General features: G+C 54.5%; 4 protein-coding genes across 6 annotated transcripts; 2 read left to right on the top strand and 2 right to left on the bottom strand.

Annotated features, from left to right (window-relative positions):
- Positions 1–5,842: 5,842 nt before the first annotated feature.
- On the bottom strand, positions 5,843–8,492 carry LOC128775311 (lymphocyte antigen 6K-like). Its single transcript, XM_053896225.1, has 3 exons — positions 8,209–8,492; positions 7,359–7,463; positions 5,843–6,199 (listed from the first exon to the last, which is right to left on the bottom strand). Exons 1-3 carry the CDS (start codon positions 8,282–8,284, stop codon positions 5,940–5,942), a joined length of 441 nt encoding a protein of 146 aa, XP_053752200.1. The 5' UTR covers positions 8,285–8,492; the 3' UTR covers positions 5,843–5,939.
- A 27,641-nt stretch (positions 8,493–36,133) lies between these two features.
- Positions 36,134–42,108, top strand: LOC109258417 (cytochrome P450 11B1, mitochondrial). 2 transcript variants are annotated; one of them, XM_019435235.2, is made up of 9 exons: positions 36,134–36,372; positions 36,761–36,916; positions 37,939–38,138; positions 38,268–38,471; positions 38,705–38,859; positions 39,876–40,042; positions 40,472–40,550; positions 40,648–40,845; positions 41,075–42,108. In XM_019435235.2, the coding sequence occupies exons 1-9, from the start codon at positions 36,134–36,136 to the stop codon at positions 41,186–41,188; spliced, it is 1,512 nt and encodes a 503-aa protein (XP_019290780.2). In that variant the 3' UTR covers positions 41,189–42,108. The 2 variants fall into 2 exon arrangements, with proteins under 2 accessions (XP_019290780.2, XP_053752118.1); XM_053896143.1 differs by lacking the exon at positions 40,648–40,845.
- Positions 42,109–45,349: 3,241 nt separating this feature from the next.
- On the bottom strand, positions 45,350–54,218 carry GML (glycosylphosphatidylinositol anchored molecule like). Its single transcript, XM_053896174.1, has 3 exons — positions 54,114–54,218; positions 53,441–53,807; positions 45,350–45,645 (listed from the first exon to the last, which is right to left on the bottom strand). The coding sequence occupies exons 1-3, from the start codon at positions 54,216–54,218 to the stop codon at positions 45,350–45,352; spliced, it is 768 nt and encodes a 255-aa protein (XP_053752149.1).
- Positions 54,219–56,667: 2,449 nt separating this feature from the next.
- On the top strand, positions 56,668–64,163 carry LY6K (lymphocyte antigen 6 family member K). 2 transcript variants are annotated; one of them, XM_019459696.2, is made up of 4 exons: positions 56,668–56,762; positions 61,705–61,800; positions 62,543–62,647; positions 63,807–64,163. In XM_019459696.2, the coding sequence occupies exons 2-4, from the start codon at positions 61,725–61,727 to the stop codon at positions 64,064–64,066; spliced, it is 441 nt and encodes a 146-aa protein (XP_019315241.1). In that variant the 5' UTR covers positions 56,668–56,762; positions 61,705–61,724; the 3' UTR covers positions 64,067–64,163. The 2 variants fall into 2 exon arrangements, with proteins under 2 accessions (XP_019315241.1, XP_019315240.1); XM_019459695.2 differs by having other exon boundaries at positions 56,675–56,812.
- The last annotated feature ends 3,566 nt before the right edge of the window (positions 64,164–67,729 follow it).

Genomic DNA, 67,729 nt, shown 5'->3' with positions numbered 1-67,729 from the left:
GATCACAGGCTGGGTGCAGGGAACGCCCACGTGAGCCGACAAGGGTGCCCGCCCGTGAGGGCTTTCAGGGCACTTAGGGGACTCCAGCGACCCAACTGTGGGTGGCACCCATGTGGCTGGCACCCCGTCTGGCTGGCTCTGCTGCCTCAGCTCTGGCGCAGCGAATGCCCAGGACACGAGCAAGCCACTCCTCAGGCGGGGAAATGAGGCACCGCTTGCCCGGCCCCCGTGTGGCCCCCCGCAGGGGCGGCGCTCAGTGCCCAGGCCCTCCTTTCTCACCCGGAAGCCTGCGCTCAGGGGTGCGGACCCAGAGCTCAGGCCAGTGGCGGGAGGATGCAGTCCACAATGGGGGCTGTGGGCGTGGGCTCCCACCCTCTGGAGGGTGGATCCCGGGTTTGGGGTCCCAGGGCACCTCACCCACGTCAGGCGGGGTTCCCCCGAGGTGGCTCTGGCCATCATCGTTCCCGTTTCCAGATGAGGGGACACAAGCCCTGGGTTCCTGCCACCCCCAGGGCCCCCACTGTGTCACAGGGGCCCCGCGGCCCTGGCTCCTGCTGGGCCCCCAGCCCTGACCATGATTTGGGGAGGGGGCGATGGGGCAGCCGCAGCTGGGGCTCTGGGGGCAGCATGGAGGCTGCGTGCGGGTGTCGGTGGGAAGGGCCAAGATCTGAGTGTCTTCAACGTTACTTCAGTGGGATCCTGTCCCTGCTCCAGTCATTGCCCCGGGGAGTCTTCGGCGGGGCGAGGAGTCACGACTGCCCTGGCCCCTTCAGCAAGCTGCCACGTGCGCGTGCCTCAGCCCCGAACGGTGGACAAGCCTTGCTTAGGCAGAGACGCAGGCTGAAGCCACAGCGGCCCAGGCCAAGCCGGCCCCGCCTGCTGCCGACCCTCCACCCCCAGCGGCGGCCCAGGCGGCGGAAGTCGTGGGCGCCCTCTGGAGGCCCGCGCGCCTCGGGCCCCGCCCCCAGCGGGGACTGTCCCCCGCCCCCCGTCGTCTGCCCACCGCGGGTCCAGGCGGCCCCTCTTCTGGAAGCGCCGCGCTTAAGGGGCCCTGGGATCCAGCGGCTTCCACGCACGTATTTCCACTGCATTACGCTGCCAACAAGAGTGTGGGCGATAGGAAAAGCCGGCGGAAGTGGGGACCACCGGCCAAGGCCCAGTCGGGGAGCACGGTCTCTGAGGCGGTGCGTTCCCACCGCTGAATTTGCAGGGTTGGAAACGAGTGCGTGCACCCGTCCTTCCGCGCTGTAGTGAGCAGGAGCCGCCACGGGACGTGGCGCAGGAGAAGCGCGCCATCGTGTCCGGGCACACAGCGGGCTTCCCAACGCGAGTGGGGAGCGCTGTCCCAGGGCCCACGTGGGAAGGACGCGCGACCGTGGAGGGTCAGGTGACAGGACGGCACTGAGGGACAAGAGACACGTCTCAGAAGCTCACAACAGCACGACACACTTCGCCTGGTTTGCAGCACGGCTGAAGTGCAGACAATGCAATGCACCAAATAACGGCCGTTTACCACCAGGCCCCAAGGCCTGGGAGAGACAGGGACTGAGTGATGGGGCCTGGTGTTGGGGGACAGGAAGGCGGGTTCCCTGGGGATGTGCAGCTAGCCGTGCGTTGCTGCTTGTTTGTGTTCTAGGGCTTTCCTTCCCTGTCGTCCCTCCCCATGTCTCATATCATCCCAGAAAAAGGAAGCTTTGTGAGCAGAAATAGCCCGGTCTCTCCGCCCCTGCCCCTCGAGGCCTTGGGAAGCCCCGTGGTTCTGCCTGCCAGTTCCGCCCAGGCCCCCATTCCCTCCATTTCCGGCGGTTTGCTGCCTTCTGCATCGGACTGTTCCTTTCTGTTTCCAGATACTCCAGTCTCTGTATTTCCCATCTCCTTTTATCTGTGAGTTTCATTAATCTGCTCAGCTTTGTGAACATTAGTGAAGGGAAACTCACTAAAGTGGACCCCAGAAGCCAGAGGGGGATACGGATGGGGAGCCCCCTCCAAGTCAGCCTCTAGCCTCCGGAGGGAGTCATCACCTCCGCACCCAGCAGAGAAAGGTGGCCACTGTCTCTGAGAAATCCACCACCCCTGCAACTCAGCTGCTAGAGACCTCATCACCCTGCACCCCTGCTGGTCTCCAGTGGCCTTTCCTTCAGAACAGCCCCCCCAAATCCCTCCTTGTTTGCTATGAAAGAAGGCTCCTCCCCTTTGTGGGATCGCCTCCAGTTCTGCTGCAGCTTAGCTGTCCTGAGTGGCCATCCTCTGAATACACCCATTTTGCTGGTAAAGTTAACTGCTTGGCGGTTAATGGCTGAAATTCCGGTGTCTTACTCTTCATCTATGTGTAATATGGTGTTTCTTTGTCCATCACGTTTCTACACTCAACTGTCAGATTTCTCACTCCTAGGAGTTCTCTTCGGATTTTTTTTTTCTTTCCGTGAAATCCCCCTAATATTTCTAAAAAATATTAAAGTTTATTTTGAGAGAGAGTGAGAGAGAGAGAGAGAGAGCGCGCACGTACAAGGGGGTAGGGGAAGATAGAGGGAGAGACAGAATCCCAAGCAGGCTCCACGCCATCAGTGCAGAGCCGGATGTGGGGCTTGAACTCAGGGAGTGTGAGATCATGACCTGAGCTGAAGCCAAGAGTCAGACACTTAAGCAACCAAGCCACCCAGGTGTCCCTTTTGTGTATTGTAAATTTTAATATTTTAGCAGGAATTTATGAGGTAATAACTGGAAAGGTTCTATGAATTCTGAGTTTTAAGTGTTTATTTTAGGTAAATTAAATTATTGAAAAACTTTTACTAAATATTCAAATTTCCTTCTATTTCAGAATTTTAAAAACATCATAATAAGTGAATGGTGATGATCTATGGCTATTACCGTTCATTCTCGAATTATAGCGATAGACATCTTTGCGTAAGATTGAACCATTCTTACATTTCTGGGGAAAACTGTACTTGCGCGGAACCTATCGCTACTTCATTCACTTGGGTTTAGCAGCTAATGGTATTTTTGGTTCACCATTTGTTGGCCTCCAACTTTCTTGGACCATTTTTGTCTCGTGGTCCTATCCATCCCGTAAAGGGAATGAGCTGGTAGGCGCTATCTAAGTGCTTGGGACAGAATGACATTTGAGACAGACGGACATGCTTGTTCGAAGAGCAGAGGCCTCGGAGGGCCTGTGGGTTCAGGGATGTGCCAGCAGCTCCGTGGGCATCAGGGGAGGCGGCCCCGGCCGTGTCCGCAGCGCAAGATCTGGACTCCACACTCCCCAGCTCCTCCCGTGAGCCTCTGTGTGACCCGTGGCGTCCGGCCACCGGAGGATGGGGACTGGCAGCTTGTGGCGCTTCAGAGACTCGTTCCCCTCGGAAGAGCACTGCCTAGACTCCACGGGGACCCTCGACGTCGCCTTCGTGTGTGTTTGCAGGGCCTACGCACAGGCGCTGGATTTTCCACGCAGGCGCATCTGGGCGTGTATACATTTGCCAGCGGGACAGCAGGGGCATTGACACACCGGCCCCCAGGCGCAGGCGCACTCAGCAGGGGGACCTGCGGGCCCAGGGGCTCTCCGCAGAGCGCGCCTCCCTGTGACCACACAGTCTGGGCCGCGGACCTCTGCACGCCCTTCACGTGAACAAGAAACGACACCCGTCCCCCTCGTTGCAGCCACCGTGCTTGGGGGCTCTGTGTCGCCTACACCACACGCGTTCTCGGGCCCGGCGGCCCCCCGCAGCAGAGCCATTTGGTGACCACCCGTCCCCTCCCCGTGAGGTGAGCCCTCACCTCTTGCCCGTGCCTGTGGCCCCCTTCCCCTCGTGCTCCGCCTCCGATCACGGCCAATACAAGGCTCTGCGCCTGCACGCGGTCGCCACCGCCTGGCCCTGGGCCGGTCACTTTGCTCCGCCCTCCTCCTTTAGCCGGCGGGTGTCCACGGGGCATTACTCAGCCGCTCTCCCGAGACCACCTGCACTTCGCTCGCTCGGCCCGAGGCCTGGGGGATTAGCTCCCACCCACGTGTCACCCGGCCACCCGCGCGCGGCGCGGCCCTCCCTCCTCTAGGGGGAGGGCTCCCAGGGAAACCCACCAGCAGGCGCTTCCGGGTCTCAGCCACCACCCCGCCTGTTCCCGCCTCTTCAGGCCTCCCAACCGGGGCTCCGACGCCCTCGTGTTTACCTTCTGACCCTGGCACCTGTGTTGACCCTCGATCTCTTTTTCTGAGCAACCTGTGCATCGCCTCCCTTCCGCACTCTCCCAGACGACAATCTACCACACTGGGGACAATATACCTCAACTCACCGTCCCCCCTCCTCCTCCCTCCTCCCCTGTCCCCTCCTCTTCCTCTCCACTCCTCCCCCTCTCCCTCCTCCCCCTCCCCATCCTCTCCCCCTTCCTCCTCCCCCTCCCCCTCCTCCCCCTCCTCCCCCTCCCCCTCCTCCCCCTCCTCCAAGAGCTTCATGCTTCGCCCACCAGCACCATCAGGTCAGTGAAAGCTGTCCCCATCGGCTCACCAAACCCCTGCCAGTGGTAGGGCTGTAGGGCTGTAGGGCTTCTCTAGACGCCCACTTCTGGGCTCCCTGCTGTCTTACACAGCGTGTTCCTGGCCTGTCTTTGAAGACACTCCACCATCAGGTGGCCGGGCCAAGTCCTGCGTGGGGGTGACGTCCCGCCTCTCTTGCTCTTTGTGGGGAGGCGCCCACTCTTGCCTGGCCTTACAGAACAGGGCCCCCCAGCTCCAGTCCCAGGCTGTGAGTTCGGGCAGCTGGGGGACGCTGTTCCTGGGGACGAGTGTGAGCGGCAGGACGCGAGCACACAGCCTGTGCCGGGGAAAGGGACCTGCACACGGTAGGAGGTGACAGACGCTGTTTGAAATCCTCTCCACTCCTGGAGTTGCGGGTCAACCCTCGGGGGGCCGCCCTCTGCACCGGCCTCCAGGATGCATTTAGGCCTCTGCTGTGGAGGGTTCAGACGTGACAGAGACGGGCCTCGTCCGTGCCTCAGGGATGGCCCAGAAACCATCCATGCCCTGCCCCATGCTGCCCCCTTCTGGGGCCACGGAGACTCTTTCTGGAAGGTTCCCAGGGTGCCACGCCCCTGGGCCAGCCGTGTCCCTGGGTCAGCCCTGTCAGAGCAGGTGGGGAGGGGGCGAGGAGAGGAAGGTGAAGGAGGGAGGTGCTCAGTGCAGCCCCCACAGGGAGTCAACCCGGGGGCAGGAGAAGAAAGCCCTTGTCTTCTGCAGACGGGGAGTGTGACCCTCACGCCTCTTTGACGGCTGCAGCTCAGCTGAGAAATGAAAAGCGGACCCTGCTCCCGTCTCCCTGGCGGAGGCTCACGTGTTGGTCGAAGGCACGTGGGCGAACCTGTGAGGCCAGGCACCTGTGCCAGTCGCTGGGCGAAGTCCGAGTTCATCCACAGGATCCCTGATGTGGGAGGAGCTGAGCCAGAGCAGCCATGGTGCCGCCCCCGTCAGAGGAGGGCCGTCCCTGGGACCACGTCCCCGCACCCCGTGCCCTGCCCAGGAGCCCTTCCCTGCTGGCGTCTCCCGCCCACTGCATCCTGTCTTCCCACCGACCCCGATCCTGCAAAGGCCGGGAGCCTCCGAGCGCTTCCCTTGACGGGTGACACTCAGGCCCCACAGCAGTGCTGAAACCCTCGGAGACGGACAGAAGGAGAGAGCGTCGGCCACGAACAGTTACAAGGCTTGCGTTCAGAGACGAACACTAGTACTCGAGATTCCCCACCGCCCCCCCCGACCCGCCCCCAGGGCCGGACTTGCTCCAAAGGGAGCTGCGGGCTGGGCCGACTGGATTTGGTCCCCCCCACCTGTTCTCCGGCCCCTCGAGAGGCAGACCACGCGTTAACCAGCGGAAAACAGGTTTAATGCTGAGGTTGCCAGCACCTGCGGCGAGCCCGGGTCATCGGTGCCGCGCTCCCAAGGCACCGCCCGAGGCCCCTCACACAGAGGACAGAGTCAGGAAGGCGGCCAGCCAGGCCCCGCTGCTCCTCAAGCGGCTCGCTCGTCCGCCTTCTCTGAATTCCGGCTCGCGGATATTCGGCTCCTGCGTATTGCACAAGAACTCCGAACAGCAGTGCGCGTACAGGAAGGGCATGGGCTCGACGAGGACAAAGGACTTGAGTCCCGGAGCAAACGGAGCACTTACTGGACAATACCTGGAGCACTGCTTCGAAACATAGAAGAAACGCGGATAGATTCCTGACAGGAAGTGAAGAAGAGAAAGGCACCACGTGAGCTGAGAGCAGCGACACCAAAGCGCTTGGGGCCTGTGCCCGTCCCATCCCGACCTTCCGGTGCCCCCGCTCAGAGGCCACGGTTGAAGAGGCCCCTCGTCTACGGGGCGGTCGGGAGCCACCGCCCAGGACGGGGTCCGGCCTCTGTGTTCACGGCTGCTTCCGGGGCGGGGGTGGCTTGCGTGCGGTGTGACCACGAGATGCGCCCCGCCCCGCCCCTCCCCGGCTGGCCTGTCCACGTGCACGGGGAGCCCGGGTCTGGGGCTCTCCGTCCGGGGACGTACAGGCTCCCAGGCCTCAGCGCTCACCACCAGGTCGCTCTGGACTTTGTAACCACGGGACAGGCAGGGGAGCGAGGGGCTCTTGCCCATCCTGGCCACTGCCCGGGGCTCGGCGCCGGCCTCTCCTCGGGCCGGCGCTGTCACCGCGAGCCTGCTGTACACGGCCCGGCTCCGCCCCGGCCGCGGGGTCACGCTGCTGGCTTCGCCTCATCTGTGGTTCACGGTGACAATCGCTTTTCCCTACGCGGTGATGACGTTCACGCGGGGCTGGCGCGAGTCCCAAGCACCCCGTCGGCACCCCGCGTGTTTCCGGGAACGCGGACCCGCCGGAAGGGGCTGACCCTCTGCCTCCCAGCGCTGGGCGCTGCTGGGCCTCCGCACTCCCCTTCGGGGGCTTCATGCGGCCTGGAGCTCCCGGGTGACATACGGGAGACAGAGAGGTGGTCTCCACCCGTCCTAAAGCACACAACACTCCTTCCAGAACATAGCGTAAGCCCCGCCCCTCATCACGTACCCCTCTTGTAACAGCACTTCTAGGTGGGCGGTTGAAATGAAGGCTTTCGTCGTTCATTTAAAATGAATACACATAACCCCTACGCTTTTCTTCCCGCACCCCAATATTCCATCGCGTCCAGTCCTGGCACCCCGCCCCCCGTCGGCACTGCTCTCACGCAAGCTGGCCTGTCACCTGCCTGTGTTCTGACGTCTCAGGACTTTCCTCCGTTTCTCTTGAACGAACGTGATTACATTAGTTACTCTCTGTTGAGAAAACCTAGACAGACCCCAAGCGCTGAAAGGATTTACCGACTTTCCTGTGAACCCGGGATGGACGGAGATACTCACTCACGGCGACGGAAGTACAAAAGTGAAAATCCCTAGGACAGTTTGATGGATTTGTGCAACCGAAACTATTCTCTATCTCGCAGACGTGACACTTCAGGGTTGAAGCTGAAAGGGGAAGAAAACCAGAGTGAAATACTACTGCTCTCCAGGCCGATCGGGTGAGCACCGCCCCTTCCCCCATCTCTCCCTCCAACAGGGAGCACAAAACCACCGGTCCCAGTCCTTGTATTCTCCCCTGGGCTACCCTCACCCTACCTCTCAACACACGCACCCACACACACATACACACACACACACACACACACACACACGGCACCTCAAGTTCAATGGCTCAAGAGATTTGCAATCTGCCTTCCAGGGCCCTTCCCACTCACCTTCCCCACTCCTCCCTCCCCTGCCCCAGGCCCTGCATCCCCTCCCCTGGGTGTGGCCCGCTGCCTGGTCTGAATTAGGGCAGGACTCGCTTCCGGGGACAAGCGGGTCACCCTTCTGCGGCTGCTCCAGTTCTCTGACACAGCCCTGGATGGTCCTGTGAGGGCCGGGCCACGCGAGGCGCCCAGCCTGATGTCTCCCAGGAAGGCAGGGACGCTGAGGGGACAGCGCGGTGCTGGGGAATAAGCCAGGATCCCGGCCACTCCTGCCGGCCCTCGGCAGGGGCGCCCCAAATCAAGAGGCTCCCCCATCGGGTGTCCAAATCCACAGGCTGCCCTCCTGACGCTCCCTCGCTCCCTGACCCCTGTGCCTGTCTCCGCCCTGGGGCCCCCGCGGGGTCCAGACCACCCCGTGTCTTCAGAGGCATTCTGGCCCGCTTCCTTCTCCCAGCCCAGGGGGTCGAGGGGCCCAGACTTACCTTGTTTTCCAGACACGGTGACGTTTGTCTCCACCCGTGGCAGGTCCGTGACCAGGAGCAAAGCAAAGAGAATCATCGTTTCCGTGGTGCCTGGCCCTGGACACGGGGAGTGAGGCCACGCGGTCAGCTCTGTGGCTCCAGGGTCAGACCTGGCCGCCTGGGAGGCCACCCCGTGGGCCCAGGGAAGGCAGGGCGCTCCCTTGAAGAGTGTGGACGGCTACTGGCCATTCCCTAGTCCTGTGACCCAGTTTAGGCCCAAGCATACACGCCCACCAGATCCCAGTTCTGGCACCGTCACCCTTTGCTCCCACCCCAGCCCCCCAGGACGGTCTCCTGAACCCACCCTGCGCGGGCCCCACCCCACCCTTGACAGCAAAACATGCCAGGGGTGGCCCTCTAGGCCTTCCCAGCAGATGAGAAGTAAGTGCAGCCATGGACGCTCACTCAGGGACTGGTGTGTTTGGCTTAAACGCCCTCCGAGACGCTCTCTGCACGACGATTATTAGGTATGTCGATCATTATACACGCAGCTGGTCGTGTCTTTAAGTGACGCGTACACGCTTCTTTTTAAGGTTTCTCTCGGTAGCCCCATGTTGTATGTTTGTTTGAGTTTTACCTTAATACTTACATCTCTCTCTTTAACGTTTATTTATCTTTGATGTAGAGAGAGCGAGACAGGGCACGAGCGGGGAAGAGCAGAGAGAGGGGGAGACGCAGATTCCGAAGCAGGCTCCAGGCTCCGGGCTGTCAGCACAGAGTCTGACGTGGGGCCCGAACTCACAGACCTGAGATCACGACCCGAGCCGAAGTCGGATGCTTAACCCGCTGAGCCACCCAGGCGCCCCTATACTTACATCTCTTGAAACAACTCTCTTTCTCCCGTTTTGTCGTGTAATATTTGCTCCCCGGGGTGTCACTTTTCAACGGCACCCCACCCTTCCCACCATCACCCTGGGTCACAACGGACCGCTTCCAAAGCAGTGAGCCCGCGCTCCTGTCCTTCCCTTCGTGGCCCGGTTTCAGTTGCATCATTTCTGCCTCATCAGATCAGACAGAGGAAAGCAGAAGTAGTCAGTCCTACAGATAAAGAACCATCATTCCCCGAAGCAAACACCGGCCACACCGAAAATCAACAACACGTCTTGTGCCCGTCAGAGAACTGAGGTCACAGAACTGGCGCTCCCAAGTCTGGCGAGCCGGGTATGCCCCGCGAGGCAACCCTAAATAGACTCACCCGGAGCAGAAGCTGCGGGAACCGCGGGCCGGTGGGAGCACTTCACTGTGATTTTGACAGAGGGCTGGAGGCTGAGTGCCGGAGCAGGAAGAGCCGTCCCCGGGCTGGGGGGGGGAGGGGGGTCTCCCGAGCGCACAAGAGTCTCCATCCAGCCCCCAGCACTTCGTCTCCGAGCCCTTTCTTTCTTTGAGTGGGTGACAGCCGACAGTGCCACACAACACGCCCTCCCTCAAGGAGCAACGCGTGAGGAAGATTCGAGGCTAAAGTGGGAGACGAAAACAAGGACACTCAAGAGTGTACGACCTAAGGCGACGACAGCTACAGCAAACTGTGCACAGAGTCCAGGCCCCGGGGCCGTAACGTGAGTGCTCGCTCTCAGGGCCTGCTTCCCACACTTCCTCTCAACCCACGATACACGACCAACCGGCAGCCGGACACACAAGGCATGCCCGGAGCCAAGACAAACCGTCCGCAGAGGAAAAGCCAGCACGAGCATGTGACACAGGTGACGGACGCGTCACCATCGTCAGAGAGGGGATGTGAAATGACTAGGACCAGGACACTAAGAGCGCCGGTGGAGAAGGCAGACCACACGTGAGAACAGATACGCAACGGGAGCTTAGGAAGGAAAACTCTGAGAGTCACATGGGAATGCTACGAAGCAAAACCACGTTTTTTTTTTAAAAAAAAATTTTTTTTTGTTTATTTATTTTTGAGACAGAGAGAGACAGAGCATGAACGGGGGAGGGTCAGAGAGAGGGAGACACAGAATCCAAAACAGGCTCCAGGCTCTGAGCTGTCAGCCTGACACACAGAGCCCAACGTGGGGCTCCAACTCAAAAACCACGTCTTTTTTGATGAAAATGAGGAATGTGTCGGGTGGGTCACCACTGCTCTCGACACAGCCGCAGAGAGACTCCGCGAACTTGAAGACGGGTCGGTAGAAATCTCCTTGCCTGAAACGCCAAGACAAACACAACAAGAAAATGGAACAGGATGTCCAAGAACCGTGGGACGAGCTTCTTTTCGGTAACGCCCAGCTCCCCGAAAGACCAAAAGGAGGAGGAGGGATGGCACGGAAGCATCCCTGAAACCATACTGGCTAAGGGCTTTCCAGCGGTCCTGACAGACATCGCTGCGGAGACTCGGGCAGCTTAGAGAACAGGACGGGCACGACCCCCGAAACAAACAAATACACACACACAAAACCACCTCTAACGAGGTGTGTTCGAAGCACGGAAAATCACAGAGAAAGCTTTCCGGAACCCGGAGGAAGAAACAACGCACGTGATGCAGGGGAGTTGTGGGTGGGGGGAGGAGCCAGGAGGGGAGGTGTAGGGGAGGTGTAGGTGAGGTGCAGGGGAGGTGCGGGTGGGGAGAAGAGCCAGGAGGGGAGGTGCAGGGGAGGTGGGGGGGGGAGAAGAGCCAAGAGGGGAGGTGCAGGGGAGGTGCGGGTGGGGAGAGGAGACAACAGGGGAGGTGCAGGGGAGGTGCGGGTGGGGAGAGGAGCCAAGAGGGGAGGTGCAGGGGAGGTGCGGGTGGGGAGAAGAGCCAGGAGGGGAGGTGCAGGGGAGGTGTGGGTGGGGAGAGGAGACAACAGGGGAGGTGCAGGGGAGGTGCTAGTGGGGAGAGGAGCCAGGAGGGGAGGTGCAGGGGAGGTGTAGGTGAGGTGCAGGGGAGGTGTGGGTGGGGGGAGGAGCCAAGAGGGGAGGTGCAGGGGAGGTGCAGGGGAGGTGCGGGTGGGGAGAGGAGCCAAGAGGGGAGGTGCGGGGGAGGTGTGGGTGGGGGGAGGAGCCAAGAGGGGAGGTGCAGGGGAGGTGTGGGTGGGGGGAGGAGCCAAGAGGGGAGGTGCAGGGGAGGTGCGGGTGGGGAGAAGAGCCAGGAGGGGAGGTGCAGGGGAGGTGTGGGTGGGGGGAGGAGCCAGGAGGGGAGGTGCAGGGGAGGTGTGGGTGTGGGGAGGAGCCAGGAGGGGAGGTGCAGGGGAGGAGCGGGTGGGGAGAGGAGCTGGGAGGGGCTGGTGGACGCTGGGGGACCCCAAAGCCTCTCTCCGGGATCCCCTCACCCTGCTCACGTGGGTCCTGCAGACATGCATCCTGTGAGGTGGCCTCTGTGACATGCAGGCTGCTGACGTGTGTCCCGGTCTCTTCACCTATAGGTTCAAGTTCCTGCAGGAGATGATGCTCCTCTGGGCCTTTCTCCTTGTCATCTGGTTGCCTCATGTCATGCTGGAAGGATATTGGAAGTATCCATTCCTCTCCCTGTCTTCCCAGCGATGAGACTTTACTGTTATCCAGGGTCAGAGAAAGGGTCTGGGTGGGATTCCGTCACCTTAGGCAGCCGGGACCCCCGATGTCAGTGCAGTTGGTGGGCACAGGGTGGGTTTGGAAGGGTCCCCGAGCTAGGTGAGGGTCGGGAGGGCGTTTCTAGCTCGGCCCTCCCTCACCTGGGAAGGGCAGCGTTGGAGACTCCAGGGAAGTCTGGGAGGGCGCTGGCCTTTTCTGACTGCCAGGCTCTCTTGGGCACAGGGGCCGTCATCTGCGGGGCAGAGGGTCCCCTCAGCCGGCTCCCTGGCGGTGCTCGCCGGCGTCTGTCTCTGGGAACAGGAACAACTCCCGCGTGGACCCGGTCTCTGCCCGGAAGCTACCCTGGCCAGAGCGGAGCCCGTCGAGGGCGGGGCGGTGGAGGCCTCCAGAAGTCCTTCAAGGCAAGGGGAGGGCACAGCCAAGGGTAACGGTGGACGGTGCCAGGGGCACTGGAGCCAGATGCTGCTTACTGTTTCCTCAGGGACCTATAATCTGAAATGCTACGATTGTTGGACCATCAACAACTTCTTTTGTACAAGTATGACATTGTGTCCAACAGACCTCAGGCGCTGTATGACCATCTCTGTTCGTAAGTACCTGTTTGTCTTCCTTGCACGTTGTGAATTAGGCACCCCACCTGAGCACTTTCAGGGAGCTGTCTGATCTGCTCTGTCTTGGACCCAGCCCCGTGGCCCTTGGCCTGCTCTGTCCCCATCCTGAGAGCCCACCCCAGCCTCTAGGCTCAGCCCCAGGAGAGGCCGGCGTGCACCATCCTGGAGAGCCAGGCACCCCGCAAGGTGGGGCTGTCAGGGTCCACGTGCACCGTGGGGGGTTGCCAGACCCTAGGCCTCCGCTCCGTGTCAGTCCTTGGTGGCGGTGCTGGCGCCCCCGAGTCGCCCGGGCGGTCCCTCGTTGCCCATTTGATTCAGGCTGGTGGGGGGAGGGCTTCCAGCTAAGCAGGCCCGAAAAGCGGGCATCCTGCGGACTTCTCAGGACAAGGACTACTGCACACGGAGGGCAAGGCCAAGTGTGGGCTCAGGGCTAGCGTGACTTTTCAGGGTGCTCTTGGCTCTTACTCAGAGGCTCAGGTGCCCTGAGAAAGGCGTCCCGCTCGCCAGGGCCCTAAGCTGAAGCACAGGGTCGGCCAGAGGCCAGTGACCATTCGATGAGCCTGGGAGGCTGCAGCCAGTGCAGGGCCTGGCAGGGAGGCAGTGGCCCCGTGTGGGGCCCTGCCGGGGGCCTGTCCTCTGGCCCCTGGCCTTCCCCAGTGTCTCTTTGCACCTTAACGTGCCATTCTGTGTTCCAAGCTCCCCGCAACACGGTCTTCTTTCGGCCTCCTCTCGGTGGTACCGGCTGGCCTACCCTGTGGGCATCTGGGCTTTGGAACTCAGGAAGGAGCTGGAATCTGTCCCGGGTTCCTGCAGCGGGCACCTGTTGTGTGCAGGTCTCGGCCTATCGACGTGCAACGATATGGCGGGACTGGCCCTCGTGGTTCTCGTGATGACTGAGGACGCCCTCGGCGCGGCCGTCAGGAACTGGGAACCCACAGGGCTGTGGCTCACGAGTCCTGGAGCTTCCAAGGCACACGGCCAAGTCGTGGTGGGACGAGAGATGCACGGGCTGGGAGTGTGCCTTTTCTGGGCTCAAGGGGGGCATCTGGGGTTTCCCGGGCCCGTCTTCATTGGTGAGTTTACAACAGGAGGGCAGGACTCTAAAGCTCGAGAAGAAGAGAAACCAGCGACCCGTGGTCAGCTCTGGAGCCCCACCAAGAGCCCTGGGACGAAGGAGCCTCGGGCGGTAGCGGTGCGGGGGTGCGGGCTCTGTATCTAGTCCAGCGGCTGGTGGTGTTTCCCCCAGAGAGCCGTCCTTGAGGTGAGTGCTTTGGCAGTCAAAGCTCCTCAGGCACTTGCACCACAGGAGGACAGAAGCCGCCATCAGAGCTCCGCGGCTGCCCCTCTGGGAGACCCCGGTGGGTGGCGGGTTGACGCACTGGGACGGCTGCTTCTGAAGGGGGCGTTGGGCTCTGTTTCCCAGCCTCTCTCCCTGTGTGGCTCTGGGCTATACTTGGCCCTGGGAGAGCCCGCGTGAGGTCTGCAGGGCTGAGGTGAAGCAGACGGTTGGTCTCGAAGGTCGTGATGGTTCTGCGGTGATGGACACCAGGGGACCCCATCCAGCGTCTCCACACTTCATCCTGTTTCACGTCCATCCCATCAGCCCCGTTGCCCACGAGCAGTTCCTAAGAAGGTAGCAGTTGCGTGGCCGCTGGCCTGCACAGGCGACAGGTGTGTGGGTGAACACCTCAGACATCGTCACGAGAGTCTCCTGTGCGTGGGCTGAGACGGGGGTCGGGGGCAGAGAAGCATGGCGTCCATATTTTCCTGCCAACTGGGCTCGTCCCCCTGGCCCCGCCCCGCCTCAGCGTCAAATGGACCTGGTTTTGGACTGTCCCTCTGATCGCCAGCCGGCACCGATAAGCAGATAAGCCTCTAAGAGATGGTCGACATCTTTGGTCGTTAGGGAAATTAAAATTGAAAACACGATTAGGTATGTCTAATCAGAGTGACCGAAGTCAAAAACAGTGGCCACGCCAAAGGCTGGCCAGGATGGTAAAGAAATCAGATTTTCGTATTTGGCCAGTGACAGTTAAAAATGGGACCACAAATTATGGCAAACGCGGTCCGGTTTCTTAAAAACACAACATGCAGCTACCGTCGATCCCCGAATTGCATTTCTGGGGTTTTTCCCAGAAGAGTTGAAACTTCGCCTGTGCGAAACCATGCATGGATGTTTGTCCCAGAGTGGTTTGTAGCACCTCGATCCCCGAAGCAACCCGGACATCCTGGAGCACCTGAACGGTAAAGACACCGTGGTGAGTCCGCCGTGGGTGTTACTCGGCAGTAAGCAGGGCAGCTACTGCTCCGTTATCCTGAGTGTCCTGGGAAACACAGGGAACGAGAAAGGGCCAGCTCCAGAGGTAACTGTTCATGTTTCCTCTTATAGACATCCTAGAAATGACCAACTTCTAGATGCAGACCCCAGAATCATTTTGTGGGAGTCAATGGCCAGGCATTTGTGTGAGAAAGGGGTGGGTGTGTCCATATGAGGGATGACTGTGGTGTAAGCCTGGTGTTCCCCGTCACCGCTTTGAGAGCCGGTGCCCTAGTCGCGCTGCTTCACTGCTGTCTGGCCACGAGGTACCATTGGAAGTGACTGAGTCCAGGTGCACGGGAGCTTTCGTATTTCCTGAAAACGTTTTGAAGGTACAATTATCGGAAGTAAGACACTGAACATCAGAAAAGTAATTTAAGGTCTAACAGATCGTTAATGACACTAATATTAAAATGGATACAAGTAGGAACCCATGACTTTCAAACAAACAAAATTCATATGTTTTGCTTCATAGAGGCACGCTTTGAAATGAGAACATAAAAACTCTGAGAATAAAATACAGAACATGGTATACAACGTAAATACCGACTCCCAAGCTCTTAAGCACGCAGTGAAGCAAAGCTAACGTGAACTCAAGGGCGTTGCTTGTGTGAAGAGCAGAACAGCACTGGATGGAGATGAAAGGGTGAGACAACCGGGAAGACATCAGCATCAAAGTGCACACACGCCCGATGATGCAGGAGGAAGAGCCACACCGAAAAATGCTCCCCAGAGCTTAGGAACTGTAGGTAGGGGCATGGTCACAGCGTTATCGTTAACATACCTCTGCCCATGGCTTCCAGGTGCTAGAGCAAGGACCCCAAACTTACCAGAGCCATTCAGCCGGGGTGGACCAACTCTTTCTATAAAGGATCAGAAGCAACCCTGCCTAGTAGTAGGCCACCTAGACTCATAGCAAGTGCCCCGCACTGCCTGTGTGGGGGTAGGAGAAGCCATGGAGCGTGGGTAAACAGAGTGATCGTTCCTATGTCCCAACAGATCTTTACCCATAGACACAGCTGGTGGACTGGGACTGCCCCGCGGGCTCTTGATTGCCACCCTCTGCTACAGAAGGTCTGAAGGACACTGGTTACGAAGGAGGAATACTCATGATGTGTGACAGCAGAGCTACCCATGACCCAATACACATTTTTTTACAAGGTCGCTAATGATGTTTGCAATACTGAGTTCATGCCAGGACCTAATGCAAGCATCTACACGTGTCAAAGGAAGGCATTTCTGCAGAGTTCCTTCTCTGTTACGGTGGACTTAAGCTAGAAATCGTGACGCCAAAGAGAACTGGGAAAACCTCCACTCATTATAATCACACAGAGCAGTTCTGAATAACCAAAGACCCAAAGAGAAGCCACATGGAAGTTAGGAAAGAAGAAGGACTCCATGATTCTAAAGCTAGGACGTGGGGAAAATGAGTGCAGTGCAGCGAAAGCAGAGTTGAGAGCGCAAGTAGACACTCTTGGCCTCTCGTAGAAGAGGGAACGCATGCAAAGGCCCCAAGCTTCCACTCAGGAAGACAGAAGAATAGGAAATCCACCCAAAGAAATGAGGTAGGGAATGTCAGGAAGACAGCAGAAATCCTTGTAATGGGAATACGAAAACCCAGAAAGAATCCCCACAAAGCCAACAGTTGGTTTTTGGAGGGATTCATAGTATGGGTAAAATGGGGTAGGTGAGCTCAAAGGCAGAAATGTAAAATTCACACTTTTGTTATCAGAAATGCAAAGGGGGGGCATCCATCAGAGGCCGCTTTTTTCTTTCCCTTGTAAAGAAAACAAGAGGCCACTATGGTAGCCTTCCTGTGACACATTGGAGAGTCATGATGAAATGAATCACACCTTGAAAAACACAGTTGAATTGGCTCTGACCCACAATGAGATTGTAAAGCTGAAGTGCCCTGAATCCTTTCTGGAAAACCTAGAAATGGAAAACCTGGAGAACCTGGAAATCCTTTCTGGAAAACCAACTAGAGATAGCGTCTCTGGCAAAGTCCACTAGCTTCGTAGGAGAAATCACCCTACCTTACACAAACTCTTCCAGATAATAAAGGAGGAGGATTGCTCCCCAACACATTCATGATGACAGTCTGACTCCAACACAAAGCCTAGGAAGGACGTTGGAAGGATGGAAACCACAGACGAACCTCTCCTGTGACTAGAGCTGCAGCGGTACTAGCCAGATCCGAACCAATAGAATCCTACTGTGGAGAAGCTATACCACACCCAAAGGAATGTTGTATCCTGCATGGCATCCTGGAACAGGAAAAGAACATTAAGGGGAAAAGAATGAAATCTGAATAAAGTGTGGGAAAATGTGCGATAGGATGGCAAATGATGAGAGACAAGAGGGGCCTGGGTGTAGGTGTTTAGAACACACAGACACACACACACACACTGCAGTGTGGCTTACAATTGAAACCCACTAGTTCATTTCACCATCTTAGCAAAGAAAATGGGAAACATCACAGCCACAGATGCTGAAAACTGATGAAATCCAGTATCCTTTCCAAATTAAACAAAAAAACTGAGGAAATGGAAGACGAGAGGACATTTTCTGTCCCAAGGAAAATACTGGAACACTTTTCCCTTGAGGTGAAAGTGGGGTCAGAGGCCTCTTGTCACGACCTCCACTTCCATGAAGCAGAATTATGGGTGGCACAGGAATTAATAGGTCACGGGAAGAAATGATACGCACAGTGGCTGGGAAATAGGAAGCAAGCAGCTACTATTCACCAAAGATGATGAACTTTGGACATAAGCAGTACCTTGGGCAATGGCCCGAAATACAAGGTCAGTACTCAAAAATCAAATTAAAAAACCCATGGTGTATTTATACAACAACGGTGACCACGTGGAAAATGAAATGTGCAAAAACACACGTAGCATTTGAAAACCACCACATACCTGGAAACAAATGCAAGCAGATTTCTGCAAGACTTCCATATCGAAGCTGTGAACAGGTGAAATGGAAGGACTTAAACCAACGGGTGAGCCAGGCTTCTGGATGGAGCAACCCAGTAGAAGTAGGACAGCTGTTCTCCTCAAGTTCATCCTCAGATTCCATGAAATCCCAGTCAGAGGCTAGTGTGTGTGTGTTGGGGTGGGGGTGGGGGTGGGGGCAAGTTGATTCAAAATATTCAAATGTTTATGGAACTTTGGGGGCTAGGAATGTCCAAGGCAATCTCATGGAAGAAGAGAGGAACAGAGAACCTGCACTCTTACACAATATTCTTTCGTCTCGTCAATGCACATGGTCTAGTGTTGGTGTTGGGATTGAAAAATAGACCGACAGTGGAGAAAAGAGGTCTCAGAAAAAGCCACGTGCTTTCTGACAACGTTGACCCAGAAGGTTGTGGGGAAAGACACTCATCGGCGCTCACCAGTAGTGGGTGCAGGAAATCTTGTACACATGATTTACACAACAGAAGCACTTTCAGATGCTTTCTAGATCTCCATGTAAATAGTAAAAGAACAAAACGTGGGCTTTATTTTTTTGGAAGGGAAATGTAGAAGAATGTCTCCCTGGGATAATTAAGAATTTGAGACACCTGAACAATATAGTGCTGATCACAGATGAGGAAAAGCGGTAGTGGGATTACATAAAAATTCACAACTTCTGCCCCCGAGAGGATACTGAGAAGTGTAAAGATGCCCCAGATGAAGAGAAGGCCCTTTAAGACACTGTCTGCTCAAGGGCTTATATTCCGTATATGGAATGAACTTCTACGAATCACTACTTGAACAAGCAGACCATCCAATAGAAATTGGAGCCAAAGGCTTGAGGCTGTTTACCAAAAATGATATCCAAGTGGGTACTAAATATAAGAAAAGTCATCCAACGTGAACGTTTCTGGTGGAAATGAAACTCAGAACTATGGTATGGTAACACCAAAAGGAACGATTAAACATTCACAAACGGCTACCCGTGTGGTGGCAAGATGTTGAGGTGGACACGATCCTTTGGAGTATAAATAGGTTCACCCGCTCTGGAAACCTCTTCAGCAGCATCTGCCAAAGCCATATGTATGTATCTTAAGGACTCAGCATTTACCACCATGTCAAGAACTCACACACGCTCACCTCGTGTGAGGACGAGAATATTCGCTGCAGAGCTCTTTGGGGGAGGTGACAGGCAGAAACAATGCTAACGCCCATCAGCAGTCAACCATGGAATGTTCATCAGTGGAAAAGTGTACAAAGGGGAGAGTAAACCATACACAGCGCTGGGCCACATCAGGGATAGCTTTCCAAACACAAAGCAGAGAAAAGAAGCCAGACCCCAAAACAGACAGTACAGGAGTTCATATGCACAAAGTGCAAAAACAGACAAAACTAACACATAGGCTTGGAAATCCAGACATTTCTTACCTTTAGCCTTGGCTGCTTTTAGTGCCTGATGGAGGAACAGAGGCGGGAATTCGGTAGTTTTTATCCAGTTCTGTTTCTGGAGCTCGTGCCGGTTCCATGGTTATGAGCACTTCCTGAAATCCAGTCAGCTGTCGGCTGCCTTATGAGTGTGCACTCTTGCGTAGAACGTTGGACTTCCAGAAACCCTTCATGTGGCAAATAGAGACAAGCAAGTGACGGGAGCTTAGCTGGGAGTTCCTTCCTTTGACCTCAGAGCCATGAGTGGAAACGTCAACGGTGGCAAGTTCCAGGGAGAAAGTATCGGGTAAACACTGGGGTCACAAGGGAGCAGAAGTGGTGAGTGAGCGCCGAAGAATTTAACTCGGGGACTCTCGAAGGAGGCCTCAGATGGCGCCTTGCTCACATGGCCAAGATACACATGCTTGTGCATCTTAAGGACTCAGCCTTGGTGGTTGGCCAAGGCTGTTGGGTGAGCCTACCAGTGAAGGTAATCACAGTAGTTGTGGGACCCTGCTTGCGGTGGAGCACCCTGTCCGTGCTGGGGCGCAGGTTGGCATTAAGGGTGCATCGAGGTTTATATGTTGGGCCAGGAGCTGGGAACACCTGGCCGAGGGTCCCAGGCGGGAGCTCGTCCTAGAGGGGCCACGCTGAGTCTCAGAAAATCAGGTGAGGGCCACATGGACTCCACTTCAGGGTCTGTGTGATCCTGTGAGACATGAGCGAAACATTTCTTTGGCCTCTGTTCTCTTTCTAGAGCCCTGAGATTCTTAGGACAAATAATGAACAGGACATTTCATCTGTGCAGCCATGTGCCAAGGCACCTTGATACTACTTAGAGACAGCCAGAGGCAGAGATGAGATGGCCGTGTAGACAGAAAACCATCTCCAGGAGAAGTTGTCCATGGGGGAAACAGACCGTCTGGTGGCCTTTCTTGGGCGTTCTTAATCTGTGAAAATTCTAGGCAACGTAGTCACATCTGGGGATGTATAACACTAGTTCCTGGGTGAACTGTGCTTTGTTGTTTGCGAGCAGAAAACCTGAAATCACTGACTTTCATCTCTACTTTTTAAGGTTTGAACAGTCGGGAGCTACTTGTTTACAAGAACTGTACGAGCAACTGCACGTTTGTGTATCCAAGCGAAGTGCCTGCTGAAGCCCCAAGATCACAATTTTTTAAAACTAATAGTTTCTATTTTGTTCGTTGTTGTGGTAGTATTAATTGCAATGAAGGAGGTCCTATTTCTCTTGAAAAGGATATTGTACATGAGGATATAATTGAGGAGCGTGTAGTAGCAATGGCACACATGGGGGAGTCAACACTTTCCCTGAGCATTGCCTCCATCCTGGTCAGCCATACACTGACATGAGAAGCCCTCTGGGAGGGTCTGATCTCTTCCCTCATTCCTCAGAGCAAGTTCACTCTCCTTTCGTCCCTTGTGAGCCAAGGATACTGACCCACAGGGCCCCAGGTGGACCAGTTACCCTTTCCCGGCTTATTTCAAGAGAGAAATAAAGAACATTATTGCTTGGGTACTGCTTACCTAGAGATTTGTTTGTGGTTTTAGCATTTGATGTGTTTCTTCCTCTTTAGACATCATCTTGCAAATAGACCAAAACATCTTGTTGCTTTAGCATGCAGAGATGGAGTATGTTTTTAAGTTTATTTTTCAGAGAGAGAGAGAGAGAGAGGAGAGAGAGAGAGAACATGCATGGGAATGTGAGCAGGGAGGGGCAGAGAGAGGGAGACAGAGCCCCATGCTGGGCTCAAACTCAGGAACCATGAGATCACGACCTGAGCCTAAGTCAGACGCGCAACCACTCAACCAACTGAGCCACTCAGGTACCCCAAGAGACTAAGTATTTTAAATAAGGCAAAACAGTTACAGGGGAGAGTGTATGAGTTCGCTCAAAGAGAGGTCCCAGCTATGCTCGGACCACAGGCACCCGAGGCCACCTGAGACTCTGTGCTTTAGTTCTAAGGCGGGGACGACGGAAGCCGAGAGGGAGCTGGGCAAGAGGTGGCACGTGGATATCACGGCCTGACGTTAGAGACTGTGCCCGGTGCCCGGTGTGGGCCAATCAGACAAGTTGTGCACGAGCCGCAGTCCTCCCTCAAAGTTGGGCCTCTCCTCCCACCAGGGCTAGAAGGTCTCCCAGGTGCTGACATTTGAGCAGGGGGAGAGGCTGGGAGTCTGCCGGTGACCACCTTGAAATGGCATGGAGACTTCTGTGCTGAGGTTGTCATTCTCCTTGCACGTGTGGTGGTTTCAGAAAAGAGGTGTGAGGGGAACAGAAAAGGAAGATCTTCTTAGCCCTCATCCTCTCCTCCTTTTTTAAATCAAACCTGAGTTTAAATTAGATGAAATTCATGTAACATAAAATGCATCATTTCAAAGGTATAATTCAGTGTTGTTTTTTTTTTACTATATTCACAATCTTGTGCAGCTATCACCACTATTTAATTCCAGAATATTTCCCCCTCCCCCCAAAAGGAAACCTGCATCAGGTAAGTGGTTTGTCCTCATTCATCTGTAGGTCTTTGCAACCACTGATCTGCACTCAGTCTCTCTGGATTTGCCTCTGCTGGGTCTCTTGGACTTGGTTCAGGAGAGAAACAGAATCAGTATGAGACATAAATATATGTGGCCAGAGGAGAAGGGAAGAAGAGAGGTATGGGAGAAAAGGGAGTGAAGAGGAGAGATCTAACTTCCAGCAGGAAAATTAAAAAGGGACTTCTACATACCCTTCATATAGTAAAGCCAAAGCCAAAGAACACAGAAGACCAAGAGTTGATCTTAAAAGCGTCCAGAGATTAAATAAGGATCACAGTTAGGGATGTTAGTGCAACTCCCGGGCTACCTTTCGTTGTGAACAATACAAGCCAGATGATACTAGACCAATGTGTTAGTTCATGTTTACCGCTGTGACAAAATACCAAATGCAGAGTATGGATCCAACACAGAAGAAACTTATTTCTTCCATAAAGTGTAAAATGAGAATTCCTAGAAGGCAAGTAGCTCTCCTGCTAGCAGTAAATTCAACGTGTACTGTCCAATGTTTCCAGGTCCAGCTGGTGGGAGAGGGCAAAACATGGAGAATTGTGTGGGACGTTTCCACGGTCTAACGCCAGAGGAGGTGCACATGATATTTGTGGCAATTCCATTGACGAAAACTTAGACACATGACTACACCAACTGCAAGGTAAGCTGGGAAGTGTAGCCTGTGTATGTGTCTAGGAAGCAGAGGACGTGTGATTGATGGACAGCTAACATCATCTGCCCCCTTTAACATCTTCAAAAGGCTAAAATAAAAGCACTTCGTAACTGGAAAAAACACTCTACAAAATGATCATTGAAGATGGTGGCTAAAATAAACATTTTCAGATCAACAATTTTGAGATTGACCTCTACCAGCAGAACCTTACTCACAGAAATTTTAAAGAATGATCTTTAGGAAAGATGGAGTTTATCTACTAGGAGCATTTTAAATACAGAAAAGAATGGTGAGCACAGAAAATAGTGAACATGTGAGTAAATGGAAACAAAAATCCAATCACATCTTTATGGTGTTAAAGAAACAAAATAGAACTTTAGCTAAAAAGAGCTCTAGGGCACCAGGGTGGCTCGGCTGGTTGAACATCTGACTTTTGATTTCGACTCAGGTCATGATCGCATGGTTTGTGAGTCTGAGCCCCACATCAGGCTCTGCGCTGACAGTGTTGAGCCTGCTTGGGATTTCCTCTCTCCCTCTCTCTGTGTGCCTGCACTGCTCACGTGAGCGCATGTGCATGTGCTCTCTTGCTCTCCTTTTCTCTGTATTTCTCTCAAAATAAACATAAAAAATGATTCTATAAAAAAAAATCTCTAAAGTTAAAAAGATAAGCTCTAAAGTGTCTGCATTTTGTTTTGAGATGCCGTTGAATACTTTTGTATCTTAAGTTACAAAATTCTTTTCAGAATGTCTAAGATAACGACCAAGATGGTAGACATGGAATATATATCTTCCAAAATGGGAGAGAAAGGGGAACAGAGTTTAAAAATGGAGAACTTGGAGGAGGATTCTGGGAAGAAGTGGGAAGGGCAAAGAACCTGTCTCACCACCTGGACAATGATTGCACCGGCAGAATCAATCTTATGTAACTATTTTGGAAATGTGGCATCTGTTTAAGGCTTGAAACTTCCAGGGAAAGACTTGGATAGTAAGATGTAGTCAATTTGAGCTCTTAGCATGGTAGCAACTACCCATCTCCCACCTCATCTCACAGCGGGCACCTGCCCATATGCTCCTGGAGCATCTTGCACACAGCTGTGGGAGCTTGGGTGGACAAAAAGCACCCTGTCTTCCAGATGTTGGGGATCCGTGCTCTGATTGCTGATTGCTGCTTCCAATCACAGAGGTTCCAAGAAGTTGAAAGAACTCCAAGGAAGTTGAACTCAATGAGACCCCATCAAGACAGCTTAAAATGAAACTTTCAAGAAAAAAAACAAAACAAAACAAAAATAGAATCTTAAATGCAGCAAAGAGTAGTGAATCATCCCATACAGAGGATCCTTGAGAAGATCATTAGCTGATATCTCATCATAAAAAGGCCAGGACAAAGTGATAAAAGAAGAAAATTGTCAATCAAGGATCCTATATCTGGCAAAACTTTCCTTCAAAAGTGAGGGGGAAATTAAGACATTCCCTGATAAACAAAAGTTGAGTGAGTTTGTGCACTCTAGACCTGCCCTGCAAGAGATGTTCAAAAGAATCCTGATAGGTGAAATGGAAGAACACTAGACAGTAATCAAAGCTATGTGGAGAAATGATCTCAATATAGATAAATGCTTTGGCAATTATAAAAGCAAACATTATTGTAACAATAACTTGTATTAGTCCTTTAAGTTTAAACTGTACTTTAACTTTGCTTTCTACATGATTTAAGAGACTAATACATTTAAAGGAAAAAAAAGTATAAAAACTACTATTACTGTAACTCAGATTTTAACTCTAAACTTTTTTGCTATGTAATTTAGAAGACTAACACATATAAAAGAATTTTTAGTTTATGTTTGGGGACACACGGTTTATAAAGATGTAAGTTTATGATATCAACAACTAAAATGAGTAGGGATGGGTGTGTAAAGGAGCAGAGTTTTTGTATGCCACTGAAGTTAAATTGGTATAAATTCAAATTAGAGAGGTACAACTTTAGGATGTGAAAGATCATTCTCATGGTCACCACAAAGAAAATCACTATAGAATACATACAAAGGGAAATGAGAAAGGAATGTGAATTTCACTACAAAAAAATCAACTAAACACAAAAAAAGACAGGAATGCAAGAAAGAATGTACAAAAAGCTGTCCAGATATAAGAAGTAGGGAGTACAATGACAGTAGGAAGTCCCTCTTTATCAGTAAGTACTTTAAATACAAGTGGATTAAGTTCTGGTCAAAAAACAAAGATTGGAAGAATGGATATAAACATATGACACATCCAATAATGGATAAACAAATATGTGATATATATACACATATATATATTTAATGGAGTATATATATGGATTGTATATATATGGAATATTATATGTATATAACAGAGTATTGCACATCCTTAAAAAAGAATGGGATCTCACTATTTGTGAAAACATGGCTGGACCTAGAGGGTATTATACTAAGTGAAATAAGTCAGACATAGAAAGACAGACACCATATGATTTCACTTATATGGGGAATCTAAAAAACAAAGGAAATGAACAAACAAAACAAAACAAATCAAAACAGAAACAGACTCATAGATACAAAGAACAAACTGATGGTTGCCAGAGAGGAGAAGGTGGGGGAATGAGTAAAAGAGGCGAAGGTGATTAAGAGGTACAAACTTCCAGTATACAATAAATAAGACATGGGGATGAAAAGTACATCATAGGAAATATAGTCAATGATATTGTAATAGCATTGTATGGTGACACACTGTAGGTATACTTGTGAGCATAGTGTAATGTATAGAATTGTCAAGTCACTATATTGTACATATGAAACTAATATAGCCTTGTATGTCAACTATACTTCAATTAAAAAAAAACAACAAAAATAACCACATGACCTAACTATATGCTGTCTACAAGTGACTCGCTTGAGATTGAAAGACACAAACAGTTTGTAAGAGAAAGGACAGAAAATGATATTCCATGCGTATAGTGACCAAAAGAGAACAGGGGTGGCTATACCAACATTAGACAAAATAGACTTGAGATTTAAAATAAAGAAGCTTAGGGGCGCCTGGGTGGCGCAGTCGGTTAAGCGTCCGACTTCAGCCAGGTCACGATCTCGCGGTCCGTGAGTTCGAGCCCCGCGTCAGGCTCTGGGCTGATGGCTCGGAGCCTGGAGCCTGTTTCCAATTCTGTGTCTCCCTCTCTCTCTGCCCCTCCCCCGTTCATGCTCTGTCTCTCTCTGTCCCAAAAATAAATAAAAAACGTTGAAAAAAAAATTTAAAATAAAGAAGCTTAGACAAAGAAGGACATCACATATGAACAAAAAGTTTCAGTACAGCAAAAAGATGTAATAATTATAAACATTTGCACACATAATAACAGACCATCAAAATATATGAAGCAAAAAATGACAGAATTGAAGGAAGAAATAGACATTTCTACAGTAACAGTTGGAGAATTCAAGATCTCATGCATGATAGGATGGAAAACCATAGAGAAGATTAGTGAGGAAATGGACGATAATCCAACTGGACCTAACAGACATATTCACAACACTCTTCCCAACAACATTCTTCTTAGGTGCACAGGATAGACCTGATAGACCTGGAGAGACCATATGGTAGGCCATGAATTAACTCTCAGTAGGTTTCAAAAAGATATTACACAAAGTATCTCCTCTGACAGGAACGGGACGAAGTTAGAAGTTAATAACAAAAGAAAACTGGAAAAGCCACACAACTGTACACAAATGGATCAGGAAGAAGTCATACGGGTAATGAAGTAATAAAAACTCAAGACGAGAAAAATGAAATAGAGAATAGAAAGAAATAGATAATGAAACCAAAATTTGGTTCTTTGAAAAGATCAATGAAATTGACAAACCTTATCTAGATCAACTAAAGAAAAAGAGAGAGAGAAGGCTCAAATTATGAAAATCAGAAATGAAAGTGGGGACATAACTGATTCCACAGAAATAAAAATGATTATAAAAAATAAAAATAAAAATAACATGAACAACTGTACACCAAAAACTGGGATAACCTAGATGAAATGGATATATTTCTAGGAAAAAAACCCTACCAAGAGTAAGTCATAAAGAAATAGAAAATATGAACAGATCTATAACTAGCAAGGAGATTGACTCAGTAGTCACAAATCTCCCAACAACAAAAATCTTGGATCTGACAGCTTCACTGGTGATTCTACCAAACATTTAAAGAAGAACAAACACTACTCCTTCTCGAACCTTTCCAGAATTTTATAGAGATGGGAACACTTCCTACCTCATTCTATCAGGCCAGCAAGACCCTGAGAACAAAGCCAGACAGTCAGTACAAGAAAACTACAGACCAATATCCCTTATGAACATTGATGCAAAAATGCTCAACAAAATACTAAGGAACAGAATTCAGCAGCATATTAAAAGGATAATACACCATGACCAAGTAGAATTTATCTCTTGGATTCAGAGAAGTTTCAAAATATGAAAATTGATCAATGTAACATGCCACATCCACAAAATGAAGGATAAAAACCACCACAAATCATCTCAACTGATACAGAAAATCATCTGACAAACACTCTTTTGTGATAAAAACACTCAACAAAATAAGAAAGAAAATACTTTGACATAATAAAGGGCATATATGAAAATCCCACAGCCAACATCATATTTAATGGTGAAAGACTAAAATTTTCCCTCTAAGATCAGGAACAAGGCAAGGATACGTGCTTTCCTCACTTGTATTCAAAATAGTACTGGAAGTTCTAGCCAGAGCAGTTGGACAAGGAGAAATAAAAGACATTAGATTGGAAAGGAAGAAGTAAAATGATCTCTTTGCAAATGATGTGATCTCATATGTAGAAAACCCTAAAGACTGCAAAGAGGTGTTAGAAGTGATAAATGAATTTAGCAAACAAGCAGGATCCAAAGCCAACACATGAAAATCAGTTGCATTTCTATGTGAAAACGTGAACAATCTGAAAAGGAAATGACCACAACAATCCCATTTACAATAGCATGAAAAAGAATAAGACACTTTGGAGTTGACTTAACCAAAGAGGTGAAAGACTCATACAATGAAAACTACAAAACGCTGCTGAAAGAGATTAGAGAAGGCATAAATAAATGGAAACACATCCCATGCTCATGGATTAGAAGACAGCATTGTAAAAATGTCAAAATACCAGAAGTGATCTACAGATTCCATGCAATCCCCATCAAAATCCTAATGATGTGCATTGCAGAAATTTTTTAAAAATCCTAAAATTCATATGGAGTCTTAAGGGATATCTACTGGCCAAAACCATCTTGGAAAAGAACAACCGGGAAGACTCACACTCCCTCATTTCAAAACTTACCACAGAACTACAGTCATCAAAACAGGGTGGTACTGGCATAAAGACAGGCATATAAATTAATGGAATAAGTTAGCGAGCCTGGAAATATACCCTCACAAAATGGTCAAATAATTTTTTACATGGGTGCCAAGATCATGGAATGGGGAAAGGACAGTCTTTTCAATAAATGATGCTGGCAAAACTGGGTATCGATATGAAAAAGAAAGAAGCTGGAGCCTTACTTCAAACAATGCATAAAAGTTCACTCAAAGCTGATCAAACACCTAAGGATAAGCCCTAAAACAACAAAACTCTAAGAAGAAAACAAAGGTGGAAATCTTCTCAACATTGGATTGGATAGTGATTTTTTTTTTTTTTTTGGTATGACAATAAAGGCACAGGAGACAAAAAAAAAAAATTAGCCAAAATTGACTTCATAAAAATTAAAAAAAAAATTTTGTATCAAAAGACACCATTCACTGAGTAAAAGGCAACCCACAGAAAACATATTTATAAGTCATATATATGATAAGGTATTAATATCAAGAATATATACTCTTAAAATTCCACAACAACAAAAAACAAATAATCTAAATAAAAAATGGATCAAAGACAGGAATAGACATTTTCCCCAAGCAAATATGGAAATGGGCAATAAGCATACAAAAAGATGCTCAACATCACTAATCACTAGGGAAATGCAAATCAAAAATATGATATGACCTCACACCCATTAGGGTGGCTACTATCAGCAAAAACAGAAAATGATGAATTCTGGTGAGGATTTAGTGAAATTGGAAACTGTGTGTACTGTTGGTGGAAATGTAAAATGTTATAACTGATGTGGAAAAAGTATGGTGATTCCTCAAATTATTAAAAATAGAATTACCTTACAACCCAGCAATTCCATTTCTGGGTATATATACACAAAAGAATTGAGAGCAGGGACTCAAAGAGATATTTTTACACTCACGTTCATAGCAGCATTATTCACATTTGCTAAACATGGAAGTAACCCAAGTGTCCATTGACAGATGAATAGAAAAGCAAAATGTGTGTATAGGTATACAATGGAATATGATTCAACCTTAAAAAGGAAGGAAATTCAGCAGCTTCGTGTGACTGTAGTCGCAGCAAGCAGGCTGAGGGCAGGCATCTGGTTTCACTGCTGACACCACCTAACTACAAGCCCACAGCAGCCCCAGACTGGCCCTTTAATAGCACAGGGCCCACCCCCTGTTGTGGGCCACTGCAGCCAATTAGACTGAAGACAAACACAGCTCAACCACAACAGCAGAATGCATGCAGTCCACATAGAAGACACCACTAAAGTGCATGGTTCTGGTGAACAAGGGGCATTGTGCTACACGGCACCCCAAAACCTCTTCTTCATAAGGCCGCTACTTTCAAGATCAAGAGATGTAGCTGACCTCCCTAACACACAGAGATGAATAGAAAGCTACACAAAATGAGGCAGAAGAATGTCTCCCAAATGAAAGAAAGGGACAAAATCATAGCAAAAGAACTAAATGAAATAGAGATAAGAAATGCCTGATAAATAATTCAAGGTAATGGTCATAAAAATGTTCACTGGACTTGAGAAGAGTGAGGGGTCCCAGTGAGACCTTCAACAAAGAGATAGAAAATATTAAAAAGAACGAATCAGAGATGAAAAACTTAATACTGAAGTTAGAAATACTCTAGAGGGAATTAATAGCAGATTAGAAGAGGCAGAAGAACAGATCAGCGACCTGGAGGACAGAGTAATGAAAAGTAACCAAGCTGAACAAAAAGAAAAAGGAACAATAAAAACTGAGAACTAAGTTTCAAGGAACTCCGCGACACCATCAAGTGTAATAACATTCACATTATAGGGGTCCCAGAAGGAGAATAGAGAGTAAAAGGGGGCAGAAAACTTATTTAAAGAAATAATAGCTGAAAACTTCTGAAATCTGTGTAAGAAAACAGAAACCCAGATTCAAGAGGCACAGAGAGCCTCCAACCAAATCAGCGCAAGGAGGTCCACACCAAGACACTTAATAATTAAATGCAAAAAGTAATAGAGAATTTTAAAAGCAGCAAAAGAAAAAACAGTTACATGTAAGGGACACCCCATTAGGCTATCAGCATATTTTTCAGCATAAACTTGTCAGGCCAGAAGGAAGTGGCATGATATATTCCAAGTGCTGAAAGGGGAAAGCCTGCAGCCAGGAATTCTCTATCCAGCAAGGCTGTCACTCAGAACAGAAGGAGGGGGAAAGAGTTTCCCAGACAAACAAAAGTCAAGGAATTCATCACCAATAAACCAGTCCTACAAGAAATGTTAAGGGGAATGCTGAGTGGAAAGAAAAGACCATAAGTAGAGTAAAAAGCAAAAACAAAAAATGGTAGGAAGCACAAAAGCAGCAAAATTAAGTATATCCCACTAAAATTCAGTCAAAGGATTCACAAAATAATATGGAAACAAAAATGAAAGGATGTAAAGTATGATGCCATATGCCTAAAACATGGCAGGGTGGGGAGGAGTAATGAATGTATTCAAACTTAAGCGACCATCAACTTAACACAGACTGACTGCTATATGCAGAGGAGGTTGTATACAAACCTAATGGTAACCACAACTCAAAAACCTATAACGGACACACAAACAATAAAGAGAAAGGAATCCAACCACTAAAGAAAGCCAGCAAGATGTGAGAGAAGAGAGCAAGAGAAGAAAGGAACAGAGAACTACAAAAACCACCGTAAAACGAGAACCAAAATGGCAAGAAGTACATCCTGTCAGTAATCACTTTGAATGGAAATGGACTAAACGCTCCAATCAAAAGACATAGGGTGATAGAATGGATAAAAAGGCAAGACACATCTTTTCGCTGCCTACAAGAGACCTATTCCGGACCTAAGGATACCTGCAGATTGAAAGTGAAGGAATGGAAGAGCATTTATCATGCAAGTGGAAGTGAAAAGAAAGCCAGACTGCAATACTTACATCGACAGAATAGACTTTAAAATAAAGCCTGCAACAAGAAACAAAGAAGGACACTACATAATCATACAGAGGACAATCCAAAATGAAGATATAACAACTGAAACTCTTTATGGACCCAAGATGGGAGTACCCAAAACATAAAGCAGCTAATTACAAACATAAAGAAAGTAATCCATCATAACACCCCACTTACATCAATGGACAGCTCATCCAAATAGAAAATCAACAAGGAAACAGTGGCTTTGAATAACACACTGGACTAGATGGATCTAATAGGTATATTCAGAACATTCCATCCTAAAAGAGTGGAATACACATTCTTTTCAAGTGGACGTGGAACATTCTCCAGAATGGAGCATATATTAGGCCACAAAACAAGTATCAACAAGTTTAAAAAGACTGAAGTCATATCATGCATCTTCCAAACACAATGCTAGAAAACTAGAAATCAACCACAAGGAAAAATCTGGAAAGAGCACAAACACATGGAGGCTAAATAACATCCTGCTAAACCAACAAATGGGCCAACTAAGAGATCATAGAGGAAATAAAAAGACATATGGGGACAAATGAAAGTGAACACACAATAGTCCAAAATATTTGGGACACAGCGAAGCTGATCTAAGACAGTTTTGCAGATTAGGCCTACCTCGAGAAGCAAGAAAAATCTCAAACAAACAAACTAAACTTACACCTGAAAGAGCTAGAAACAGAAGAACAGAGGCCAAAGCCAGTACAAGGAAGAAAATAATAAAGATTAGAGCATGAATAAATCAAATAGAGACTAGAAAACAATTGAACAGATCAATGAAACCAGGAGCTGGTTTATGTTTTGAAAACATAAACAAAATTGATCAACTGTTAGGCTGATGAAAAGAAAGAGAAAAAAATAAATGAAATCAGAAATGAAAGAGGAGAAATGACAGCTGACATCACAGAAAATAAAAAAGATTATAAGAGGATGTTATGAAAAATTACATGCTAACAAACTGGATAACCCGAAGATATGAGTACATTCCTAGAAACATATAACCTCCCCAAACAGAATCAGGATGAAATAGAAAATTTGAACAGACCAATTACTACCAATGAAATTGAACCAGTAATCAAAGAACTCTCAACAAACAAAAGTCCAGGACCAGATGGCTTCACAGGCAAATTCTACCAAATATTTACTTACTTATTTATTTATTTTAATAATTTTTAAAGTTTATTTATTTTGAGAAACAGAGAGAGAGTGCACGAGCAGGGGAGGGGCAGAGAGAGAGGGAGAGAGAGAATCCCAAGCAGGCTCTGTACAGTCAGTGCAGAGCCCAATGTGGGGCTTGAACCCACGAACCGTGAAATCATGACCTGAGCCCAAGTCGGATGCCACTGAGATGCCCCTCCACCAAATATTTAAAGCAGAGTTAATATTATTCTTCTCAAACTATTCCAAAAAATAGAAGAGAAAGAAAATCTACCAAACTCATTCTATAAGGCCAGCATTACCCTGATTCCCAAACCAGATAAACACACCACGAAAAAATAAAACTACAGGCCAATAGCTCAGGCGAGCATAGACGTAAAAATCCTTAACAAAATATTAGCAAAGTGAATCCAACGGTACATTAAAAAAAATCATTCGTCACAATCAAGTGGGATTTATTTCAGGGTGCAAATGTGGTTTGATATTCGCAAATCAATGAATGTGATACATCATATCAACACGAGAAAGAATAAAAACCATATGATCATTTCAGTAGATGCAGGAAAGGCATTTGACAGAAGTACAACATTGATTTATGACAAAAAACCCTCAACAAAGTAGGTTTACAAAAGGAAACATACCTCAACACAATAAAGGCCATATATGAAAAAACCCACAGCTAACATCACACTCAGTGGGGAAAACCTGAGAGCTTTCCCCCTAAGGTCGGGAACAGCCAAGGATGTCCACTCTCACCACTGTTATTCGACATAGTCCTGGAAGTCCTAGCCATGGGATTCAGACAAGAAAAAGAAATAAAGGCTATCAATTGGTAAGGGAGAAGTAAAACTATATACAGAAAGCCACAGAAAGCTGGAGAAAACAAGACACACTGGCGCTCCAGGGAGGAACGTCTCAGACACAAGTCACTGAAAGGTTTAAAGTCACAGGATGGAAATTTACATCCCAGGCAACTATCGACCAAAAGGAAACAGCTGCACCCAGGATCCTGGGATGGGAGGTGCACTAGTGTCTTCAGTGGCCAGAGGAGGGCCCCTTGGGCCCAAGAGCCAGCATGGGTCCCTTTTGCAACCTGCTCAGTAGGCACCTAGAAGGACGGAGGCCCCGGAGCCACAGGTGCAGACGAATACACTGCATGGGCCCTTGGGCTTTCAGAGGCTTCTCCAGCGACCACACAGAATAGAGATGCATTGGGCTATGTCAAGGGCACTGCAAGAGACAGCTGCATAGGAGAAGCACCCGCCACAGAAGGTGTCAGGTCTAAACACCTGCCCGCCTTAGAGAGTGTGAGGACAGCTTAGGATGGCAAGATTCGGTGACACCCTTCTTTCTGCCTTCCACTCTGTTCCATCTCAAACTGGCTGGCATGTTGGGTGGCAGAGGGAGAGAACGGGGAGGAGGGCAACACGCACACACGTGAACACACACCCTCCTACTGCTGGCTGCAGACTCGTGCAGGCCGAAACAGTGAGCTCTGTGTTTTTAAACGTGTAGGACAGGGAAGCAGAATATGAATGATACAGACTCAGACTCATAGGGGCCAGAGTCGATCCTGGGGAGGAAGCAGGAAGCACAAAGGTATGGAGCTTGGAGAAGCCCTGATCCCTACAAAGCCATTTGTGTTCTCCACGGCATCGGAGAACCCAGGGGCGAAGGGGACACTGCGCGCCGGCCAGCGGCTGGTGTGTGCACACGAGGGCTGTATGTGCTCAGGCGTTTGTTCATTCAAGAAACACAGACTGAACCTTAAGCCATGGCACCCCTGCAGGCCATGAGGCCGGGCTGGGAAGATCAAGCTAGAAGGCCGGCATGCTGCGCGTGGAGTCCCATGACCTCTCAGAGCTGCCCACAGGACCGCGGAGTCCTGACTGGATGCATAAGGTGCAGGACGCGGTGGGATCCATTCTCTGGTTTTCGGATTGCTGGTTTGTTTCCAGCCGGTTATTACACTGGAATGGGAGCTCCGAGCATCAGTCAGCTGGGAGCCGGGGGCACCTCCCCTCCCTGTGATGGCTGTGGGAGCACTCCCTGTGTTCACAGCTCTAGACCAGGTGGCTGGGGCCCTGCCCCCTACTGTCCTCAGCAGGCAGCAGGGGAGGGGCCGCTGTTGCCTTTGACCCCTCAGCAACCTGGGGACTGTGTCCCACCCCCACTCCGGCCGAAGCAGCCTCTACGCACTGGTAGCCGTGGACCACCTGCAGAGGACCAGGGGCCTCGACTCCTATTGCCTTTTCCCAGACCCGATCTTTGGGGGTGGAACGAGCACCGGACCCAACCCAAGTCCTAAAAGACAAGCAGCAACGCACGTCTAGCTGCACATCCCCAGGGAACCCGCCTTCCTGTCCCCCAACACCAGGCCCCATCACTCAGTCCCTGTCTCTCCCAGGCCTTGGGGCCTGGTGGTAAACGGCCGTTATTTGGTGCATTGCATTGTCTGCACTTCAGCCGAGCTGCAAACCAGGCGAAGTGTGTCGTGCTGTTGTGAGCTTCTGAGACGTGTCTCTTGTCCCTCAGTGCCGTCCTGTCACCTGACCCTCCACGGTCGCGCGTCCTTCCCACGTGGGCCCTGGGACAGCGCTCCCCACTCGCGTTGGGAAGCCCGCTGTGTGCCCGGACACGATGGCGCGCTTCTCCTGCGCCACGTCCCGTGGCGGCTCCTGCTCACTACAGCGCGGAAGGACGGGTGCACGCACTCGTTTCCAACCCTGCAAATTCAGCGGTGGGAACGCACCGCCTCAGAGACCGTGCTCCCCGACTGGGCCTTGGCCGGTGGTCCCCACTTCCGCCGGCTTTTCCTATCGCCCACACTCTTGTTGGCAGCGTAATGCAGTGGAAATACGTGCGTGGAAGCCGCTGGATCCCAGGGCCCCTTAAGCGCGGCGCTTCCAGAAGAGGGGCCGCCTGGACCCGCGGTGGGCAGACGACGGGGGGCGGGGACAGTCCCCGCTGGGGGCGGGGCCCGAGGCGCGCGGGCCTCCAGAGGGCGCCCACGACTTCCGCCGCCTGGGCCGCCGCTGGGGGTGGAGGGTCGGCAGCAGGCGGGGCCGGCTTGGCCTGGGCCGCTGTGGCTTCAGCCTGCGTCTCTGCCTAAGCAAGGCTTGTCCACCGTTCGGGGCTGAGGCACGCGCACGTGGCAGCTTGCTGAAGGGGCCAGGGCAGTCGTGACTCCTCGCCCCGCCGAAGACTCCCCGGGGCAATGACTGGAGCAGGGACAGGATCCCACTGAAGTAACGTTGAAGACACTCAGATCTTGGCCCTTCCCACCGACACCCGCACGCAGCCTCCATGCTGCCCCCAGAGCCCCAGCTGCGGCTGCCCCATCGCCCCCTCCCCAAATCACGGTCAGGGCTGGGGGCCCAGCAGGAGCCAGGGCCGCGGGGCCCCTGTGACACAGTGGGGGCCCTGGGGGTGGCAGGAACCCAGGGCTTGTGTCCCCTCATCTGGAAACGGGAACGATGATGGCCAGAGCCACCTCGGGGGAACCCCGCCTGACGTGGGTGAGGTGCCCTGGGACCCCAAACCCGGGATCCACCCTCCAGAGGGTGGGAGCCCACGCCCACAGCCCCCATTGTGGACTGCATCCTCCCGCCACTGGCCTGAGCTCTGGGTCCGCACCCCTGAGCGCAGGCTTCCGGGTGAGAAAGGAGGGCCTGGGCACTGAGCGCCGCCCCTGCGGGGGGCCACACGGGGGCCGGGCAAGCGGTGCCTCATTTCCCCGCCTGAGGAGTGGCTTGCTCGTGTCCTGGGCATTCGCTGCGCCAGAGCTGAGGCAGCAGAGCCAGCCAGACGGGGTGCCAGCCACATGGGTGCCACCCACAGTTGGGTCGCTGGAGTCCCCTAAGTGCCCTGAAAGCCCTCACGGGCGGGCACCCTTGTCGGCTCACGTGGGCGTTCCCTGCACCCAGCCTGTGATCTGGGAAGAGCGGACAGAAGGCACGTAGGTTTGTGGGACTCATGGCTGCCCACTGCTTCCTGCTCTGGTCCTTGTAGAAAGGAGAGGAGAACAGCGCAGGCCCCTGCGTCTCTCGATCAGATAAGGGGCCCCACCCATCTTGCTGCCTTCCCCCACCGGGGAGGAGGGAAGTGCTCACCACCCCGCCAGCCCCACTCGCCCCCGATCCAGACCCTGCCCTGCTCTCCACATCCAGCAGCCAGCAGGCCTTGCGAAATCGTGGCACAAGGTGCCCATCCGTCTCTTCTGGAGGCCTCCAGCCCTGACCCCTGCTCCGGGTTTCCTGGCCTGGTCCAGGGACAACTTCTCCCATGACGCGATCAGGCCGCAGGCCCAGGCCTCCAGCAAGATAAAAGAATTGCGCTGACGGGGGGCGGAGGGAGCAGCAGGATGGCGTTCGGGGCAAAGGCACGAGTGTGGCTGGCAGGGCCCTGGCCGTCCCCGGGCAGGGCACGCGCACCGGGCGCCGGAGCCGCTCCGGCCCCCAAGGCGGTGCTGCCCTTCGAAGCCATACCGCGCTGTCCCGGCAACAAGTGGACGAGGTTGCTGCAGATCTGGAAGGAGCGGCGCCTGGAGAACCTTCACCTGGAGGTGCACCAGCTCTTCCAGGAGCTGGGGCCCATTTTCAGGTAAAGGCCTCCCCGCCCACCTCAGCCACAGCACCTGTGCGGCTCTCCCTAGCGGCTGGGGAGTCCGGGCCAGGCGCACTGCCGCCTGTGCTCTGCGTCCCCGGGGAGGCGGGGTGGGTGCCGAGCAGCGGGGGGTCTGGGCCCGGCACCTGGAGACTGCGGCTCTTGGGGAGGAGGGAGCACTCCCTGGCCGCGGCTGAGAGGGCAGAGCGCGGACAGCAGAGCAGGAGAGGCTTGGGTCAGACCGCGGGAGGGACTGCCCGCTCCGGGAGAGGCCCAGTCCGGGAGAAGGGACAGGCCCGTGGGAGACGGGCTGCCTTGGTCCTGCACAGTGAGGCCTGGGGGAAGGCACGGGTCCCCCAGCAGGGCTCTGAGCTTCGTCCCACAGGTATGACGTGGGAGGGACACGCATGGTGCTCCTGATGCTGCCCGAGGATGTGCAGAGGCTACAGCAAGTGGACGGCCATCAACCGTGGCGGCCGCCCCTGGACCCCTGGCTGGCCTACCGACAGCATCGAGGGCACAAATGTGGCGTGTTCTTGCTGTGAGAGGGAGTCTGGGCGGGCAGGGGCGGGGAGGGGCGGGGCAGGGCTGATGGCAAGCGGGCCTGCCCAAGGCCCGTCCAGTTTGGGACGGGAGAGCGGCCGCCGGCTCCCGCTGGGTGCCCACCCCTTGGGGATCATTTGTGTCCTGGGGCTGAGGAGGGGCAGTGGGGCCACGGCCTCAGAGAGGAGGACGGATGATCGCTGCCATCAGGGAGCCCCCAGGCTGCACAGGCCTCCGCGGACTCCCCGTGCGGGGTGGGCTTCTCCCTTCCTACAGGTCAGGGCGGGAAGCCCAGGGCAGCGGGGAGGAGAGTCGGGGCTAGGGGCTCGGGAACGTGTCAGCACGTGCTGGGGCCTGAGGACCCACTGGCATTGACTAGAGCCCAGGTGGCTGAGGAGGAGAGAGGCCGGGGCTGGGGAGGGGGGCTTGGGGAGAAGGGGGACGGGGGAAGAAGGCACCTTTGCCGAGGAGCTAAGCTGTAGGTGGGTGTGTGTGTGAGCACGTGTGTGTGTGTGTGTGTGTGCGCGCGTGCGTGTGTGTGTGTGTGTGTGTGTGTATCCTCTTGGGTGGACAGGGGACATGGGACCGGCCCAGAAGCATCATTCTCAGAGCAGGGAGGGTTGGAAGGAGAAGGTTGCGGGGGCCCCTCACTCTGGAGCTGGCTGGCCCACCTCTCCCCTGCCTTCAGGGACAGGGAGAGCCCAGCCCGGACAGCTGCTGACGTGCCAGCCAAGGGGCCCGCCGGTGTGTGTGAACAAACTCCACGAACCCAGGCGGCGCTGCCAGGCAGAAGTTCTGGGCTCAGCCCCACCTTCCACGGGGGCACCCTGGGCCCAGCACACAAGGCCTCCCTGAGGGAAAGGGCTGGCGCTCACGCCCCCAGGCAGGCGGCCTGCCCCCTGGGACCAGCGGGCCGCTCCCTGCCTCGCCCCTTCCCCTTGGAGACGAGGAAGATGGGTCCAGGGCTGGCCCCAGGCTGCTGACTCGGGCTCCCCTGAAGCGCCTCTCTCTGCTCTACAGAAACGGGCCCGAATGGCGCATGAACCGACTGAAGCTGAACCCAGACGTGCTGTCGCCTCAGGCCGTCCAGAAGTACCTGCCCATGGTGGACTGGGTGGCAAGGGATTTCTCGAAGGCCCTGAAGTCGCGAGTGCTGCAGAATGCCCGGGGGAGTCTGACCGTGGACATCCAGCCCAGCATCCTCTACTACACCATAGAAGGTCCGCGGGGTCAGGGTGGGAGGGAAGGGGGGTCAGGGCTCGGGGAAGCCGGGACCGGCCGGGGACGGGGCTGAGGCCCCCGTGACGCTGTCGGCCACCCTGGGCTCAGCAACCGTTCCCTGTCCACAGCCAGCAATCTAGCCCTTTTCGGAGAGCGGCTGGGCCTCCTTGGCCACAGCCCAAGTCCTGCCAGCCTGAACTTTCTCCGGGCTTTGAAGGCCATGTTAAAGTCTACCGCGCAGCTCATGTTCATGCCCAGGGTCCTATCACGCTGGACAAGCACCCAGCTGTGGAAGGAGCACTTTGAGTCCTGGGACTACATCTTCCAGTATGGTGAGGGCCAGAGACCGGGCAAGCGTTGAATGCCAGGGACACCAGGGTCCCCGGTTTCCTGTCACCACAGGCTGGGGGAGGGCTGAGGTCACCTCGGGGGCCTTTGTGGCCCCAAGAGGCTTGGCGGTGAGTCCGGGCCGGGCCGGTCCTGAGCAGTTGGCACGGGGCAGGCGGGCTGATGGGCAGGGGCGTGAGGAGAAGTGCCCCGGCCCCTGTCTCTCCGTGCCCCACAGTCAACAATGCCATCCAGAAAATCTACCAGGAGCTGGCCCTCAGCCGCCCGGAGCACTACAGCGGCATCGTGGGGGAGCTGCTGACGCACGCGGACCTGAGCCTCGAGGCCATCCGGGCCAACTCCATCGAGCTCACCACCGGGAGCGTGGACACGGTCAGGACAGCAAGCAGCCCTGCCCTAGGCCATGGAGCCTCCTGACCCCAGGCTGCGTGCCCCCGTGCCCGTGTCTCCTGCAGGCTCCTGTTCTGAGCTGACAGAAGGCTCTGACCTAGGGTGGGGGGCCCGGGAACCGACCCTCAAGGGAAGGGGTCTGCAGTTCCCCGAGTGGGATGCCACACTCTAGGCCCAGTGCAGGGTGGACGAGCCCAGAGACATGAGCAGCACAGACACCATTCAGTCGCCTGGGTCCTGGGAAGAGGGGAAGGGCCGCGATGCAGCTGGAGGGCTGCCTGCGCCAGGAACCCTTCCCAGGCACAGAGTCCATTTGGCCCCAGGTCAGAGATGCTCTGGAGGTGACGGGCGGATGACAGCAAGGGGCGCACAGGGCTCCAGCTTGTGCAAGAGAGAACAGATGGCATGCAGCCTGGGGTGGGGGCAGGCCGCAGGGTGTGGAGTGCAGCCAGAGCCTCCTGGCCCTCCACCCCAGGTTCACGCACCAGCATCTGTGATGTCCTGCTCTGGGCCGGGCACCCGGGGCTCCGAGAAGAGGCGCAGGCCTGCGGTGGAGAAACTCCCCAAATTGGCAGCCGACTCAGGGGCCGGGGCGGGCCGTCCATGTTCCGACCACAAGGTCTGGGCTGACCTGCCTGCGGGTGTCCGGGCGACAATCCTACTGGGTGCCAACGGTTTGGGGCAGTAGAACACCCCCCCATACACAGCCCTGAGAGGAAGGACCCCAGAGGAGGGTGAGAACCAGGCCTCGAAGGGGCTGGAGAAGGCCTGATTCTTTACTGAGCCTGGGCACACCTTCCCTGAGGGAGTCAGGTGTTAGGTTTTAGATCCTGAGGTCCCAGATCCCTGGGATGAGTCCTCCTCCGGGCGTCCACGTCACCGCGGATCTGAGGCGACCCACCCCCAAGGGAGGACCGTCTTCCGGGGTGGAGAGGCCCCGGGAGCTGAGGTGCGTGGCCTGGGCCGAGGTCTGAGCCCCGCACCTGTGGCTCCTGCAGACGGCCTACCCCCTGTTGATGACTCTCTTTGAGCTGGCTCGAAACCCTGAAGTGCAGCGGGCCCTACGCCAGGAGAGCCTGGGGGCCGAGGCCAGGATCTCGCAGGATCCCCAGAGCGCAACCTCGGAGTTGCCCCTGCTGCGGGCGGCCCTCAAGGAGACCTTGAGGTGGGTGTGGCAGGCCCTGGCTGCCGCCTCTGTCCTGGCCCCACTGTCTGGACAGCAGTGCTGGGAGCCTGCGGCCAGGTCCTGGGGCTGAGAAGCGGCTTCGCCCAAGATGCCACCCTGTACCTCGTCCTGTTCTCCCGAAACGGATAGGAGCTCTTCTCCCCCTGGGATCCCACTTCAATGCCCCGGGCACCATCCTCGGCCGTGTCCGCCGTGTCCGGGGGCTGCTCAGGCTCAGAGAACTTTGTCTGACTCAGGAGGTGCAAGGAAGCAGCTCCTCGTGATCTAGGCTTCCCGGTGCCGGAGGCGACCCGGGAGGGGGGCTGGCAGCTCCCCCAGGCCGGCGCATCCTGGCATAGGAAGGTGGCCGAAGGGAAGCGAGGGTCCCAGGGACAGCTGAGGACCCTGTCGGGTGCCCCCCATCCACAGGCTGTACCCCGTGGGGATGTCTGTGGACCGAAAGGTGGCCTCGGACGTGGTGCTGCAGAACTACCACATCCCGGCAGGGGTGAGTGAGGCCCCACAGCCCCTCCAGCAGACGCCAAGCCCGCGTGACCTTCTCACTCCTGGGGCCTCCGACCCCGCCCCTCCCCACCTCTCCGCAGACATTGGTCAAGGTGCAACTCTACTCCCTGGGTCGAAACCCCTCTGTGTTCGAGAGGCCCGAGTGCTACCATCCCCAGCGCTGGCTGGACAACAGGGGCTCTGGCACCAGATACCCACACCTAGCCTTCGGCTTTGGTCTGCGCCAGTGCCCGGGGCGGCGCCTGGCAGAGACACAGATGCTGCTGTTGCTGCACCACGTGAGGGGGCCTAGGTGGCCCGGGGGCGGGACGGGATGCGACCGGGCAGGGCGTGGCCTGCGGGTGGGCGGGGCCTGGGGGTGCCGGGTGGTCTGCTTGGGGACCACCGGCCTCTCCTTCTCCTCCGCTGCGCCTGACCCGAAAGGTAGGGTCCAGAAAGGCGAGGGAAGGTGGACCGGGACATCGGGGTTGACCATTTGGCCAGGTGGAACCCGTGCCTCTGTCCTAGGTGCTGAAAAGCTTCCTGGTGGAGACCCTCAGGCAGGAGGACTTAAAGATGACCTACCAGTTCGTGTTCGTGCCCTCCACCTGCCCCCTCCTCACCTTCCGGGCCATCAACTAGTCACGTCACCGCGCCGTCGGGCCAGCAGTGCTGCCAGCCCCCTTCCGCCTGCCCCCGGCCACCCTTGTTTTCTCCCACGGACCCTGCTTCTGGAGCCACAGCACTGTCCAGCCGGCGCCTCGCACCGAGGGGCAGGGGGATGAATCTGGCCGCAGGTCCTGCCTGTGAGCCCAGTGCCACCAGCGCCTTCTCCAGCGAGGAGCACCATCGGAGGGCCTTCGCCCCCGTAGCCCCCAACACTAGCTCCAGGGGCTTCAGATCCGCCCCCACCCCCACCTGCCTGTCCAATCTCATATCCCCTCTGTACTCAACCCGCCCCCACGCAGAACAGACAGGTTGGCGCCCCTGTCCTGCTCACCGCCACTCCAAAGGCCAGACTCTTTGTCTGCATTGGTCTTGCCAGCCTAGACCTTGAAGCTGGGCCAGGAGTCGTCCCCCTACCTGCTCTGCTCAGTCCACTTGGGCTCCTCCCGGCCCTGCCAGTGCTCTGGGACTGTGACTGAAGCACCCAGCCGAGGGCCTGGGTAAGCAGGTCAGGAGTATTGTTTCTTACAATAGCCACCGAGCAGCTGAGGTGGACATCTGGGCCCATGAGACTCCTCTGAAAGCAGGGAGGATGGTGATCTCCCCTGGCGGGCTGCAGGGTGACCACAGAGAAGCCACCTCAGCCAGGCACAGCCACACGCTCCCTTTAACGAAGCCGTCTGTGTGCCGTGCCCGGCTGGCCTCCCACAGTGGCCCTCAGGACAAGGGCCACCCCTGACCTCATGGGAGGAAGGGGTTTTGGACAGCTGTGAGGTGGCTGGGATCTCCTAGATGGCAGGAGCGAGCAGCCTGTCCCAGGCTGCCTGCGGCCAGGTGACACCACCGGCATGGAAAGGGGCCGGGAGGCAAGGGTGAGTGGTGGGGTGGCTCTGCTCCCCCTCCTTCCCCACCCCCACCTCACCGGGGGAGAACTGGGCACTCAGCTCACAGCAAAGCAATGACAGAGGGGCCGCACATGTGCCTGGGCCAGCCCCGGGTGCCTGCCGAGTGGCCCGCGGGCGTGTGTTCCCTGTGCGGACTCCCTGGAGGAGGAAAGAGCGTGCGCCCTCCTTGCTGGGCCCGGTGCAGGAGGGCTGCTGCCGGGAGGAGGTCTTCTCCGTGCCCCAGCCAGGCGCAGCTGAAGGGCACGTGGAGGCAGGAAGAGAGGGCCCTGGGGACCCTGGGGGCACACGGGCACAAGCTGGAGCTTGGGCTTGCCGCGCCGGCCCAGCCCTTCTCCCGCCGAGCTGTGAGGTCTTCCCGTGGGCACTCTATGCAGCCATTCCCCTTTCACAGGCCCCAGGGAGGCAGGTCGGCCTTGGGAAAGGGCAGCTGCTTCAATAGGCGCTCAGCAGGGGGATTGTGGCTCTTGCCACTGCCAAGTCTCCTTCCCTGAGGCCCTGCCCTGTGGGGACACCTGCTGGCTGCTGGCGGGCAGGCCCGGAATCCAAACTGCTCCCCTGGAGGCAGTGTGTGTGAGTCCCTCTGTGCAGCGGGGCCCAGGCTCTCCTGATCTTCATGGCAGCCCTGGCAGGTGAGCACCGGGACTGTCCCCGTGTCGCCCGCGGCAAAGCTGAGGCTCAGAGAATTCGTGCAGCCGCACGGCCTCGCAGCTCGTCCCTGGCAGAGATGCCAGCGGAACCCCCGCCGCCGGCCCTCCTCTCGAGGCCTTGGTGCCTCCTCCGCCTCGAAGGACCTTGGATCGAGAGTGGCGTCACACGTCTTGCAAACATCCTGCAGTGAAAGCGTCTCCGGGTCGTTTCCTGCTTCTCTGTGCTCCTCCAGCCGTGCTGTATGAGTGCTTCGTGGGGGTCCCTTTTCGTGTAACCTGCGTGCCATCTCCTGAGGTTTGGCTGTGGGTGTCCGTTGGGTCTTTCTAAAAATCCTTCCTCTTACCTGGGGACACCGTGCTTAAGAATCATCATCTTATGCCTTGTCATTCTTTCCATACACAAATAGCCTTGCCTTTAAAATCCGTGACCTCCGAGGGCGGCTGGGTGGCTCAGTCGGTTGTACATCCGACTTCAGCCCAGGTCATGATCTCATGGTTTGTGGGTTCGAGCCCCCCACGGGGCTTTGCACTGACAGCGTGCAGCCTGCTTTGGATTCTCTGTCTCCCTCTCTGTCTGCCTCCCTCCCTCTCTCTCTTTCTCTCTCTCAAAAATAAACGTTAGCAAAATCCTCAAAAATAAAGTAAAATTCAAATGAAATAAAATGAAATAAAATAACAAAAACCTGACGTCCACTCCCGGGACATCTGGTCTCCCGGCAGGTGGGGCCTGGGCCCAGGCTGTGCTCCACCTGAGCCTTTAGGTGGCCTCTTCCTGTTACCCGAGCACGGTCCCTTGCCCAGGGCCACGTTTGTGTGAATTACTCAGCCTGGGAGGGCCCCCGAAGGCTCCACTGGTGCGAGAAGGATCCGCGTTCTCAGGCGGGAACGTAGTCCTCCTCAGGCCCAGCCTCGTGGAGCTCAGCTTCCTTCTCTTCTCCCGATGCTGCTGGACAGAGTTTCTGCACCACGTCGTCCGTCCTCCGCAGTCCTGCCTTCCCGTGGGCTTCTGGTCCCATCTTCTGATCCTGCCTGGGCCTCTGCCTCGCATCCTTTCCCTCACAGAACCGGACCCAAGCCCGTCCCCGGGGCTGCTGTGCGGGCTGCTCCCTAGTCTGTGATTCTTCTCATTTAGGGAATTAGAGGGGGCCCCTCTCTTTTTTTTTGGCCAGCCCAGACACGCAAGTTTTCTTGTACGAGTTTGTGATTATTTATAGTTGCTGGGAGGGGAGAGACTTTCAGAGCATCAGCCTCATGATTTCGCCAGAGTTTGCACACCCTCGCTGGGGCACAGAAGTGGAGGGTTGGCGTCGGACGCTCTCGTGGCTGCCCCGGGGGAGGACCGGGCTGACCGTGCGTGTGGCACCGCCTCACCGCTGCTGACCTGAAGTCTCACTTTCTTTGCAAATGTTTTTTCACTTTCCTGCAGAAATAACTGCCTACTTTGCAAGAGAGGTCCTATGCTTCCTGGCTGTTGGCGGAAGCCCGTTTCTCTTTTGGGTATAAAATGTTCTGTAATTAAATAGTAGTGACACCTCAATATTGTGAATCTAGTAAAAACACTGGAATCTTGGATTTTATGTTATGGTAGTTTTGTCTAATTGAAGCTCTGGTTTGATTTAAAGGAGAAGTAAGGACGAGGGTTAAGAAGGTGACACTTTTCTGTTCCCCTCACACCTCTTTTCTGAAACCACCACACGTGCAAGGAGAATGACAACCTCAGCACAGAAGTCTCCATGCCATTTCAAGGTGGTCACCGGCAGACTCCCAGCCTCTCCCCCTGCTCAAATGTCAGCACCTGGGAGACCTTCTAGCCCTGGTGGGAGGAGAGGCCCAACTTTGAGGGAGGACTGCGGCTCGTGCACAACTTGTCTGATTGGCCCACACCGGGCACCGGGCACAGTCTCTAACGTCAGGCCGTGATATCCACGTGCCACCTCTTGCCCAGCTCCCTCTCGGCTTCCGTCGTCCCCGCCTTAGAACTAAAGCACAGAGTCTCAGGTGGCCTCGGGTGCCTGTGGTCCGAGCATAGCTGGGACCTCTCTTTGAGCGAACTCATACACTCTCCCCTGTAACTGTTTTGCCTTATTTAAAATACTTAGTCTCTTGGGGTACCTGAGTGGCTCAGTTGGTTGAGCGGTTGCGCGTCTGACTTAGGCTCAGGTCGTGATCTCATGGTTCCTGAGTTTGAGCCCAGCATGGGGCTCTGTCTCCCTCTCTCTGCCCCTCCCTGCTCACATTCCCATGCATGTTCTCTCTCTCTCTCCTCTCTCTCTCTCTCTCTCTGAAAAATAAACTTAAAAACATACTCCATCTCTGCATGCTAAAGCAACAAGATGTTTTGGTCTATTTGCAAGATGATGTCTAAAGAGGAAGAAACACATCAAATGCTAAAACCACAAACAAATCTCTAGGTAAGCAGTACCCAAGCAATAATGTTCTTTATTTCTCTCTTGAAATAAGCCGGGAAAGGGTAACTGGTCCACCTGGGGCCCTGTGGGTCAGTATCCTTGGCTCACAAGGGACGAAAGGAGAGTGAACTCGCTCTGAGGAATGAGGGAAGAGATCAGACCCTCCCAGAGGGCTTCTCATGTCAGTGTATGGCTGACCAGGATGGAGGCAATGCTCAGGGAAAGTGTTGACTCCCCCATGTGTGCCATTGCTACTACACGCTCCTCAATTATATCCTCATGTACAATATCCTTTTCAAGAGAAATAGGACCTCCTTCATTGCAATTAATACTACCACAACAACGAACAAAATAGAAACTATTAGTTTTAAAAAACTGTGATCTTGGGGCTTCAGCAGGCACTTCGCTTGGATACACAAACGTGCAGTTGCTCGTACAGTTCTTGTAAACAAGTAGCTCCCGACTGTTCAAACCTTAAAAAGTAGAGATGAAAGTCAGTGATTTCAGGTTTTCTGCTTGCAAACAACAAAGCACAGTTCACCCAGGAACTAGTGTTATACATCCCCAGATGTGACTACGTTGCCTAGAATTTTCACAGATTAAGAACGCCCAAGAAAGGCCACCAGATGGTCTGTTTCCCCCATGGACAACTTCTCCTGGAGATGGTTTTCTGTCTACACGGCCATCTCATCTCTGCCTCTGGCTCTCTAAATAGTATCAAGGTGCCTTGGCACATGGCTGCACAGATGAAATGTCCTGTTCATTATTTGTCCTAAGAATCTCAGGGCTCTAGAAAGAGAACAGAGGCCAAAGAAATGTTTCGCTCATGTCTCACAGGATCACACAGACCCTGAAGTGGAGTCCATGTGGCCCTCACCTGATTTTCTGAGACTCAGCGTGGCCCCTCTAGGACGAGCACCCGCCTGGGACCCTCGGCCAGGTGTTCCCAGCTCCTGGCCCAACATATAAACCTCGATGCACCCTTAATGCCAACCTGCGCCCCAGCACGGACAGGGTGCTCCACCGCAAGCAGGGTCCCACAACTACTGTGATTACCTTCACTGGTAGGCTCACCCAACAGCCTTGGCCAACCACCAAGGCTGAGTCCTTAAGATGCACAAGCATGTGTATCTTGGCCATGTGAGCAAGGCGCCATCTGAGGCCTCCTTCGAGAGTCCCCGAGTTAAATTCTTCGGCGCTCACTCACCACTTCTGCTCCCTTGTGACCCCAGTGTTTACCCGATACTTTCTCCCTGGAACTTGCCACCGTTGACGTTTCCACTCATGGCTCTGAGGTCAAAGGAAGGAACTCCCAGCTAAGCTCCCGTCACTTGCTTGTCTCTATTTGCCACATGAAGGGTTTCTGGAAGTCCAACGTTCTACGCAAGAGTGCACACTCATAAGGCAGCCGACAGCTGACTGGATTTCAGGAAGTGCTCATAACCATGGAACCGGCACGAGCTCCAGAAACAGAACTGGATAAAAACTACCGAATTCCCGCCTCTGTTCCTCCATCAGGCACTAAAAGCAGCCAAGGCTAAAGGTAAGAAATGTCTGGATTTCCAAGCCTATGTGTTAGTTTTGTCTGTTTTTGCACTTTGTGGATATGAACTCCTGTACTGTCTGTTTTGGGGTCTGGCTTCTTTTCTCTGCTTTGTGTTTGGAAAGCTATCCCTGATGTGGCCCAGCGCTGTGTATGGTTTACTCTCCCCTTTGTACACTTTTCCACTGATGAACATTCCATGGTTGACTGCTGATGGGCGTTAGCGTTGTTTCTGCCTGTCACCTCCCCCAAAGAGCTCTGCAGCGAATATTCTCGTCCTCACACGAGGTGAGCGTGTGTGAGTTCTTGACATGGTGGTAAATGCTGAGTCCTTAAGATGCATACATATGGCTTTGGCAGATGCTGCTGAAGAGGTTTCCAGAGCGGGTGAACCTATTTATACTCCAAAGGATCGTGTCCACCTCAACATCTTGCCACCACACGGGTAGCCGTTTGTGAATGTTTAATCGTTCCTTTTGGTGTTACCATACCATAGTTCTGAGTTTCATTTCCACCAGAAACGTTCACGTTGGATGACTTTTCTTATATTTAGTACCCACTTGGATATCATTTTTGGTAAACAGCCTCAAGCCTTTGGCTCCAATTTCTATTGGATGATCTGCTTGTTCAAGTAGTGATTCGTAGAAGTTCATTCCATATACGGAATATAAGCCCTTGAGCAGACAGTGTCTTAAAGGGCCTTCTCTTCATCTGGGGCATCTTTACACTTCTCAGTATCCTCTCGGGGGCAGAAGTTGTGAATTTTTATGTAATCCCACTACCGCTTTTCCTCATCTGTGATCAGCACTATATTGTTCAGGTGTCTTAAATTCTTAATTATCCCAGGGAGACATTCTTCTACATTTCCCTTCCAAAAAAATAAAGCCCACGTTTTGTTCTTTTACTATTTACATGGAGATCTAGAAAGCATCTGAAAGTGCTTCTGTTGTGTAAATCATGTGTACAAGATTTCCTGCACCCACTACTGGTGAGTGCCGATGAGTGTCTTTCCCCACAACCTTCTGGGTCAACGTTGTCAGAAAGCACGTGGCTTTTTCTGAGACCTCTTTTCTCCACTGTCGGTCTATTTTTCAATCCCAACACCAACACTAGACCATGTGCATTGACGAGACGAAAGAATATTGTGTAAGAGTGCAGGTTCTCTGTTCCTCTCTTCTTCCACGAGATTGCCTTGGACATTCCTAGCCCCCAAAGTTCCATAAACATTTGAATATTTTGAATCAACTTGCCCCCACCCCCACCCCCACCCCAACACACACACACTAGCCTCTGACTGGGATTTCATGGAATCTGAGGATGAACTTGAGGAGAACAGCTGTCCTACTTCTACTGGGTTGCTCCATCCAGAAGCCTGGCTCACCCGTTGGTTTAAGTCCTTCCATTTCACCTGTTCACAGCTTCGATATGGAAGTCTTGCAGAAATCTGCTTGCGTTTGTTTCCAGGTATGTGGTGGTTTTCAAATGCTATGTGTGTTTTTGCACATTTCATTTTCCACGTGTTCACCGTTGTTGTATAAATACACCATGGGTTTTTTAATTTGATTTTTGAGTACTGACCTTGTATTTCGGGCCATTGCCCAAGGTACTGCTTATGTCCAAAGTTCATCATCTTTGGTGAATAGTAGCTGCTTGCTTCCTATTTCCCAGCCACTGTGTGTATCATTTCTTCCCATGACCTATTAATTCCTGTGCCACCCATAATTCTGCTTCATGGAAGTGGAGGTCGTGACAAGAGGCCTCTGACCCCACTTTCACCTCAAGGGAAAAGTGTTCCAGTATTTTCCTTGGGACAGAAAATGTCCTCTCGTCTTCCATTTCCTCAGTTTTTTTGTTTAATTTGGAAAGGATACTGGATTTCATCAGTTTTCAGCATCTGTGGCTGTGATGTTTCCCATTTTCTTTGCTAAGATGGTGAAATGAACTAGTGGGTTTCAATTGTAAGCCACACTGCAGTGTGTGTGTGTGTCTGTGTGTTCTAAACACCTACACCCAGGCCCCTCTTGTCTCTCATCATTTGCCATCCTATCGCACATTTTTCCCACACTTTATTCAGATTTCATTCTTTTCCCCTTAATGTTCTTTTCCTGTTCCAGGATGCCATGCAGGATACAACATTCCTTTGGGTGTGGTATAGCTTCTCCACAGTAGGATTCTATTGGTTCGGATCTGGCTAGTACTGCTGCAGCTCTAGTCACAGGAGAGGTTCGTCTGTGGTTTCCATCCTTCCAACGTCCTTCCTAGGCTTTGTGTTGGAGTCAGACTGTCATCATGAATGTGTTGGGGAGCAATCCTCCTCCTTTATTATCTGGAAGAGTTTGTGTAAGGTAGGGTGATTTCTCCTACGAAGCTAGTGGACTTTGCCAGAGACGCTATCTCTAGTTGGTTTTCCAGAAAGGATTTCCAGGTTCTCCAGGTTTTCCATTTCTAGGTTTTCCAGAAAGGATTCAGGGCACTTCAGCTTTACAATCTCATTGTGGGTCAGAGCCAATTCAACTGTGTTTCTCAAGGTGTGATTCATTTCATCACAACTCTCCAATGTGTCACAGGAAGGCTACCATAGTGGCCTCTTGTTTTCTTTACAAGGGAAAGAAAAAAGCGGCCTCTGATGGATGCCCCCCCTTTGCATTTCTGATAACAAAAGTGTGAATTTTACATTTCTGCCTTTGAGCTCACCTACCCCATTTTACCCATACTATGAATCCCTCCAAAAACCAACTGTTGGCTTTGTGGGGATTCTTTCTGGGTTTTCGTATTCCCATTACAAGGATTTCTGCTGTCTTCCTGACATTCCCTACCTCATTTCTTTGGGTGGATTTCCTATTCTTCTGTCTTCCTGAGTGGAAGCTTGGGGCCTTTGCATGCGTTCCCTCTTCTACGAGAGGCCAAGAGTGTCTACTTGCGCTCTCAACTCTGCTTTCGCTGCACTCCACTCATTTTCCCCACGTCCTAGCTTTAGAATCATGGAGTCCTTCTTCTTTCCTAACTTCCATGTGGCTTCTCTTTGGGTCTTTGGTTATTCAGAACTGCTCTGTGTGATTATAATGAGTGGAGGTTTTCCCAGTTCTCTTTGGCGTCACGATTTCTAGCTTAAGTCCACCGTAACAGAGAAGGAACTCTGCAGAAATGCCTTCCTTTGACACGTGTAGATGCTTGCATTAGGTCCTGGCATGAACTCAGTATTGCAAACATCATTAGCGACCTTGTAAAAAAATGTGTATTGGGTCATGGGTAGCTCTGCTGTCACACATCATGAGTATTCCTCCTTCGTAACCAGTGTCCTTCAGACCTTCTGTAGCAGAGGGTGGCAATCAAGAGCCCGCGGGGCAGTCCCAGTCCACCAGCTGTGTCTATGGGTAAAGATCTGTTGGGACATAGGAACGATCACTCTGTTTACCCATGCTCCATGGCTTCTCCTACCCCCACACAGGCAGTGCGGGGCACTTGCTATGAGTCTAGGTGGCCTACTACTAGGCAGGGTTGCTTCTGATCCTTTATAGAAAGAGTTGGTCCACCCCGGCTGAATGGCTCTGGTAAGTTTGGGGTCCTTGCTCTAGCACCTGGAAGCCATGGGCAGAGGTATGTTAACGATAACGCTGTGACCATGCCCCTACCTACAGTTCCTAAGCTCTGGGGAGCATTTTTCGGTGTGGCTCTTCCTCCTGCATCATCGGGCGTGTGTGCACTTTGATGTTGATGTCTTCCCGGTTGTCTCACCCTTTCATCTCCATCCAGTGCTGTTCTGCTCTTCACACAAGCAACGCCCTTGAGTTCACGTTAGCTTTGCTTCACTGCGTGCTTAAGAGCTTGGGAGTCGGTATTTACGTTGTATACCATGTTCTGTATTTTATTCTCAGAGTTTTTATGTTCTCATTTCAAAGCGTGCCTCTATGAAGCAAAACATATGAATTTTGTTTGTTTGAAAGTCATGGGTTCCTACTTGTATCCATTTTAATAGTAGTGTCATTAACGATCTGTTAGACCTTAAATTACTTTTCTGATGTTCAGTGTCTTACTTCCGATAATTGTACCTTCAAAACGTTTTCAGGAAATACGAAAGCTCCCGTGCACCTGGACTCAGTCACTTCCAACGGTACCTCGTGGCCAGACAGCAGTGAAGCAGCGCGACTAGGGCACCGGCTCTCAAAGCGGTGACGGGGAACACCAGGCTTACACCACAGTCATCCCTCATATGGACACACCCACCCTTTTCTCACACAAATGCCTGGCCATTGACTCCCACAAAATGATTCTGGGGTCTGCATCTAGAAGTTGGTCATTTCTAGGATGTCTATAAGAGGAAACATGAACAGTTACCTCTGGAGCTGGCCCTTTCTCGTTCCCTGTGTTTCCCAGGACACTCACTCAGGATAACGGAGCAGTAGCTGCCCTGCTTACTGCCGAGTAACACCCACGGTGGACTCACCACGGTGTCTTTACCGTTCAGGTGCTCCAGGATGTCCGGGTTGCTTCGGGGATCGAGGTGCTACAAACCACTCTGGGACAAACATCCATGCATGGTTTCGCACAGGCGAAGTTTCAACTCTTCTGGGAAAACCCCCAGAAATGCAATTCGGGGATCGACGGTAGCTGCATGTTGTGTTTTTAAGAAACCGGACCGCGTTTGCCATAATTTGTGGTCCCATTTTTCACTGTCACTGGCCAAATACGAAAATCTGATTTCTTTACCATCCTGGCCAGCCTTTGGCGTGGCCACTGTTTTTGACTTCGGTCACTCTGATTAGACATACCTAATCGTGTTTTCAATTTTAATTTCCCTAACGACCAAAGATGTCGACCATCTCTTAGAGGCTTATCTGCTTATCGGTGCCGGCTGGCGATCAGAGGGACAGTCCAAAACCAGGTCCATTTGACGCTGAGGCGGGGCGGGGCCAGGGGGACGAGCCCAGTTGGCAGGAAAATATGGACGCCATGCTTCTCTGCCCCCGACCCCCCGTCTCGGCCCACGCACAGGAGACTCTCGTGACGATGTCTGAGGTGTTCACCCACACACCTGTCGCCTGTGCAGGCCAGCGGCCACGCAACTGCTACCTTCTTAGGAACTGCTCGTGGGCAACGGGGCTGATGGGATGGACGTGAAACAGGATGAAGTGTGGAGACGCTGGATGGGGTCCCCTGGCGTCCATCACCGCAGAACCATCACGACCTTCGAGACCAACCGTCTGCTTCACCTCAGCCCTGCAGACCTCACGCGGGCTCTCCCAGGGCCAAGTATAGCCCAGAGCCACACAGGGAGAGAGGCTGGGAAACAGAGCCCAACGCCCCCTTCAGAAGCAGCCGTCCCAGTGCGGCAACCCGCCACCCACCGGGGTCTCCCAGAGGGGCAGCCGCGGAGCTCTGATGGCGGCTTCTGTCCTCCTGTGGTGCAAGTGCCTGAGGAGCTTTGACTGCCAAAGCACTCACCTCAAGGACGGCTCTCTGGGGGAAACACCACCAGCCGCTGGACTAGATACAGAGCCCGCACCCCCGCACCGCTACCGCCCGAGGCTCCTTCGTCCCAGGGCTCTTGGTGGGGCTCCAGAGCTGACCACGGGTCGCTGGTTTCTCTTCTTCTCGAGCTTTAGAGTCCTGCCCTCCTGTTGTAAACTCACCAATGAAGACGGGCCCGGGAAACCCCAGATGCCCCCCTTGAGCCCAGAAAAGGCACACTCCCAGCCCGTGCATCTCTCGTCCCACCACGACTTGGCCGTGTGCCTTGGAAGCTCCAGGACTCGTGAGCCACAGCCCTGTGGGTTCCCAGTTCCTGACGGCCGCGCCGAGGGCGTCCTCAGTCATCACGAGAACCACGAGGGCCAGTCCCGCCATATCGTTGCACGTCGATAGGCCGAGACCTGCACACAACAGGTGCCCGCTGCAGGAACCCGGGACAGATTCCAGCTCCTTCCTGAGTTCCAAAGCCCAGATGCCCACAGGGTAGGCCAGCCGGTACCACCGAGAGGAGGCCGAAAGAAGACCGTGTTGCGGGGAGCTTGGAACACAGAATGGCACGTTAAGGTGCAAAGAGACACTGGGGAAGGCCAGGGGCCAGAGGACAGGCCCCCGGCAGGGCCCCACACGGGGCCACTGCCTCCCTGCCAGGCCCTGCACTGGCTGCAGCCTCCCAGGCTCATCGAATGGTCACTGGCCTCTGGCCGACCCTGTGCTTCAGCTTAGGGCCCTGGCGAGCGGGACGCCTTTCTCAGGGCACCTGAGCCTCTGAGTAAGAGCCAAGAGCACCCTGAAAAGTCACGCTAGCCCTGAGCCCACACTTGGCCTTGCCCTCCGTGTGCAGTAGTCCTTGTCCTGAGAAGTCCGCAGGATGCCCGCTTTTCGGGCCTGCTTAGCTGGAAGCCCTCCCCCCACCAGCCTGAATCAAATGGGCAACGAGGGACCGCCCGGGCGACTCGGGGGCGCCAGCACCGCCACCAAGGACTGACACGGAGCGGAGGCCTAGGGTCTGGCAACCCCCCACGGTGCACGTGGACCCTGACAGCCCCACCTTGCGGGGTGCCTGGCTCTCCAGGATGGTGCACGCCGGCCTCTCCTGGGGCTGAGCCTAGAGGCTGGGGTGGGCTCTCAGGATGGGGACAGAGCAGGCCAAGGGCCACGGGGCTGGGTCCAAGACAGAGCAGATCAGACAGCTCCCTGAAAGTGCTCAGGTGGGGTGCCTAATTCACAACGTGCAAGGAAGACAAACAGGTACTTACGAACAGAGATGGTCATACAGCGCCTGAGGTCTGTTGGACACAATGTCATACTTGTACAAAAGAAGTTGTTGATGGTCCAACAATCGTAGCATTTCAGATTATAGGTCCCTGAGGAAACAGTAAGCAGCATCTGGCTCCAGTGCCCCTGGCACCGTCCACCGTTACCCTTGGCTGTGCCCTCCCCCTGCCTTGAAGGACTTCTGGAGGCCTCCACCGCCCCGCCCTCGACGGGCTCCGCTCTGGCCAGGGTAGCTTCCGGGCAGAGACCGGGCCCACGCGGGAGTTGTTCCTGTTCCCAGAGACAGACGCCGGCGAGCACCGCCAGGGAGCCGGCTGAGGGGACCCTCTGCCCCGCAGATGACGGCCCCTGTGCCCAAGAGAGCCTGGCAGTCAGAAAAGGCCAGCGCCCTCCCAGGCTTCCCTGGAGTCTCCAACGCTGCCCTTCCCAGGTGAGGGAGGGCCGAGCTAGAAACGCCCTCCCGACCCTCACCTAGCTCGGGGACCCTTCCAAACCCACCCTGTGCCCACCAACTGCACTGACATCGGGGGTCCCGGCTGCCTAAGGTGACGGAATCCCACCCAGACCCTTCCTCTGACCCTGGATAACAGTAAAGTCTTATCGCTGGGAAGACAGGGAGAGGAATGGATACTTCCAATATCCTTCCAGCATGACCTGAGGCAACCAGATGACAAGGAGAAAGGCCCAGAGGAGCATCATCTCCTGCAGGAACTTGAACCTATAGGTGAAGAGACCGGGACACACGTCAGCAGCCTGCATGTCACAGAGGCCACCTCACAGGATGCATGTCTGCAGGACCCACGTGAGCAGGGTGCGGGATCCCGGAGAGAGGCTTTGGGGTCCCCCAGCGTCCACCAGCCCCTCCCAGCTCCTCTCCCCACCCGCTCCTCCCCTGCACCTCCCTTCCTGGCTCCTCTCCCCACCCACACCTCCCCTGCACCTCCCCTCTTGGCTCCTCTCCCCACCAGCACCTCCCCTGCACCTCCCCTGTTGTCTCCTCTCCCCACCTGCACCTCCCCTCTTGGCTCCTCTCCCCACCCGCACCTCCCCTGTACCTCCCTTCCTGGCTCCTCTCCCCACCCACACCTCCCCTGCACCTCCCCTCTTGGCTCCTCTCCCCACCCGCACCTCCCCTGCACCTCCCCTCCTGGCTCCTCCCCCCACCCACACCTCCCCTGCACCTCCCCTCCTGGCTCCTCCCCCCACCCACACCTCCCCTGCACCTCCCCTCTTGGCTCCTCCCCCCACCCACACCTCCCCTGCACCTCCCCTCCTGGCTCCTCCCCCCACCCGCACCTCCCCTGCACCTCACCTACACCTCCCCTACACCTCCCCTCCTGGCTCCTCCCCCCACCCACAACTCCCCTGCACCTCCCCTCCTGGCTCCTCCCCCCACCCACACCTCCCCTGCACCTCCCCTCCTGGCTCTTCTCCCCACCCACACCTCCCCTGCACCTCCCCTCTTGGCTCCTCTCCCCACCCGCACCTCCCCTGCACCTCCCCTCTTGGCTCCTCCCCCCACCCGCACCTCCCCTGCACCTCCCCTCTTGGCTCCTCCCCCCACCCGCACCTCCCCTGCACCTCCCCTCTTGGCTCCTCCCCCCACCCGCACCTCCCCTGCACCTCCCTTCCTGGCTCCTCCCCCCACCCACACCTCCCCTGCACCTCCCCTCTTGGCTCCTCCCCCCACCCACACCTCCCCTGCACCTCCCCTCTTGGCTCCTCCCCCCACCCGCACCTCCCCTGCACCTCCCCTCTTGGCTCCTCCCCCCACCCGCACCTCCCCTGCACCTCCCCTCTTGGCTCCTCCCCCCACCCGCACCGCCCCTGCACCTCCCCTCTTGTCTCCTCTCCCCACCTGCACCTCGCTGCTCAGCAGGCAGGGCTCTGCCCGCTCCACCGGGCTCTACAGGCAGCAGGCAGGCCTTTCCACACACCCCTCAGGCCTCCTTTTGCAGGAAGTCACCTGGGGCTGCCTCCACTGGGAGCTCAGCCGAGGTCCCCATGCCCCCCCCAACAATGCTTGTCCGGATGTACTCGCTGACCCCGACCTCAGGAGCAGCTGGGGAAAAGTGCTGGGACACCGTCCACGCAGGCGTTTCCAGCTCCTACAGGCGATGGACAAATGCGGGGCAGCACGCGGTGACCACCCGGCTCCCTTGGAGGCCGGCAGCCTGACTTGCGCAGTGGCCATAGTGTGCGCCAGAACGTTCCACTGCCCCCCACCCCTCCCGCGGAATCGGGTGGCCCTGAAGCGCGGGCGGGGGAGGGCCCGGGGGGGGGGCCCCCACACCTGAGCCCTGACCCTGGCCCATGCTCCAGGATCCCCCCAGGCAGTGCCCGCTTCCGCACAGTGTTCCCGTGGGGGCCCATCTGCACCCCAAAGTCTGCGAGCCCGGGATCCTGAGGGAAAACTGCTTCCCGCCCCCCCACACCCGGGCGGGAGCACCTACCCGAAGGGGACACCTTCTGTGGGAGCACCTACCGGAGGGGAGGGTGTTTCCTGTCTGAGGGGGTTGGCCGCTTGTAAGGGGAGAGTGGCCGCCCGAGGGGGGAGGAGCCAACGGTCTGAGTGGGGACGCCTGTCTGGGGAGCACCTGCCTGGGGGGGGGGGGGACACCTCTCTGGGGGAGCACCTGCCTGAGTGGGGACGCCTGTCTGGGGAGCACCTGCCTGGGGGGGGACACCTCTCTGGGGGAGCACCTGCCTGACGGGGGACTCCTGTCTGGGGAGCACGTGCCTGGGGGGGACACCTCTCTGGGGGAGCACCTGCCTGAGGTAGCACCTCTCTGGGGGAGCACCTGCCCGAGGGGGGACGCCGGTCTGGGGGAGCGCCGGACTGGGGCTTGGGGTGGCGCCCGTGTGGGCGGTGCCGCCTCACCCGCCGTGTCCCCACCCCGCGAGGACCCGGGCAGCCCAGCAGCCCCCCGCTGAGGGCCCGGGACAGGCCCCCACGGTGCCCCCCGCCCCCCACCGCCCTTTCGAACGCCGCCCCGCAGGCTCCCTGCGCCCTCCGTCCCCACGCGTCCCCACGGCGACCGCAGAGAACCTTCTGGAACCCTGGGCGGGCAAGGCCTCCAACCGGCGGGCTCAGCAGGGTGAGCGCGAAGACTCTCCGGGCCGCAGCCGCGCTTCCCACAGCCGGGGCGCGTCCGCAAGGGAGGGGTCTCCGTAGCTGCATGCGGGACTCCCGGCAGGCCCCGCGCCCACGCATGCGCACGCGCACACTCGGGTTCCACAAGGTTCCACGAGCCCTGAAGGCCCCACTCTGAGAGAGTCCGGCGGCGCCAGAGGTTCCAGAAGGTTCGGGGCTCACCTCACAGGCGGGCAGCGTGGAAGTTAATTGGCAGAAGGTTGGACGCGTGGGGGGGGGGCTGGAAGGTTCCAGAAGGCCTGGCTAGTCTCAGCAGGGTGAAGGGTGAGGGGAGGGGCGTCGATATAGGGTCCAGGAGGTGCGGGGCGTGGCCCAGGGCTGGCGTGGGGGGTGCTTGCAACGGCGGGGGGCGCGGGGGGCGGGGTCCCCCCGGCGCCCCTCAGTCCCACGGGCACTACCGGCGCTGCCACTGCCACTGCCGCTGCCGCTGCCCGGGGGTCCCTGGGCCCCTGGAGTCCCCGCCCCGCCCGGCCCGCACCGCCTGGACCTCTTCTCCCCGCAGTTTCTGCGCTTTCTTCTTCCAGGCCCTTTGTGCGGGGCCCAGTTTGATGTCGTGTGTTTAGTTTCGAGAAGGAAAAGCGGGTCCTTGACTGCGACCCTCAGCCTCCTGGAACCTTCTCTGACCTCCGCCTGCAGAGCGTGCGCTTCCTTCCCGGCGCTGGGGCCGGTCCCGTCGGGCTTGGTTTTGTCACTCGTCCCTCGCGTGGCTGTCCCTCGCGTGTCTTTTCCGCGGGGACCGACGGGGGCGGGTCCTGGTTGGAAGAGGCTTCTTACTGAGCAAGGCGACCTTTTCCTGCCTGTCCTTCCGGGCCTCCCTGCTGGTGCCGCTGTGCTCTGGAAAGGTCTCTGGCTGGGTCCCGCCAGTTCCAGGGACGGAAATCTCCCCGCCTCCCCGCCAGACCCTCCGGCTGGAGCGGGCCCTGCCAGGTTGCTGGGGGGCCATCCTGGAGGAGAGGGCCAGGGTCTGCGTTCAGGGTCGCCGAGGGAGGGGGTGGCGGGGGTGGCGGAGGGGCACGTTTGCCCATCACCTGTAGGAGCAGGAAACGTCTGCGTGGATAATGTCCCAGCACTTTTCCCAAGCTGCTCTTGAGGTCGGGGTCAGCGAGTACATCAGGACAAGCATTGTCCTGCGGGGGTGGGGGGATGGGGGGGTGGAGGGGGTTCGACCAGGGGAACTCCGCTGACCTCCGGGTGGAGGCAGCCCCAGATGACTTCCTGCAAGAGGAGGCCTGAGTGGTGCGTGGAAAGTCCTGACTGATGCTGGCAGTGCCCGGTGGGGGAGCCTGGGACCTGCTGGGCAGGGAGGTGCCCGTGGGGAGAGGAGCCTGGAGGGGAGAGGCAGGGGAGGTGTGGGTGGGGAGAGGCGCCAGGAGGGGAGGTGCAGAGGAGGCTTAGGTGGGTAGAGGAGTCAGGAGGGGAGGTGCAGGGGAGGTGTGGGTGGGGAGAGGAGCCAGGAGGGGAGGTGCAGGGGGGTGTGTGTGGGGAGAGGAGTCAGAAGGGGAGGTGCAGGAGAGGTGCCCGTGGGGAGAGGAGCCTGGAGGGGAGTGGCAGGGGAGGTGTGGGTGGGGAGAGGCGCCAGGAGGGGAGGTGCAGAGGAGGCTTAGGTGGGTAGAGGAGTCAGGAGGGGAGGTGCAGGGGAGGTGTGGGTGGGGAGAGGAGCCAGGAGGGGAGGTGCAGGGGGGTGTGGGTGGGGAGAGGAGTCAGAAGGGGAGGTGCAGGAGAGGTGCCCGTGGGGAGAGGAGCCTGGAGGGGAGAGGCAGGGGAGGTGTGGGTGGGGAGAGGCGCCAGGAGGGGAGGTGCAGAGGAGGCTTAGGTGGGTAGAGGAGTCAGGAGGGGAGGTGCAGGGGAGGTGTGGGTGGGGAGAGGAGTCAGGAGGGGAGGTGCAGGGGAGGTGTGGGTGGGGAGAGGAGTTAGAAGGGGAGGTGCAGGGGAGGTGCGGGTGGGGAGAGGAGCCAGGAGGGGAGGTGCAGGGGAGGTGTGGGTGGGGAGAGGAGTCAGAAGGGGAGGTGCAGGAGAGGTGCCCGTGGGGAGAGGAGCCTGGAGGGGAGATGCAGGGGAGGTGTGGGTGGGGAGAGGCGCCAGGAGGGGAGGTGCAGAGGAGGCTTAGGTGGGTAGAGGAGTCAGGAGGGGAGGTGCAGGGGAGGAGCGGGTGGGGAGAGGAGCCCGGAGGTGAGGTGCAGGTAGGGAGGGGAGGGGGGGGGCCTGTGCAGGGATGCTGACCCTCCGGGAGCTGCCTTGCACTCTGCTGATGTGCACCGAGTGTCTGTGCTCAGTGCATGTGGCGGAAAAGGTGTGGACGTACAGAAATTGCAGATAAATGTGTCAAGAGAGCTTCCTCGCAGTTTTTTTTTTTTTTTTAGCATGTGTTTGAGTTTTTATTTACTGCGATGTTTGAAACGTGATGGGATTTCCACTCCAAACGTATTGCTATATTTTATCGTGGACTCAACACCGGAAGAGAGATGAAGTCGACAGAGACCACACTGTGTGGCGGGTGTCATGGGCGTTACAAAACTACAGTCTGCTGTGCTTCGAAGGGGAGCTCCTCCAGCCACCGGGTTCGAGGTTGGCAGACGTCGTCTTCCGACACCTGAAATGGTTTTTACGCTCTTTCGCTTGGGTGGTTCGATGTGAAGTGCACGGAAAGCCCTCTTCTTGTTTCTTGGCACATCACGTGCGTTGTTTCTTCCTCCGGGTTCCGGAAAGCTTTCTCTGTGATTTTCCGTGCTTCGAACACGCCTCGGTAGAGGTGGTTTTGTGTGTGTGTATTTGTTTGTTTCGGGGGTCGTGCCCGTCCTGTTCTCTAAGCTGCCCGAGTCTCCGCAGCGATGTCTGTCAGGACCGCTGGAAAGCCCTTAGCCAGTATGGTTTCAGGGATGCTTCCGTGCCATCCCTCCTCCTCCTTTTGGTCTTTCGGGGAGCTGGGCGTTACCGAAAAGAAGCTCGTCCCACGGTTCTTGGACATCCTGTTCCATTTTCTTGTTGTGTTTGTCTTGGCGTTTCAGGCAAGGAGATTTCTACCGACCCGTCTTCAAGTTCGCGGAGTCTCTCTGCGGCTGTGTCGAGAGCAGTGGTGACCCACCCGACACATTCCTCATTTTCATCAAAAAAGACGTGGTTTTTGAGTTGGAGCCCCACGTTGGGCTCTGTGTGTCAGGCTGACAGCTCAGAGCCTGGAGCCTGTTTTGGATTCTGTGTCTCCCTCTCTCTGACCCTCCCCCGTTCATGCTCTGTCTCTCTCTGTCTCAAAAATAAATAAACAAAAAAAAATTTTTTTTTAAAAAAAACGTGGTTTTGCTTCGTAGCATTCCCATGTGACTCTCAGTTTTCCTTCCTAAGCTCCCGTTGCGTATCTGTTCTCTCGTGTGGTCTGCCTTCTCCACCGGCGCTCTTAGTGTCCTGGTCCTAGTCATTTCACATCCCCTCTCTGACGATGGTGACGCGTCCGTCACCTGTGTCACATCCTCGTGCTGGCTTTTCCTCTGCGGACGGTTTGTCTTGGCTCCGGGCATGCCTTGTGTGTCCGGCTGCCGGTTGGTCGTGTATCGTGGGTTGAGAGGAAGCGTGGGAAGCAGGCCCTGAGAGCGAGCACTCACGTTACGGCCCCGGGGCCTGGACTCTGTGCACAGTTTGCTGTAGCTGTCGTCGCCTTAGGTCGTACACTCTTGAGTGTCCTTGTTTTCGTCTCCCGCTTTAGCCTCGAATCTTCCTCACGCGTTGCTCCTTGAGGGAGGGCGTGTTGTGTGGCACTGTCGGCTGTCACCCACTCAAAGAAAGAAAGGGCTCGGAGACGAAGTGCTGGGGGCTGGATGGAGACTCTTGTGCGCTCGGGAGACCCCCCCCCCCCAGCCCGGGGACGGCTCTTCCTGCTCCGGCACTCAGCCTCCAGCCCTCTGTCAAACTCACAGTGAAGTGCTCCCACCGGCCCGCGGTTCCCGCAGTTTCTGCTCCGGGTGAGTCTATTTAGGGTTGCCTCGCGGGGCATACCCGGCTCGCCAGACTTGGGAGCGCCAGTTCTGTGACCTCAGTTCTCTGACGGGCGCAAGACGTGTTGTTGATTTTCGGTGTGGCCGGTGTTTGCTTCGGGGAATGATGGTTCTTTATCTGTAGGACTGACTACTTCTGCTTTCCTCTGTCTGATCTGATGAGGCAGAAATGATGCAACTGAAACCGGGCCACGAAGGGAAGGACAGGAGCGCGGGCTCACTGCTTCGGAAGCGGTCCGTTGTGACCCAGGGTGATGGTGGGAAGGGTGGGGTGCCGTTGAAAAGTGACACCCCGGGGAGCAAAAATTACACGACAAAACTTGGAGAAAGAGAGTTGTTTCAAGAGATGTAAGTATAGGGGCGCCTGGGTGGCTCAGCGGGTTAAGCATCCGACTTCGGCTCGGGTCGTGATCTCAGGTCTGTGTGTTCGGGCCCCACGTCAGACTCTGTGCTGACAGCCCGGAGCCTGGAGCCTGCTTCGGAATCTGCGTCTCCCCCTCTCTCTGCTCTTCCCCGCTCGTGCCCTGTCTCGTCTCTCTACATCAAAGATAAATAAACGTTAAAGAGAGAGATGTAAGTATTAAGGTAAAACTCAAACAAACATACAACATGGGGCTACCGAGAGAAACCTTAAAAAGAAGCGTGTACGCGTCACTTAAAGACACGACCAGCTGCGTGTATAATGATCGACATACCTAATAATCGTCGTGCAGAGAGCGTCTCGGAGGGCGTTTAAGCCAAACACACCAGTCCCTGAGTGAGCGTCCATGGCTGCACTTACTTCTCATCTGCTGGGAAGGCCTAGAGGGCCACCCCTGGCATGTTTTGCTGTCAAGGGTGGGGTGGGGCCCGCGCAGGGTGGGTTCAGGAGACCGTCCTGGGGGGCTGGGGTGGGAGCAAAGGGTGACGGTGCCAGAACTGGGATCTGGTGGGCGTGTATGCTTGGGCCTAAACTGGGTCACAGGACTAGGGAATGGCCAGTAGCCGTCCACACTCTTCAAGGGAGCGCCCTGCCTTCCCTGGGCCCACGGGGTGGCCTCCCAGGCGGCCAGGTCTGACCCTGGAGCCACAGAGCTGACCGTGTGGCCTCACTCCCCGTGTCCAGGGCCAGGCACCACGGAAACGATGATTCTCTTTGCTTTGCTCCTGGTCACGGACCTGCCGCGGGTGGAGACAAACGTCACCGTGTCTGGAAAACAAGGTAAGTCTGGGCCCCTCGACCCCCTGGGCTGGGAGAAGGAAGCGGGCCAGAATGCCTCTGCAGACACGGGGTGGCCACCCGTGTCTGGACCGCGCGGGGGCCCCAGGGCGGAGACAGGCACAGGGGTCAGGGAGCGAGAGAGCGTCAGGAGGGCAGCCTGTGGATTTGGACACCCGATGGGGGAGCCTCTTGATTTGGGGCGCCCCTGCCGAGGGCCGGCAGGAGTGGCCGGGATCCTGGCTTATTCCCCAGCACCGCGCTGTCCCCTCAGTGTCCCTGCCTTCCTGGGAGACATCAGGCTGGGCGCCTCGCGTGGCCCGGCCCTCTCAGGACCATCCAGGGCTGTGTCAGAGAACTGGAGCAGCCGCAGAAGGGTGACCCGCTTGTCCCCGGAAGCGAGTCCTGCCCTAATTCGGACCAGGCAGCGGGCCACACCCAGGGGAGGGGATGCAGGGCCTGGGGCGGGGGAGGGAGGAGTGGGGAAGGTGAGTGGGAAGGGCCCTGGAAGGCAGATTGCAAATCTCTTGAGCCATTGAACTTGAGGTGCCGTGTGTGCGTGTGTGTATGTGTGTGTGGGTGCGTGTGTTGAGAGGTAGGGTGAGGGTAGCCCAGGGGAGAATACAAGGACTGGGACCGGTGGTTTTGTGCTCCCTGTTGGAGGGAGAGATGGGGGAAGGGGCGGTGCTCACCCGATCGGCCTGGAGAGCGGTAGTATTTCACTCTGGTTTTCTTCCCCTTTCAGCTTCAACCCTGAAGTGTCACGTCTGCGAGATAGAGAATAGTTTCGGTTGCACAAATCCATCAAACTGTCCTAGGGATTTTCACTTTTGTACTTCCGTCGCCGTGAGTGAGTATCTCCGTCCATCCCGGGTTCACAGGAAAGTCGGTAAATCCTTTCAGCACTTGGGGTCTGTCTAGGTTTTCTCAACAGAGAGTAACTAATGTAATCACGTTCGTTCAAGAGAAACGGAGGAAAGTCCTGAGACGTCAGAACACAGGCAGGTGACAGGCCAGCTTGCGTGAGAGCGGTGCCGACGGGGGGCGGGGCGCCAGGACTGGACGCGATGGAATATTGGGGTGCGGGAAGAAAAGCGTAGGGGTTATGTGTATTCATTTTAAATGAACCACGAAAGCCTTCATTTCAACCGCCCACCGAGAAGTGCTGTTACAAGAGGGGTACGTGATGAGGGGCGGGGCTTACGCTATGTTCTGGAAGGAGTGTTGTGTGCTTTAAGACGGGTGGAGACCACCTCTCTGTCTCCCGTATGTCACCCGGGAGCTCCAGGCCGCATGAAGCCCCCAAAGGGGAGTGCGGAGGCCCAGCAGCACCCAGCGCTCGGAGGCAGAGGGTCAGCCCCTTCCGGCGGGTCCGCGTTCCCGGAAACACGCGGGGTGCCGACGGGGTGCTTGGGACTCGCGCCAGCCCCGCGTGAACGTCATCACCGCGTAGGGAAAAGCGATTGTCACCGTGAACCACAGATGAGGCGAAGCCAGCAGCGTGACCCCGCGGCCGGGGCGGAGCCGGGCCGTGTACAGCAGGCTCGCGGTGACAGCGCCGGCCCAAGGAGAGGCCGGCGCCGAGCCCCGGGCAGTGGCCAGGATGGGCAAGAGCCCCTTGCTCCCCTGCCTGTCCCGTGGTTACAAAGTCCAGAGCGACCTGGTGGTGAGCGGTGAGGCCTGGGAGCCTGTACGTCCCGGACGGAGAGCCCCAGACCCGGGCTCCCCGTGCACGTGGACAGGCCAGCCGGGGAGGGGCGGGGCGGGGCGCATCTCGTGGTCACACCGCACGCAAGCCACCCCCGCCCCCAGAAGCAGCCGTGAACACAGAGGCCGGACCCCGTCCTGGGCGGTGGCTCCCGACCGCCCCGTAGACGAGGGGCCTCTTCAACCGTGGCCTCTGAGCGGGGGCACCGGAAGGTCGGGATGGGACGGGCACAGGCCCCAAGCGCTTTGGTGTCGCTGCTCTCAGCTCACGTGGTGCCTTTCTCTTCTTCACTTCCTGTCAGGAATCTATCCGCGTTTCTTCTATGTTTCGAAGCAGTGCTCCAGGTATTGTCCAGTAAGTGCTCCGTTTGCTCCGGGACTCAAGTCCTTTGTCCTCGTCGAGCCCATGCCCTTCCTGTACGCGCACTGCTGTTCGGAGTTCTTGTGCAATACGCAGGAGCCGAATATCCGCGAGCCGGAATTCAGAGAAGGCGGACGAGCGAGCCGCTTGAGGAGCAGCGGGGCCTGGCTGGCCGCCTTCCTGACTCTGTCCTCTGTGTGAGGGGCCTCGGGCGGTGCCTTGGGAGCGCGGCACCGATGACCCGGGCTCGCCGCAGGTGCTGGCAACCTCAGCATTAAACCTGTTTTCCGCTGGTTAACGCGTGGTCTGCCTCTCGAGGGGCCGGAGAACAGGTGGGGGGGACCAAATCCAGTCGGCCCAGCCCGCAGCTCCCTTTGGAGCAAGTCCGGCCCTGGGGGCGGGTCGGGGGGGGCGGTGGGGAATCTCGAGTACTAGTGTTCGTCTCTGAACGCAAGCCTTGTAACTGTTCGTGGCCGACGCTCTCTCCTTCTGTCCGTCTCCGAGGGTTTCAGCACTGCTGTGGGGCCTGAGTGTCACCCGTCAAGGGAAGCGCTCGGAGGCTCCCGGCCTTTGCAGGATCGGGGTCGGTGGGAAGACAGGATGCAGTGGGCGGGAGACGCCAGCAGGGAAGGGCTCCTGGGCAGGGCACGGGGTGCGGGGACGTGGTCCCAGGGACGGCCCTCCTCTGACGGGGGCGGCACCATGGCTGCTCTGGCTCAGCTCCTCCCACATCAGGGATCCTGTGGATGAACTCGGACTTCGCCCAGCGACTGGCACAGGTGCCTGGCCTCACAGGTTCGCCCACGTGCCTTCGACCAACACGTGAGCCTCCGCCAGGGAGACGGGAGCAGGGTCCGCTTTTCATTTCTCAGCTGAGCTGCAGCCGCCAAAGAGGCGTGAGGGTCACACTCCCCGTCTGCAGAAGACAAGGGCTTTCTTCTCCTGCCCCCGGGTTGACTCCCTGTGGGGGCTGCACTGAGCACCTCCCTCCTTCACCTTCCTCTCCTCTCCCCCTCCCCACCTGCTCTGACAGGGCTGACCCAGGGACAAGGCTGGGCGCGGCACCCTGGGAACCTTCCAGAAAGAGTCTCCGTGGCCCCAGAAGGAGGCAGCATGGGGGAAATATAGAACTAGGAAAACAGATCCACTCTGCACAAGAAATCGTGTGTGTGTCAGTATTGGGTCTGCATGGAGAAAAACATATAAAAGAAGTTTCTCCTCAGAATTAGAGACTCTCTTACGACTTTGGGGTTTATATTTCCACTACTGGTTTATTCCAGCAAAGTCCAATACAAGAAAGAAATGTTCAGCAGTAATAGATTGTTTTTACCCTGTAGAGAGCTGGAAAAACAAAGGAAGATGCTCCCCGAAGGCATATACCCTCTGAAAACTAATCAAGGAAACCTCGCTAATATGCGTTTATGCCCACTACTGCAGGTGAAGAAGTTTCAGTTACGGTCCCGACAGAAACATCCTCGATGGGAGGGAATCATGAGTTCCCGGCCCGGCCCGGCAGGGAAAGGTGGCCACTGCGGCTCCTACAAGAAACCCACCATCCCTGCAACTCAGCCCATGAGCATCCTCCGTCATCCTGAATCCCTGCTGTTCTCCGGTGGACCCTCCTTCAGAACAGCCCACCCACTTCCTCCTTCTTTACCATAAAATAACATTCCTTCCCCTTCGTTTATAAGACTCGCCTGTGGTTTTGCTGTATCTTGAGTTGCAATACTCTGAATATGCCCATTTTTTAACTTTTATTTTGAAGGTCAACAACCCTCAACTCAGGAGCCATAGGATCTCTTCGGTGGGGGTGCCTGGGTGGCTCCATTGGTTGAGCATCCGACTTTGGCTCAGGTCATGATGTTGCATTTCGTGAATTCAAGCCCCTCATTGGCTCAATGCTGTCAGTCCAGAGCCTGCTTTGGATCCTCTGTCCCCATCTCTCTCTGCCCCTCCCCTGCTCACACACACACACACACACACACACCTCTCTCTCTCTCTCTCTCTTTCTCTCTCTCTCTCTGTCTCTCTCAAAAATAATAAAACATTAAAGAAAAAAAAAAAGAATCTCCCAGGTATTACCTCATCATTATCTGCTAAAATATCAAAAGTTACCAAAAACACACACACACAAAAAACCAAGAAACAATAGGTAGAAGTAGCCCACCAAACACTGGGTATAATCTAGACTATAATACAAATTTGCTTAAAGATACAAAAGAGCATTTAAAAAAAAGCTATAAAAGCATTAAAAAACATGAGGAAAGAACAAGATACAGGGAAAAAACATCAGTGGGCCTCACACACACACGAGAAAGAGAAGGAAGGAGTAAAGAAAGAAACTAAAGAGAACTTCTAGAAATGAGAAATCTAACCACAGAATACAAAACCTTGAGGGATCAACAACAGATCACATATAATGAAGACAGAATCAACCAGTGGAAATCAGCTAACAAATGATCACAATGCAGTCCAGAGATGAAGAGATCAAAGATACAAAGAAAAGCCTAGAAGATGTGGGAAAGAGGAGACTGTCTAATACAGAAGTAGGCAGATCTCAAGAAAGGGTCGTAGAGAACGGGACACAGGCAATATTCAAAGAAAGAGAAACAGGTGAGTTTTCAACAGTGATGTAACAGAGACATACTGCAATCGATCCCAACTGATCTGCACTGAGACACATTCAGGGTAAAACTTCAGGATTTCAAAGCCAAGGTGAAGTATTAAAAGCTGCCAGGGAGAAAAGGCCCAAAAAAGAAGAGCAATTCACTTGTGTAGACCCCAACTTCAGTATGGAAGACGGAAGATGAGGCATTATTACCTCGAAGGAAAGAACATAACTAGAAATTAGTGTGGAATTGAATAGTTGAAGATATTTCCTGGTTTTTAAAAAATTTTTAACATTTATTCCTTTTTGAGAGAGAGAGAGAGACAGAGCGTGATCGAGGGAGGGGCAGTGAGTGAGGGAGACACAATCTGAAGCAGGCTCCAGGCTCCGAGCCATCAGCACAGAGCCCAACTCGGGGCCTGAACTCACTGACTGTGAGATCATGACCGAGTCGAAGGTGGACGCTTAATCGACTGAGCCATCCAGGCACCCCAAAGATATTTTATGATAAAACAATGACAACAACAATCCTGAAATGGTTCACCACTGATCAATCATTACTAAAGGAACTACCAAGAGTTTTTTTTTTAATTTTTTAAATGTTTTTTTAAAATTTATTTTTGAGACAGAGAGAGACAGAGCATGAACAGAGGAGGGGCAGAGAGAGAGGGAGACACAGAATCTGAAACAGGCTCCAGGCTCTGATCTGTCAGCACAGAGCCTGACGCGGGGCTTGAACTCACAGACTGTGAGATCATGACCTGAGCTGAAGTCAGACGCTCAACCGACTGAGTCACCCAGGCGCCCCAGCAAGAAACATTCTTTAAGGGGCAGGGTGCTGGTGGTGTGATAATAATACCTGACACAAAGGTAGAATCATCAACAAAGAATGATATTAATATGTGGTGCTGTGGACTGACGTTTGTGCCTGGAAAATTTATACATTGACGTCCTCATGTCAAATGTGACTCTATTTGGATTAAGGAAGTAATTAAGGCTACATGAGGTGGGGCCCTGAGCCAAAAGCATTAGCATCCTTAGAAGAGAAGACAGCAGACCGCCGTCTCCTGCAAACCAGAACTCGAATTTGCTGGCACGTGACTTCAGACTCCAGCCTCCAGATCTGTGAGAAACAAATCTCTGTTGTTCGAGCCACTCCGTCTTCATTTTGTTGCAGCAACACGAGAGGACTAAAACACGTGGATAAATCAGCGCAACCTTTGAGGAGACGGCACGGCAATAATCCCTTCTTTGGA

The sequence above is a fragment of the Panthera pardus genome, unplaced genomic scaffold (assembly GCF_024362965.1).
Source record: "Panthera pardus isolate Hobbes unplaced genomic scaffold, ASM2436296v1 HiC_scaffold_7, whole genome shotgun sequence".
Classification (NCBI taxonomy): domain Eukaryota; kingdom Metazoa; phylum Chordata; class Mammalia; order Carnivora; family Felidae; genus Panthera; species Panthera pardus.
The sequence above is the reverse complement of the archived record's forward strand: the minus strand, read 5'-3'. Positions and strand labels throughout refer to the sequence as shown.

Excerpts from the sequence above, each read along its gene's own strand:
- LY6K (XM_019459696.2), top strand. The coding sequence starts at position 61,725 with ATGATTCTCTTTGCTTTGCTCCTGGTCACGGACCTGCCGCGGGTGGAG. Across the intron at positions 61,801-62,542 it reads CACCGTGTCTGGAAAACAAG|CTTCAACCCTGAAGTGTCAC; the intron begins GTAAGTCTGGGC and ends TTCCCCTTTCAG. Across the intron at positions 62,648-63,806 it reads TTGTACTTCCGTCGCCGTGA|GAATCTATCCGCGTTTCTTC; the intron begins GTGAGTATCTCC and ends ACTTCCTGTCAG.
- LOC128775311 (XM_053896225.1), bottom strand. The coding sequence starts at position 8,284 with ATGATTCTCTTTGCTTTGCTCCTGGTCACGGACCTGCCACGGGTGGAG. Across the intron at positions 7,464-8,208 it reads CACCGTGTCTGGAAAACAAG|CTTCAACCCTGAAGTGTCAC; the intron begins GTAAGTCTGGGC and ends TTCCCCTTTCAG. Across the intron at positions 6,200-7,358 it reads TTGTACTTCCGTCGCCGTGA|GAATCTATCCGCGTTTCTTC; the intron begins GTGAGTATCTCC and ends ACTTCCTGTCAG.
- LOC109258417 (XM_019435235.2), top strand. The coding sequence starts at position 36,134 with ATGGCGTTCGGGGCAAAGGCACGAGTGTGGCTGGCAGGGCCCTGGCCG. Across the intron at positions 36,373-36,760 it reads GAGCTGGGGCCCATTTTCAG|GTATGACGTGGGAGGGACAC; the intron begins GTAAAGGCCTCC and ends TTCGTCCCACAG. Across the intron at positions 38,139-38,267 it reads CCTCTACTACACCATAGAAG|CCAGCAATCTAGCCCTTTTC; the intron begins GTCCGCGGGGTC and ends CCCTGTCCACAG.
- GML (XM_053896174.1), bottom strand. The coding sequence starts at position 54,218 with ATGCAGGCTGCTGACGTGTGTCCCGGTCTCTTCACCTATAGGTTCAAG. Across the intron at positions 53,808-54,113 it reads TTGTCATCTGGTTGCCTCAG|GGGCCGTCATCTGCGGGGCA; the intron begins GTCATGCTGGAA and ends TCTTGGGCACAG. Across the intron at positions 45,646-53,440 it reads CTGTATGACCATCTCTGTTC|GTTTGAACAGTCGGGAGCTA; the intron begins GTAAGTACCTGT and ends CTACTTTTTAAG.